Genomic DNA, 72,089 nt, shown 5'->3' on the forward strand with positions numbered 1-72,089 from the left:
CGGTTATTCTGAATGATAATGCCCCAGCTGGACTTTTAAAACCATCTTAAAGTTTAGGTTTATTTATTAGTGTCACAAGTAAGCTTACATTAACACTGCATTTAAGTTACTATGAAAATCCCCTCGTCGTCGCACTCTGGCGTCTGTTGGGTACACTGACGGAGAATTTAGCATGGCCAATACACCTGACCAGCACATGGAAACAGTCCTGATTCCTGTTTCCTGTCCCCAAAGCAAAACTCAGTCCAACGTGTGGCACAATGGATCAAGTGAGTACAGTGAGTTGCAACATGATCTTTCTGCCTTTGGAAGTCAAATCAGAATACAGTCCCGATTTAAAATGGATCAAAGCATCTCCTCTCTGATGACTGAGGCTATTTGGGAAGGCAATGGCTTAGTAGTAATATCGCTAGACTATTAATGCAGAAACTCTGCAAATACTCTGGGGACCTGAGTTCAAAACTGGAGCACCTGGAGGAAACCCACGCAGACACGGGGAGAAAGTGCAGACTCCGCACAGACAGTGACCCAAGCCAGGAATTGAGCCAGGGTCCCTGACGCTGTGAGGCAGCTGTCCTAATGGCATGATTAATTCATGAGGTGGAGATGCCGGCTTTGGACTGGGGTGGGCACGGTAAGAAGTCTCACAACACCAGGTTAAAGTCCACAGGTTTATATGGGATCACGAGTCTGATGAAGGAGCAGTGCTCCTAAAGCTCATGATTCCAAATAAACCTGTTAGACTTTAATCTGGTTTGTGTGATTAATCCAGTCACAGCCTGATCAGAGAACTTTATCCAGTTGTCCAAGTCACTCAAGTCCTTCTTTAAAATAACGGCTAGAATTTTATGCGTTATTTTCAGGGGCGCTGCTGACCTGGAAGAACATGAAATTGTGTGGGAAGACATTGGGCGCACATCCTGACTCCATCACGCACTGGGGCGATACGTTTTTTGGCGGGCACGTGCAAGAGTCGAAAGTGCGTTGCCAACAATTATTCAGCTAGTTAAGGCAACTAAAGGGGTAATCGACTGGAATTTTACATATAAAAACAGAAAATGCTGGAAAAATCCAGAGGATCTGGTAACATATGTGAGAAGAGAAACAGGCCAATTTTTCAAGTTCATATTACTCTTCTTCAGAGCTGAAGACTGGAATTTTACATTGCCTGGCCGATTTGTAGGTCACGCCCGGACAACATGGGTATGCGGCCATCTTGTTGTTTTGCTTTTCTCATCCATGATTGTGATAAAAGGAGGCTGGAGCATTGACTGTGTCAGTTGATAGATCAGGTGATAGTGTGCTCTTGCTTTAGTCTTATCAGACCTTATCTTCTGAAGTATTGGCTTTGTTAGGAAGCCATTGCAGGATTGGTCGAAGATTTTTCTAAATTACACTGAACTCACTTACAGGTTCAGTACGTAAGAACGAAAGAGAGAGGGAGAGCAGAGAGATAGAGATGTTGTTCACCCTTCAAAATGCAGATGGTAGCTTGTGCTCGGATTGAAAAGACAAAGATTGTGAGGGCTTAAATGAAGCTGGAAGATTCACCTAACTTTGGCTTGAGGAAGCATCTCCAGGTAATCTACATTGTAAAAGTAAATTCAGAGATTAGAAGTTATCCAGCTGCAAAAGGAAAAAGGAACTAAAATGCCCTTTGGCTTGGTTCCTAGAGAATTGAGTGTCTACTTAAGGGACAAAGTAAAACAAAACCATAAAGGTTTGGGGCGGCACGGTAGCACAGTGGTTAGCACTGCTGCTTTACAGCTCCAGGGACCTGGGTTCGATTCCCGGCTTGGGTTACTGTCTGTGTGGAGTTTGCACATTCTCCTCGTGTCTGCGTGGGTTTCCTCCGGGTGCTCCGATTTCCTCCCACAGTCCAAAGATGTGCGGGTTAGGTTGATTGGCCATGCTAAAATTGCCCCTTAGTGTCCTGAGATGCGTAGGTTCGAGGGGTTAGTGGGTAAATATGTAGGGATATGGGGGTCGGGCCTGGGTGGGATTGTGGTTGGTGCAGACTCGATGGGCCAAATGGCCTCTTTCTGCACTGTAGGGTTTCTATGATTTCTATGAAAGGGAGATTTTCAATCACTTAAAATGTTAAATGGGGTATCTATGGTGTAGTTTAGAGCTGCCTATTGAAATATGTAAAGTAAAGTTCATTTATTAGTCACAAGTAGGCTTGCATTCACACTGTAATGAAATTACTGTGAAAATCCCCCAGTCACCACACTCCGGCGCCTGTTCGGGTACACTGAGGGTGAATTTAGCATGGCCAATGCACCTAACCAGCACGTCTTTGGACTGTGGGAGGAAACCGGTGCAACTGGAGGGAACCCACGCAGACACGGAGAGAATGTGCAAATTCCACACAGACAGGGGCCCAAGCCGGGAATCGAACCCAGGTCCCTGGTGCTGTGAGGCAGGTGGGATTCTCCAGCCGCGTGCGCCCCAAGACTGGAAATTACCGCCCGAACTCAGCAGGCCTTCAAATGGTCCACCGAATTTTCTGTCACGCCTGTTACGATCCTGTGGTGGGCGAGACAGGAGAATTTCTGCTATGGTTTAGTAAATGTTGTTTTTAGCTTGTGTGTTACAGAAAAAGTCTTAAAAATGTCTTAAAGGGCGGCATGGTAGCACAGTGGTTAGCACTGCTGCTTCACAGCGCCAGGGTCCCGGGTTCGATTCCCGGCTCGGGTCACTGTCTGTGTGGAGTTTGCACATTCTCCTCGTGTCTGCGTGGGTTTCCTCCGGGTGTTCCAGTTTCCTCCCACAGTCCAAAGATGTGCGGGTTAGGTTGATTGGCCAGGTTTAAAAAATTGCCCCTTAGAGTCCTGGGATGCGTAGGTTAGAGGGATTAGCGGGTAAAATATGTGGGGGTAGGGCCTGGGTGGGATTGTGGTCGGTGCAGAGTCGATGGGCCGAATGGCCTCCTTCTGTACTGTAGGGTTTCTATGATTTCTATGAACCAGTCATGTGGTTCATTCAGCCATTCACTAGAAGTTTGAAACCAAAAGGGAAAATGCTGGAAAATCTCAGCAGGTCTGGCAGCATCTGTAAGGAGAGAAAAGAGCTGACATTTCGAGTCCAGATGACCCTTTGTTAAAGGCTTTGTCAAAGGCTCTGACAAAGGGTCATCTGGACTCAAAACGTCGGCTCTTTTCTCTCCTTACAGATGCTGTCAGACCTGCTGAGATTTTCCAGCATTTTCTCTTTTGGTTTCAAATTTCAGCATCCACAGTAATTTGTCTTTATCCACTAGAAGTTTGAATTTGTTTCGAAATGTTATTGGTCTCTAGGAGAAATACATTTATATTCAAGGAAATAACACTTTTATCCTAATTCTACTTTTTCCGTTGATTCTATAAGCCATTGGAGTTATGTTGATGCGGTGATGGAAAATCGCCTTACTTGTTAAAAATTTATTAGTGTCACAAGTAGGCTTACATTAACACTGCAATGAAGTTACTGTGAAAATCCCCTAGTCGCCACACTCCGGCACCTGTTCAGGTACACTGAGGGAGAATTTAGCATGGCCAATGCACCTAACATCTTTCAGACTGTGGGAGGAAATCGAGCACCCGGAGGAAACACACGCAGTCTCGGGGAGAATGTGCAGACTCCACACAAACAGTGACCCAAGCCGGGAATTGAACCCGGGTCCCTGGTGAGGCAGCAGTGCTAACCACTGAGGAAGACCTAGGCCAAAGTCACAAGCTCATGCATCTCTCTTGTTAATTTACACATGCTCCTCTGTCCCCTAGATCTCTTCCTCCTCTGTCCAAGGTCCTTGCCTCTTGTTGGAGTGTTCAGCCACCAATAGCCCTTCAGTATCTGAACATGTCGTTATTCTTCATGTGTGAAGACTGTGATTGCTGTTTGGGTGTCCAACAGTTGGATACAACACACGCTTGAATATCGGCCCATCCATACTTAAGGTCTACAAATGCTCTTCCAGCCTGGTCACCCAAGTAGATGAACGTTCTCTGGCTGTTTTTTTCCCCCTCCTCTGGCATTTAAATTGTAGCACGTGAAATACTGCCACCTAGTTTCAGACCAAAGACCAAACATATGATGACCTTCTGAATTGCAGTGCTTAACACTATGTTGGGCTGCACCTTTGCTCACTAAAATATGGGGAATCTTAGTTTATACGTCTCTCTGAATAACAGTGCAATATTCCTATTCTGAGGTTGCTATGTGCAGTAATAAATTATTTTGCGCCCTGAGTTAAGATGTACTCTGGTTCTGAGAATATTCTAAGCAATAACGCATTCTCTGATTCTGAAGGAACTCTGAATAATGATGGATTAATTCAGCTCCACATTTCCTCTGAGTAACAGTGCATTTTTCTGATGCTGAAATTACGTTGAGTATCAGTGGATCCCTCTGATTCTGAGGTTGCTCCGAAAAACATTGCCCTGCTTTGTTATTGCCTTTGTTAAGGTTAAATGCACAGGCTTTTTACCTTTTAATGCATATTTTATTACTGTTTGGAATGAGGACGGGGTTAATCTTTTGTAAAAAGCTGCTTACCCAAGAACTTGGATAATTGTAACAACGGTACAAGTAAATCGACTGGCCATGATCATAATTACATCATCTGTTGACCTGATATTTATAACTGTTTAGAAAAATGATATAGGAACATCTCATTCAGTAAGCTTCCTGTCATCCCCTTTCCTCTGTGTTTCTCAGCAACACTATTTTACTTGTGACACCCCAACATTAAACCAAATAACTGGGAAAATAAACAGTGGTGTTCATTGTTTGTCTGTTCTGCAGAAAACTAAGTGTCCAGCCAAAGTACTGACCTTAATTCCAATAATGCTTTAACAAATAGGATGTGATTTATATGGCTATAATACCATATTGTATAAGCTAAGGGTGGCATCATGGTATAACAAAGGGACATTGCTTTTGCCCTCAGCTAGGAATGTTATGTGGTGCATGAAGACTAATAAGTTTAAAATATATTTGTTAGTGTCACAAGTAGGCTTACATTACCACTGCAATGAAGTTACTGTGAAAATCCCCTAGTCGCTGCACTCCGACGCCTGTTCGGGTACACTGAGGGAGAATTTAGCATGGCTAATGTACCTAACCAGCATGTTTTTCAAACTGTGGGAAGAAACCGGAGCACCTAGAGGAAACCCACGCAGACACGGGGAGAACGTGCAGACTCTGCACAGACAGTGACCCAAGCCGGGAATCGAGCCCAGAGTCCTTGTGCTGTGAGGCAGCAATGCTAACCACCGTGCCACCGTGCCGCAAGGGTGGAAATTAATGGCAATGATGGAAATATTGTTAAGTTGTTGCCTCCGTATCTGTTCTTGCTCCTGTGCCTGGAGCTACATGAAGTATGGTTATATTTCATGGTATCAATTGTCGAGCTTTTTTTGCTATGCCACAAAACTCACGCTGATGGATAATAATACGTTTCTCTGCACTGGGAACAGTAACATATATAAAGGCTGACAGAATCGGAGCTTTTTGTTCTGGTGTTTGATGTGCCACATTTTTAGTGCCTTCTGGGTTTCCTCGGGTAAACTTGACACCTGAGAAGAGTGTAGTCTGTTGTGTTTTCGAATCAGCATCAGCTGTAATCTTTTTGTCTTGTGTGTTTCTTTTGCTCAGAATCTTCACAAATGACAAAACGACCAAGGGTAACATGGAAAGGAATAAAGTATTGGGAGAGTGTCATGTTTATGCCTTGCTCACATGAGCAAATGTCAAAAAAAATTTAAGATTGATAGGTATCATTTTCACATTGTTTATGTCCCTCTTGTTTTGGATTTCTCCCTTTGGAATATCCATTAGTTGTGATGCTATTTTCAGTCTTCCTGTCACTTGTTTATCATTTAGTTTCTTTTTTTCTTACGTAGTTTTATGCAGAGAGAAGAAACATTCATTCAGTCACTCCAAACTGGATTCAAAACTGACGGTGCATGGAAAATATTGTAACCGACTGTGCCATATAAATCATTGCCTTAATTTTCTAGTATTGAGTAGTGAATAATAATATTGATAAAGAGAGTTTAAAGCAGTTTAGTCATGATTTATGTACATGGACTTTTTTTTAAAAGATCATTAATGATGATCATTGCCTGTCTATAGATCCCACTTTATATATTCAATATAATCTTTCACCCAATTCAAATGAAGTGCATAAGGTGATCATTGGGAATAAACCAGCTTCACTCAAATATCTAGTTTAACACCAGATTAATAGTAATGCAGCAATTGAACAGGTTGGTAGAAAATTATCAGTGCTGACATCTCTGTGCTAGGTCTACGGATGACTGTTCATATTCCAGGTACCAATTGCACAGACATTTGGAGGCAACAATATATGCATATTTTTTATAGATGATCTGTTTCTGATTTGACCATGCAGAAATTGCATTTTCTAAGATATGACTGATACTGTCCTGTACCCATTTGTTAGGAAGAAAAGGTTACAGTGGACAGACTTAATTCAACGATGCCTTCATTCGTTTGGGTAATATCTTACACTCTATTATTCATTTCCTCAACAATGGGAAAGATGAGCTCAAGAACAGCTTCTTTCCTGCTGTCATCAGACTTTTGAATGGACCTACCATGTATTAAGTTGATCTTTCTCTTCATCCTACCTGTAACTGCAACACTATAAGTTCATAAGATATAGGAGCAGAATTAGGCCATTCTGTCCATCGGGTCCGCTCTGCCATTTGACCATGGCTGATATGCTCCTCATCCCCATTTTCCTGCCTTCTCCCCATAACCCTTTAACCCATTACCAAGTAAAAATCTGTCTATAACTCCTCCTTAAATTTACTCACTGTCCCAGCATCCACCGCACTTTGGGGTAATGAATTCCACTATATTCTGCATCCTATCCTTTCCTTCTCCCCTTTGTGCTTTACGAATGGTATGTTTTGTCTGTTTAGTGTGCAGGAAACAATACTTTTCACTGTATCCCAGTACATGTGACAATAATAAATCAAATCAACTTGTCGCAGATGTGCAATATATTTTGCAACGTTATGTCGTCAGTTGTGAGTTAGTGGGTAGCACTCTTGTCTCTGACTCAGAAAGTTGGGTTCCAGTCCCACTCCAGGAAATCAAAACTGAGACTCCATTGCAGTACTGAGGGAATACTGCACTGCCAGTGTGATTTTCTGTTAAGATTTTAAACCGAGGCCCTGCCTGCGCTCATGTAGAAAATCCCATGGCACCATTTTGAAGAAGTGCATGTGTCCTGGCCAATACATATCCTTTAAATGACATTGCGGGAAGAAATGATCTCGTCATGAACTCCTTGCTGTTTGTGTGAGCTTGCTGCGCATAAATTGGCTGTTGTGTTTCCTACATTACAAGAGGTTTTTTTTGACCGTATAGCACTTTGCGACATCCTTTGATCATGAAAGGATCTTTTAAAAAATCAGCAAGTGAAAATCATAGTTAAACATAGAAATACAGAAGCAGGTGTAGGCCATTTGGTCCTTTGAGCCTGCTCCACCATTCATTTTGCTCATAGCTAATCATTGAATTCAATATCCTGATCCTCTCTTCCCCCCATATCCCTTGATCCCTTTAGCCCCAATAGCTATATCCAATTTATAAGAAATCAGACAATGTTTTGGCCTCAACTACTTTCTGTGGTAGTGAGGTCATGTTAGAACAATGATGCATCAGGTGATTTATTGTGGTTTCTCTACTTTCCAAAAAACAATCAAAGCATTAAAAGTTATCATTTTTTTAGAGTAAAGCACACCATCAGTATTATAAATCCAGAATATGGGACTTATATTTGTGCATTTAATATGTGAATCTGATTAACTGCGTACTCGGGATTTCTTCTAATCACAATAAAGTTATGGCCATAAGTGGAAATTGAATTTAAGGCACCACAAAGAGTTTAATATTCTGCCTGCACACGAAAGCAATCATATAGTTCACAGTCGAAAATATTTACATCCATCTAAAAAAGTAAGGTGCAGAGATAAAAAAAGTACAATCTATCCATGAATGCTGGAAATCTGAATTAAGGTAGAGTAATGCTGGAAATTCACAATGAGCTGGTCGGCTTCTGAATGAGACCAACAGATTAATGTTTCAAGATGCGTCCTTCACCAGAACCACTGGATTCCAAAAAAAATCAAAAGAAACTTTTACTGTTTTTTTTCACTTTTACAGAACAAGAAACTTGAGTGAAGTGATTGATGATGCAGCAAACAAGTGGAAAATCGCTTTTAACTTTCCATCTTAAAAATACAAACTGTAACAAAATGGCTATTTACACAGCACCATCGCTATCTTTAAGTGAACAGTTAATGACATAAAGGCAAGGATAAGTAATGGATGTGCCGTTGGAAAGACCTTTACTTAGTGGGTGGTAAGGAGATAAGTGCCTCCTTCCATTGTCTGTGTGGGTGTACGCTCAGCTAATGGACATTAGGCAGAGAATTGGATGCTTGATCAGATGTTGGATTTGACACATGAAAGTGAGGTCACTTCACCTTAGCAACACCAATGAGTTAAATGTAAGCGATGGAAGTAATTATTTTTGAAAATGGTCATTCTCGTTGCTGATACATGTTGCATAAAAATACACGGGTGGCTGATTTTTTAAAATGCTGCATTGTTCGAATAAAAGATGTTACCTTTCAAAGAGTAGAACAGAGATTATTTAATATCTCTTATCCTGTCAATGACATTCTACTATTTCTCTACTTAAATCATCCTATCTTACACTGTGTATGATCACCGAATATGGGTAATATAAAGAAATGGATCCACTATCATCATTTTTCAAACTTTTTTATGAACAACACATACATCTGAAAGGAATATGCCTGTCCTGTTTGGAAGAAATACTCATATTTTATGGAAGGTTATCAGTGTATTTTTTAATTTTAGTCTGTTATCCTTTTTGTTTTCCTTTGTGTTCTTCAGTCCATAACTATTCACTGTAAGGAGAAGCTTGCTCCCATATGGAGCTATTACAAGGGGGCATAACTATAGGGTTCGTGGTGGGAGATACAGGACGGATATCAGAGGTAGGTTCTTTACGCAGAGAGTGGTTGGGGTGTGGAATGGACTGCCTGCAGTGATAGTGGAGTCGGACACTTTAGAAACATTTAAGCGGTTATTGGATAGGCACATGGAGCACACCAGGATGATAGGGAGTGGGATAGGTTGATGTTGGTTTCAGATAAAGCTCGGCACAACATCGTGGGCCGAAGGGCCTGTTCTGTGCTGTACTGTTCTATGTTCTATGTTCTATCTTTGCCCATTTGTACATCAGATATCACCCAGGGCTATTCCGCCTGATAATGAGCAAAATACTGCGTATGCTGGAATCTGAAACAAGAACAGAGAGGGCTGGAAAGACTCAGCAGGTCAGGCAATATCTGTCTGGAGAGAAACAGAGTTGACATTTCGAGTCCATAGACACTTTGTCACAAACAAAAGGAGGGAGAATGTAGAAACCGCAACAGAAAGAATAGCAATTGTACCTGCTTACTGTTTCTCTTGTTTCCCCATGGGGAAATGTCAGGGGAAGACTTTACTCAGCCAGTTCTTACTTGGCTTAGGTGGGAAACAGATTAGCTCCACTTAACTTTTTTCACCATTTCAGGAAATCCCAAAGCATTTTACAACTAATTTTGAATACGGTTGAAGTGTGGTCACTGTTGTTTTTTTCAGTCGTTCATGGGAAATGGGCACTGCTCGCTGGGTCAACATTTATTACCCATTCCTGAAGGCATTTAAAGAGTCAACCACATTGCTGTGGGTCTGAAGTCACATGTCGGCCAGACCAGGTAATGGTGGCAGATTTCCTTCGCTAAAGGACATCAGTGAACCAGATGAGTTCTTATGACAAGTGCCACTGTGCCACCCTTGGGCAGCATGGTGGCACAGTGGTTATCACTGGTGCCTCACAGCTACAGGGACCTGGGTTCGATTCCCGGCTTGGGTCACTGTCTATGCGGAGTTTGCATGTTCTCCCCATGTCTGCGTGGGTTTCTCCGGGTGCGCCGGTTTCCTCCCACAGTCCAAAGATGTGCGGGTTAGGTTGATTGGCCATGCTAAATTGCCCATAGTGTCTTGGGATGTATAGGTTAGAGGGATTAGTGGGATAAATGTGTGAGGTTCTAGGGATAGGGATTGGGATGGGATGGTTGTTGCTGCCTCCTTTTGCACTATAGGGTTTCTATGGGACAAAGACAATCATTTCAAGGACATCCTTACACTTTTAATTCCAGATTTTTATTGAATTCAAATTTCACCATCTGCCATGGTGGGATTCAAAGCTGGATCCCTGGGTTTCTGAATTACTAGTCCAGCAGCAATACCACTATGCCATCGCCTCCCCTAATACATGAAATGAAGTAGCCAGCAAACTCCCATAAACAATAAAGTGACAATGAGCAGGCAATCCGATGTTGATTGAAGGTAAAGATTGGCCAGGATTGAACATTAATGCACTGACCCCCCAGCATTACCATGGTGCCCAGAAGAAGGCTTTATGTAAGAAAGTGACACACAATTATATCAGTCTAAGATCCACTGTACCTTTGTCACCCACTCTCGGGCACCTCTACATCAGAATCCTCTGGTAAATCATAAAGGTAACGGTGATTTAAAAAAGATCCATTGATCCACAATACTGAGGGTATGCAATGAAAAGTTACAACAGCCTACGTTTGTTTTTATATCATCCATACTCTGATTACATTTGGCCTGAGAGACACATATGCAAAGTGTAATTGGGAGTTGGTTAACTCAGTTGGCTGGATGGCTGGCTTGTCATGCAGCGCACGTTCAATTCCCAGACTGGCTGAGGTTATTCATGAAGGCCTCGCCTTTTCAACCTTGCCCATTGCCTGTGGTGTGGTGATCCTCAGGTTAAATCCTCAAAGGGGAGAGCAGCCTATGGTTACCTGGGGAAATGGCGACTTTACTTCCACTCAAAGTGCCTCTCGAGAAGTCCATTGCTTATCATTTAGAACATAGAACAGTACAGCACAGTACAGACCCTTTGGCTCTTGATGTTGTGCTGAGCTTTGTCCGAAACCAAGATCAAGCTATCCCACTCCCTATCATTCTGGTGTGATCCATGTGCCTATCCAATAACCACTTGAAACTTCCTAAAGTGTCTGACTCCACTATCACAGCAGGCAGTCCATTCCACACCCCAACCACTCTCTGAGTAAAAAACCTACCTCAGACATCCCTCCTATATCTCCCGCCATGAACCTTATAGTTATGCCCCCTAGTAACAGCTACATCCACCCGAGGAAATAGTCTCTGAACGTCCACTCTATCTATCCCCCTCATCATCTTATAAACTTCCATTAAGTCGCCTCTCATCCTCCTCCGCTCTAAAGAGAAAAGCCCTAGTTCCCTCAACCTTTCCTCATAAGACCTACCCTCCAAACCAGGCAGCATCCTGGTAAATCTCCTTTGCACTCTTTCCAATGCTTCCACATCCTTCTTATCGTGAGGTGACCAGAACTGCACACAATACTCCAAATGTGGTCTCACCAAGGTCCTGTACAATTGCAGCATAACCCCACGGCTCTTAAGCTCAAACCCCCTGTTAATAAACGCTAACACACTACAGGCCTTCTTCACGGCTCTATCCACTTGAGTGGCAACCTTCAGAGATCTGTGGATATGGACCCCAAGATCTCTCTGTTCCTCCACATTCCTCAGAACCCTGCCATTGACCCTGTAATCCGCATTCAAATTTGTCCTACCAAAATGAATCACCTCGCACTTATCAGGGTTAAACTCCATCTGCCAATTTTCGGCCCAGCTCTGCATCCTATCTATGTCTCTTTGCAGCCTACAACAGCCCTCCACCTCATCCACGACTCCACCAATCTTGGTGTCATCAGCAAATTTACTGACCCACCCTTCAGCCCCCTCCTCCAAGTCATTGATAAAAATCACAAATAGCAGAGGAATTTGTTTAAAAACAAGTGGGTAGGTTTGGCATGGAACTGAATAGAAATTCAGCATGTCCGCTACAACACTAACCAATTTTTACAGATGCACCATAGAAAACATCCTTTCCAAATGTATCACAGCTTGGTATGGCTCCTGCTCTGCCCAAGATCACAAGAAACCACAAAGGTTCGTGAATGCAGCTCTGTCCATCTCGCAAACCAGCCTCCCACCCATTGACTCTGTTTACACTTCCCACTGCCTCGAAAAAGCAGCCAGCATAATTAAGGATCCCGCGTATCCTAGACACACTCTCTTCCACCTTCTTCCATCAGGAAAAAGATACAAAAGGCTGAGAACCCATACCAACTGACTCAAGAACAGCCTCTTCCCTGCTGCCATTAGACTCTTTAATGGACTTACCTTATATTAAGCTGATCTTGCTCTTCATCTTCCCTGTAGCTGAAACCCTCAGGTCAGAATGTTACCATCCACTGTGGAAATCAGAGCTGGCGAGGGACGGAGTATGGAAAGGTCCGTTGACCTCGGCAGGATTTTATGGTTTCAGGGCAAGCAAGGCTCTGCACACTCTCCTTTCCTTCTCCCCTATGTATTTTGTAAACGGTATGCTTTGGGCAGGATTTTATGGCATCGCTCGGGCGAGACCGGAAATTCCCACCCGAGGTCAATGGAGATTTCCATTGTTGGACCCTCGCCCGTGCCGATTCCGTGGTGGGTGAGATGGTGGAGTTCCGGTGTTTGTCTGTATAGCGTGCAAGAAACAATATTTTTCACTGTATCCCAATACATGTGACAATAATAAATCAAATCAAATGGGCGGCACGGTGGCACACTGGTTAGCACTGCTGCCTCACAGCACCAGGGACCCGGGTTCAATTCTGCCCTTGTGGAGTTTGCATGTTCTCCGTCTCTGCATGGGTTTCGTCTGGGTGCTCCGGTTTCCTCCCACAGTCCAAAGATATGCGGGTTAGGTTGATTGGCCAGACTAAATTGACCCTGGTGTCAGAGGATTAGCAGGGTGAATATGAGGGGTTATGGGAATACGGTCTAGGTAGGATTGTGGCGGTGCAGACTCGTTGGGCCGAATGGCCTCCTGCGGCAGTGTAGGGATTCTATGAAATCAGTATCAGGGACATCTATTGCTCTCTGCCTTCGCACTTTCACCGCGGTATTTCGAACTTCAAGGTCCTGTCTCCATAAAATCAACGTCTAAGAAGACATCCTTGCACTCATCGCAATCCAGCTTTAGGGAAAGGCTGGTAAAAAGCAGCGAAACTCGGTTAGTTCAAAACGTAATACAAGCAGAAAATATAGTTAGCAACGAAAGCAAAGGTATCAAGAACAGAGTTTGTAAATTGGGCTTGGTTTGTAGATGTGAGAGGTGGTTAACTGCGACACCTACACGTTTTCAGGGCAAATAGCAATTCAGAATGAGAAATACCCGCCAAGAGAGTGAAACCGCATGAAGAGGTTCCAGGACATGTTTTAATGCAATCAGTTACAGGCGCGCCAGTCTAACCTCACTTGTAATAACATTGTAGGTCCCCTCCTTCCCGCTGCAGTTAAATCTCCAAAGCACTGTCAAGTTTACCCGACTCTCTCTCTCTAACCCTTCTACAAATAACAGAATTGATTTTTTCTCAGGAAAAAAATTGCCTGTTTCACACTTGGGTCTGTTTTCCCAGTGCAATTACATTCTCTCCCAGCTACCCATTAAAAGATCTCAATGAACCGTGCCTGTTCGGGGTGAAATTTGCTGAGACAGTCATTCTCAGTGTTAGAACCGATGCGAAACAAAATTGGCATCTACATGACAAAGGGGCTCAAACCATATTTGAAGTTAGTTTCGCTCGTAGCCATTCGCAGTGTTACCCGATGGAAGTTTTCAAAGGATGGTGTGACCTGAACTTTAATTGAAGCTGTGTTATGAAAGTGAGTTTTATATCAGGACTTCTGTGAAGTGTTGGTGGTGGTTATCTGTCGATCTCACCGTCTTCTGGTGGGACCCACTACCAGTTAGTGTTGCACAAGCCTAATTTGAGGTTTTCATTTGGGGCTCAAATTAATACCACCACAGGGCAAATCTAAAGTGAAAAGTAACCGTGGAGTGTTATTGTAGAGTGGAATGTGTTAAGCGTGGAATATATTAATGTTAGCCTCGGTTTACACTAATGCTCAGAACCGCAAGGTTTAGGCTGGTGCGTGATCAGCCGCTAACTTTTTAACTGTTGAATGTGAAAACATGCCTTGTTCCTATCCAAATCGTCTTCTATTTAGAGGGAGTTTAATACACTTTCCCCATCACACCAGAATGGATTTTGCATTATATAAATCAATCACAAGTTTGTTAGATTAGCAGAGGACAGTCGAATTCTATAGGACAACATTGTAATTTACCATTTTAGTTTTTCAGAATCAATGTTATTTCAACTGTACAGAAAAAAGCACACACCGATCGATTTTCTGATGGTTGTGTTACAGGTGAAATAAAATTAACGTTTCAGTAATTGATCGAATCCCATTAACGTTGAGATCTGGGTTTATGTCTTAAATTAATCGGTATTTATTAATAACATTGCATTTTTTTGCCCGGTAAACTGTCAAAACGCGGTACTTATATCACACTACTGGAACAAATCGTCGTCTTAAAAGGGTGGAAAGGAAATAGTTTTTGCCATTTTACCATCTGCACGAGCAACTTCTCAAACACTGTACGCATGGATTGAGTGGGGCATCAGGAGAGCTGGAAAATTAATCTTAAATGTCAGTTCTGACACTTGTCAATTTGTTCCTTCCTGTCTACTTTTTTTATTGGAAAGGGGAGGCGTATTTTATGATTCTCTCCCCCCCCCCCCCCCTTTATGGAAGATAAGCTATCTGTCTGGTCCCGGGGAGGAGGAGGGAGGGGGGTGGTGGGAGACAGAACAGGCGAGCGAATGGATATCGATTTTCCAATAACTCATCAATGCAAAATAAGTCTAAGGAGGTGATAACAATGGAACGCCGCCCTCGTGGTCTTAGAGTCCGCCTATATAAAAAGGAGCTGAGATCCCGAACAGCTTCAGAAGAGAACTGAACACAGCTGAGCAAACAGCCAGGACAGACACACTCTCTCACACACTCTAGGATTTTCTTTGAACGTCGACAGGACATCCAGACAACAGGAAAAAAAGGCAAGTACTTTATCTCAATGCGCTTTTTCGAATTCCTAGCTGGGGGTCAATGTTGCCCCCCTTTTCCAACTCCCACTGAAACGATGTTGTAACTTTTTCCAAACGCTTTATGAAATGGTCTGGCAGCAAGGAGAAGCGGATAGAAACTTCAATGAGCACAACTTTATGTCTGAATAGTGGGGCACACTGTCTCTGCGGATCTAACTATTCAGTGCTTGTTGCTGTCATTTCAAGAACAGGTAGGTAATACCTACTGACCATTGCTGTCAGGGGAATTGTGTGAGTTTGAAAGCTGAGAAGGAACTCAGTTGGTCACCCCGAGCAAGGAAGAAAACAGCACAGATGCTCTCAGTAACTACGTGACTGCTGAATTAACTAAACTGTTTCAAATTCAGGGGAAAGTTGGCAGAACCTTTTGTTCATTTGCATTGAGAAAAGCTCTGTATTTCATGATGTACACAGGATGCATTGATTCTAACTTGTCTCTGCATAGTTTAGTTTAAGTTTATTTATTAGTGTCACAAGTAGGCTTACACTAGCAACTTCTCAAATACTGCATGCATGGATTGAGTGGGGATCAGGATAACTTGAAAATGTCAGTTCTGACATTTGTTCCTGCAATGAAGTTACTGGTAAAATCCCCTAGTCGCCACACTCCGGTGCCTGTTCAGGTACACTGAGGGAGAATTTAACCTGGCCAATCCACCTAACCAGCACATCTTTCAGACTGTGGGAGGAAATGGGAGCACCCAGAGGAAACGCACGCAGACATGGGGCAAATGTGCAAACTCCACACAGACAGTGACCCAAGCCGGGAATCGAACCCCAGTCCCCAGCGCTGTGAGGCAGCAATGCTAACCACCGTGCTGCCCACCAACACAAGTTTACCCCATTCCTTTTTGAATTGAAAGGACCCTTTTCTACCAAGTATATTGATGTAAATTATTCTGACATAGTACCTTTAACAGTATGAACTAGTCGGGGTATGACTTACTAGCAGTCCATTCTGCAGCATTTTGAGTTTTGAATGTAGTTCTTGCAGAACTTCAGTGGTACAATGGAATCCCAGTTAACATGATTAGATTTCCACATAATTAATTTTCCAATCCTTTTCACGCCTGAACCATGTGAGTGGGAGTGTGACCAACACAGACCTATATATTTAAAGTCCCAATTCATTTAACCCAAGCTCCACTGCATTGTTCTATATTGGCTTGGTTCTGAGTAAGGAATGCGTTCATTAATATATCTTACTTACAGCAGCAATAAGAAATCTGGGTAACTTTTAATAATCACCTGTGGATACTTGGTTCGGTTGACTTGACTGATTCAGTTCAACACTATATAGGTGACCAATAATGACAGAAGTCCAAAGAATCTGTAGAGAATGAACCCGAGTTAACTGACAGCAAAGAAGGGATAAAATCATAAGGAATTAGAAAGTGTTAGTTTATGCAGATCTGCAGAAAATGAGGAAATAATTCAGAGCCTCCACTTTCACCATTAAGGTCTTTAACCTTTTATGTGACAGTCTAGGGTCTATTTAAAATCATTTTTTTTTCAAGCAGGTGCGAATTTTAGTTACAAAATCTCATTTTTCCTTTGGTCTCTTCATATCTGGCAGTTGTATGATGCTTAAGTGCAAATGGAATAGTTTCCTTTTCCTCCCACTTATAATCAGATGGAGGATTTTCAAAGTTTTGAACATAGCTATATGGTTTGCAGTAGTTTTAAATATTCTTAATCACATGTAGAATTTCAATAAGTTTTAATGGTCACTTCATCAGGTTTTTACTTCTCTCTGTCACTCTTGTATTTATCTCTCTCATTTAATTTAGCAATAGTTTTTTTATGTGAGTGCTTGACTTCACTGGCCCGATTCATGATTTCCTGAATTCCTTCACTCGTTTGAAGCATCATTTATGCTCACTTTTCACTGTTCCACTTTAAACTTTCATTCTGTCGTCTATCTCCCTCTCTCTGCTTGTAGTTACTCTTGCCGGGAGATCTGCTGTAATGATGTGTCACCTTTGCCTGTTTTGCACCATCCTCACACATCCAATGTAGCTCGCCTGCAACCTCTCTGTGACATCAATCATCCAGCTAGGTCTACGTTGACCCCTCTGTCTGCTGCCCTCCAATTCTCCCCCCGAAACAGATCGATCTCTGTCACTTTACAGCACTGATTAAACAGCCAAAGCACAGATTTTCTTTTTCTGCATGTCACTTTTTAAGAGTGCTCTTGCAATTTCAAGCCTCTGTTTTTGGCTCATGCTCTGTATATGGAATTTTTATCATAGACCTTAACATCGCTATTTCAGTGGCCTCTATTTTCTTCCACAGATCTTTCTTTATTGTCCAGGTTTCTGAGGCAGACAAGAAAGTGAATAGAATGTAGCATTTTAGCAGTTTCTTTCCGTGTCACAAGCTTGAATGTTCTTGTTGTTAACACATTCTTCACCTTCACAAAATTTACTGCAGGCTGTCTCCATCCTCCTTCTGACTTTGGCAACTCACCTGCCATCTTCTGATACCATTTGTCCTGAATAGACAAACTTATCTCCTTGTTCTCGTGTGACACCATCCATTTAGCACTGCTGCCTCACAGCGCCAGGGACCCTGGTTCGATTCCCGGCTTGGGTCACTGACTGTGTGGAGTTTGCACGTTCTCCCCATGCCTGCATGGGTTTCCTCTGGGTGCTCCGGTTTCCTCCCACAGTCCGAAAGACGTGCTGGTTAGGTGGATTGGCCATGCTAAATTGCCCCTTAGTGTTAGGGGGACAAGCTAGGGCAAATGCATGGGGTTATGGGGATGGTGCCTGGGTGGGATTGCGGTTGGTGCAGATTTGATGGGCCAAAAGGCCTCCTTCTGCAGTGTAGGGATTCTATGATTCTATGATTTCTTATTTCTTCCAATGTATTCCTTCCAATTGCCATTACTTTTGTCCTTTTGGTAATCATACTCAATCTATATTCAAAGCTTCTGAATTTTTCTTGATCTACAATATCGTGTAGGCCTCTTTATGATTCTGCAAGTCACGGCCGTGTTGTCAGCATACCACAAGCTTGTTATGTTCTCGCCTCCAATTCTTATCCCGGGAGGTACATCTGCCACATTCTGATTTTAGATAAGAACATTTTGCACTTTCAGGTAACTGAAACCATGTGAGACTCGGCGAATGTACTTTGCCTCTGGTTATTCTTTTGCAATATTTTTCCTTCAATTTGAATTGGCAGAGTTCTGACAATTTCCAGGTCTGTTCTTGGTTTGATCCCAGCAGACCTGATCAACCGGGGCTTAATTCATATTGAACTTGTTCAGATTTGCTCTCCTCTGGCAACTACCTCTTTCTCCAATACACAGTCCTCACCCCCTACCCACCACTTTGTCTAACTGGCACCAATGTGATGCTTCTCCGCTCATGCTTGAGAACAGGTTTGCACATCTCACCACTCCTGGTCTCGTGTGTTTCCATGCCATCCCAGTAGCTAAGTTCAATGGCATTGTAATCTCAGTTAGTGAAGTCAAATGAGCCCTTTTTTAAAGTGCTGCCTCATAGTGCCAGGGATTAGGGTTCAATTCTGGCCTCAGCTGACAGTCTATGCGAAGTCTGCATGTTCTCCCCGTGTCTGCGTGGGTTTCCTCCAGATGCTCCAATCTCCTCCCACAATCAAAAGATGTGTGGGTTAGGTGGATTGGCCATGCTTCTTAGTGTCAGGGGGATAAGCAGGGTAAATACATGGGGTTATGGGGATAGGGACTGGTTGGGATTGTTGTTGGTGCAGGCTCCTTGGGCTGAATGGCCTCCTTCTGCACTGTAGGGATTCTATGATTGAACTGGACAAATTCTTTTAAGTCTATTGCTCAGTTTAAAACTGCATGCTGAATCTGAATTCCCTGTGTTCCAATCAGTACTCATACTCAAATGTGAGAAACACTTTTGAGGTTGCTCCAGGTTTATTACAACATTAATGATACAAATACGTAAACCAACTTCTAGATAATCTAGCGACATGAAGCTTGTTAATGAACAGTCTTTTTCAGGCTGGTTTACTCAGCATGTTGTTCTGATTTTGGCTTTCCCTTCCCTGTGTGACAGATGGTGGCCATTCAGAAGCCTTGGACAACCCTGATTGCTCTTGCTATCTGCGTGCTGGTGTGCCTCGGGACCTTGGTGGATGCCTATCCCCCCAAACCTGAGAACCCAGGAGAGGATGCGCCCCCAGAGGAACTGGCGAAGTACTACTCTGCTCTCAGGCATTACATCAATCTCATCACACGGCAGAGGTAAGCTGAAGGCACACATCATTGAATATGCAAAATAAGAAACAAGACAGCAACAATTCACACTGCATATTTATAACTCACACCACAGTCAGTTCCTGCTGCAGATCATTAACAGCGCTAAGCAGTCTCCTCATGTGATTGATTTGCTTACGTTACTCCCTTTGTTGTTCAATTAGCATAATATAATTTTTTTTACAAACATAAGTATAACGTTTCCCAATTGCTTACTGGGGATATTCACTCCCCAAAAGCAGCATTGTCAGCATTTTGTTTTGTAAGACGCATTCAACTTTTTGTGGAGGCAGCATCTCCGTATGGTCCTGACCAGACTAATTTGTGAGATTTGAACGCAGCGCTATGCTGTCCCATTCAGGCAAGTCTCAGGTTTACTTCATGATCAACGGAACATTATTTATCAAGTGGCACAGTGGTTAGCACTGCTGCCCCACAATGCCAGGGACCCGGGTTCAATTCCGGTCACGGCTGACTGTCTGTGCGGAATCTGCACTTTCTCCTTGTGTCTGTGTGGGTTTCCTCCAGGTGCTCCTGTTTCCTCCCACATTCCAAAGATGTACAGTTTGGGTGGATTGGCCATGCTGAATTGCTGCTTAGTATCCAAAGATGTGTAGGTTACATGGATTGGCCGTGGTAAATGCATGGAATTGTGGAGGGGGGGGGCGGTTGGCCTGGGTAAGATGCTCTTTTGGAGAGTTGGTGTAGAATTGATGGGCAGAATGGCCTCCTTTTGCACTGTAGAGACTTTATGGGCTTCTGAGTGGGCTTCCTACTTATGACCCCTATCTGTTGATTCCTGTGGGAATGTGTCTTGAGACTGAACGTTGGGCGAGGACAAAATGAAGCTTGGCTGATGAAGCCTCCCTGACTCAAGTAGGCGGCCAACATGTACCATTAGGCTCACACTTGGAATTTAAGCAGTTGGCTGAGGCATTTGCAGTGTCTGTGCCTGTGGAGCATGAGTCACTGAAAAGAGGCCAAAAGAAGTTGAAAGCTTCTGTTTCTCACTGTGCAGGTAGATGTGAGTAAGGTTTGCAAATTGTCTTTGAAGTATAACATTCCATTGGGACCTGCAAAACTGATTTTTCTTATTTGAGAGCCCTTAAATTCAGGACTAGCATTGTTCTAGGAAGTACATGCAGTATTTGATTTGAAAACATTGCAAAGTAATTAATTTAGGGAGCACAGAAGTCATTAAACTGAACTGTTCAGCTGGAAGTACTCAGTCAAATAATTGCTGCGTTTGGATCAAGTCTTCATTCACATTGGGCTATTATCTGCATGCTGTCAAATTATTCCCTTATAATAATTGTATTGATAAGATGATTCAGACACGACTAATAACATTCATGAATAAATCAATGAAAGATTTGCTCAAACTTACAAAAACATCTTTAAGTTTTTCTCATCTGATTGTGGGAACTAATTAATTTCTGATAAAAGTGCAATTTAATTTCTAAAAGCCTGTAATGCTGGCTTTACACAGCAATTAACAATTACATCTATTGGGACTAAATGAAACATTCCTGTCTTATGCTGATAGCTAGTGTAGGTACAGACCACCCTATCAAATTCCTCTTGTGAAGAAGGTAGCCATGATGTGGAGATGCCAGCATTGGACTGGGGTGGGCACAGTAAGAAGGCTCACAACACCAGGTTAAAGTCCAACAGGTTTATTTAGAATCATAAGCTTTTGGAGCTTCACCCGATGAAGGAGCAGCACTCCGAAAGCTCGTGATTCCAAATAAACCCTGTTGGACTTCAACCTGGTGTTGTGAGACTTCTTACTGTACTGTGAATAAGGAAGCCATTTAGTCCATTGAGTCTGCACCAACTCTCTCTGACAGCATACCTTACCCCCGACCCTATCCCCATAACTCCACACACTTACCATAACTAATCCATCTAACCTACACATCTTGGGACATTCAGGGCAATTTAGCATGGCCAATCCACCTGTCCTGCCCAACTTTGGACTGTGGGAGGAAACTGGAGCACCCGGAGGAAACCCACCCAGACACAGGGAGAACATGCAAACTCCACACAGACAGTGACTCGAGTTCCTGGTGCTGTGAGGAAACAGTGCCATCCGCTGTGCCACCGTGCCGTGCATAGAAAAGAAGGACTTCCATTTATATAATGTTTCCCACAACCCCAGGTTGTGCCAAAGCACTTTATATTTGTTGAAGTGCAGTATAATCACTGTTCGTAATGTAGGAAACAAGGCAAACACTCACTGGTCAGCATCACCATTACATTATGAGTAAGTACCTTATTAGCTTGTAAATCAGCATTCAAGAGCACTTGAGTATTTCAAACAGTATTCTAAGCATATTCTGAAGATAATTTATTTCTTTTACTTTTATTTCACTGGACAATATGTGCTATAGTCTACCCTGTTGTGCTGAAAGTGGTTATTGACGTATGAACCCAATGGTGGTAGAGTGTCACAGATAACTCGGGGTCCAATTTGCAGTGGCAATATGTACTTTTCCATGCATGTTGTAATCCGGGGCAACAGATAGTGATGGTAGAGCCCCCAGTTTTCTTTCCATCACATGGCAGACCAGGAGTCTCTCCCACTCTTGCCACCTGCCATTGGTATGTGTTGGAAGGATTCGTAGGTTAATACTCAGCTGTGCACGCACATTATGAACCCACCTTCCTTGGTCATCATGTGTTGGGGTGGGATTCCCAACTGGAGCTTCTGATTCAGAGGCAGCGATGCTACCCACTGCACCACAAGACCTCCCTCAAGATCCCAGTGCGCTCACTCAAAATATGAATCTACTATTTTAGGTATACCCTCATTCCAATTACTTGTTTGTAGCATTTTTAATATTTTGTGCATTATTTCCTTACATTATCTCCAGTTTACTGTTGGAAGAGAACAAAACACTTTTCAGGGTTTTGGACTCTACTTCATCTCATAATACCCAGTTTAGTAGAAGCCCTGTCAAATGTGCATCCAACCATCCAATTTTTAATATAAATTTTTATTCCGTTCTTAAAGTTACAAAGCCAATGCACAGAGTGGATGGGGCAAACCCAAACCCATCTCCTTGTTTGCTCCAAAAACCAATTCAAATTCAAAATGAAGCCAATTCACAGACCCCACAAGAACGGAGATCGTAGAATCCCTGCAGTACAGGAGGAGGCCATTTGGCCCATCGAGTCTGCACCGACAACAATCCCACCCAGGCCCTATCCTTGTAACCCCACATTATTCCCCTGACACTAGGGGGAAATCCCACCCAGACCTGTAACCCCAAGTATTTACCCCACTAATCACCCTAACCTTCAAGTCTGGGACATTATGGGGCAATTTAGCATGGCCAATCCACCTAACCCTTCACATATTTGGAGTGTGGAAGGAAACTGGAGCACACGGAGTAAACCCACGCAGACACAGGGAGAATGTGCAAACTCCACACAGTGACCTGAGGCCGGAATTGAACCTGGGTCCCTGGCGCTGTGAGGCAGCAGTGCCTACATATATATACTACATCTGATCTTGGCTAGAAAGGATGAGAAGCCATCTTAAAAAATTTTTTTTTACTCCATTCTTAAAGTTCTATAGCTGGACTGACATCAGAGTATTTAATGGGATCCCAATATTTATACATTTTCTGTAACATGAAATATATTCAACACATTTAACGGCCCAGGTTTGTTTTCCTTACACTGTTGCATTTGGCAAATGATCCCAGAGTGTCTTTTACTAAGTCTATATTGAATGTATGGAATGAATTCCTCTATTTTGGAAGCACTTAGAAACCATTCTGATGTTTTAAAAAATTGATTACCTTTGTGAACAGAAAGCACAGCGCCCTTTTGGAAACACTTTACTTCTGAAGCAATGGACAGTTGGCCTCCACTGTATGAAGCAACGGGGATGCATAGAAAACTCTGGTCTAATTTTTCAATCATCAGTTTTTCAGTGTAGTGTTGTAATCTCAACCCTTAAATTATCTCTCCCCCATTCCCTCGCTCACTCAGGCTCTCATCGCTTGTCATCCTAATTGCAACAATCAAGCAGCCCTAACTTAATTCCCCAAAATAGCAATGGAAGAGTCTGCTATTAATATTAATCCATTAAAATTTCAACTACTAATTGAGCCAGTTCCTTGTTTTTCTCCCCCATGCGCTTCATAGAGTTCACATTTACTGCCTCAGCACAAACATATATTCTTGGAAGAATATTGCAACGTTGTTAAGTGATTGATTAAAACCCATCGCGCCCTCCCCCACACACCATATGGTAGTGCCTCGTGAAGGTATCTTCAACTGATACTTAGAATCTTGAACTGAACTCAGAGCTAATCAAAATGCACTGAAATTATTAACACAAGGCCAATTGAAATGTTCAAACTTCCCAATCAAAGGTCATTTCATTTTTGTTTTGCCTTAAGTTGTTCTAAGAGGAAGCTGTTACTGCATAGATTGCTGTGAGCATTTTATTTACAAGTAAACTGTGTTCAAATTAAAACTCTAGGTGTCAATATTTGTGAAGTGAACACCTTTACCACTTCTTGTATGCTTGGTGTGTTAACACCAAGAAACACAATTGCAGTGTAAAACTCCTTCTGCTCCGCACTATAATGTGGCTTAATCTGAAGTATAAATTTTTTTAAAGTTTATTCATTAGGCTTACATTAACACTGCAAAGAAGTTACTGTGAAAATCCCCTGGTCACCACACTCCAGCGCCTGTTCAGGTACACTGAGGGAGAATTTAGCATGGCCAGTGCACCTAACCAGCACGTCTTTCAGACTGTGGGAGGAGACCAGAGCACCTGGAGGAAACCCATGCAGACAACATGCAAACTCCTCACAGTGACCCAGGGCTGGAATTGAACCCAGGTCCCTGGCACTGAGGCAGCAGTGCTAACCACTGTGCCACCGTGCTAAATCTAATAACAACACTTGCATTGTGTCAGTTTGATATTTCTCTTCTCTCACACCAGATAGCCATTTCTGGACGGTCACTCTGGCAGTTTAGTGCTGACTCGTCTACAATTATGAATAGCTTTGCTCATTAGAACAACTGTCCCTGTGGACTGGGTTGAGGCTGAAAAAATAATTTCACCTTTTCTTTTATTCATTCCTGAGACATGGGTGTCTTTAGCTGGCCAGTATTTATTACCCATCCCTAGTTGCCCTTGAGAAAGTGGTGATGAACTGCGTTCTTGACACATTACAGTCCACGTGCTGTGGGTTGACCCACAATGCTGTTAGGGGGGGAATTCCAGGATTTTGACCCAGTGACTGCAAAGGAACATCCAAATCAGGATGGTGAGCGGCTTGGAGGAGAACTTGCAGGTCGTGGTGTTCCCATGTATCTGCTGCCCTCGTCCTCTTTTAGATGGAAGTGGTCGTGGGTTTGGAAGGTGTTGTCTAAGGATCTTTGGTGAACTTCTGCATGCATCTTGTAGAGCCAGTTGTGCAGATGACTTGAAAGAGACATTTATCAGTCTAGGCTGAATTCAAACCTGGGATTGAGGTGTAAGCAGTTGTTCAAAACTCTCTCTGCCATGCAATTTACAAAAAAAAAGCCATGAGACATTAATTGTGGGATTAGTGTAGAGGTGGCCTGCACAAAAACACCGGTAACTTCTTGTGTAAATGTAAGGGTGGTGAAATTCACTTAAAGGTTGGAGCTCTTTTTAATGTCATTCCATTCACTTTCTGATTGAAACATGCCATTATTCACATCATCTATCACCACTTTCGCACTAAATTATTCACTTTTGCTACTGGACTCCTTTATTTTCCTGTCAGCCCAATCTGACTCAAGGGTTCACAGTGCTCTGTAAATGGAACATGTGACCAGAAATCTCTTCAGCATGGTAATTATCAGTCACTGCAAAGTGGGACTTATTCATTGCATACATATGTTAATACAAAATGGTTCGACCCTGAGTGTTCACCCTGAAGGAAACTGACTGGAGTGAAACTTGGGGCGGAATTTTATAGCCCGTTGTAATGGGGGCAGGGCCAGCAAACATGGTGAGCTGGTTCAAAAGTCCATTGTCTTCAGCGGAACTGGAAAATCTCACGGGTGGGAAGGTCTGTAAAACATCTACCCTTACTTTGTACTATTTGTCTGACTGCCAGACTGGAGATAAAAATAGTGAGAATCTTAAGCATCATCTTGCTGGAACATGGTGAATTAGATTATACATCTGTTTAGAGAAGAGGATTTAGATTGACTGCCTGTCAGCTGCAGTTTTACGGCATTTGAATTCCAACAGCGTCTCGGCTCCAAGTCTTTGCATATCCTCAGTGAATTTCTCCAGCTCCTGACTATGTCCAGGGTAAACACAGTAAGAAGACTCACAACACCAGGTTAAAGTCCATGCCGGTATGTGCAATCTTCTTGGAGATCCCCTCCACTTGGAGCCGGCAGTTTGCGGTGTCGATGGTAGCCATGATGTGGAGATGTCAGCATCTCCACATTATGTCCAGGGTATCAGATGATGAAACTGCACCTTATAGTACTTCAACTCCCTGGAGGCCAAGTGGGGTTATGCATGTAAAGAGTCCAAACAGCTTCAATTCTACCTTTCTCCTTGACGTAATGGAAAGATTTGGGCAACCTTTTGTAAAACCTACTTTCAATCTACCTGATTCCCCGCTGCCATAATATGACCATTGATGAATCTCCCACTGAATGCAGGCAGGCATTTAAAATGCCAATGTCCTAGCCCAATGATGTCACCAGCATCATATTAATATCTAGCCGGGGGAGACGCACATTATCTTCTGCATGGTCGAATGAGCTGACTTGCCAGAAGGGTCCAATGTAAGTTTGAACAGTCTCTGCCTCTTTGAAATCCTTGTGGGCTAGGCAGATTAGGAGTGCCTCATCCTCCCCACCAATTCCAATTGCCATGGAAACTGTCCTTCCACTGATGCCTTTCCAGCCACACTGCCGCCTGCCAGACCAAGTAGAGAATTTGGCAATGTGTTGGATTGGTCTTCAGAAAGTTATTTTAATGAGGCCTCAGGCCTCTGACCTCTCAGGGCTCGCCAATCACTACTGGGCTCATGAGTCCCCTTCCTGATTCCTCGTCCCCGTATAAAAAAAAAAGCAAGGTCTATGGATCTCTTAGCTACATGAGAAAAGTGGAGGTTGGAGTTAGCACTGGAAGAATTAGGAGAAGAGGAAGATAAAACGATAAATGAGAAAACAAAAACAGAACTTGATTTACCAAAGATATCTGCACAGTATCACTTCGGTTAGCACTGCTGTCTCTCAGCGCCAGGGACCCTGGTTTGATTCCCAGCTTGGATCACTGTCTGTGTGGAGTCTGCACATTCTCCCTGTGTCTGCATGGGTTTCCTCCGGGTGTTCCGGTCTCTCCCACAGTCTGAAAGACGTGCTGGTCAGGTACATTGGCCATGCTAAATTCTCCCTCGATGTGCCTGAACAAGCGCTGGAGTGTGGCGACTAGGGGATTTTCACAGTAACTTTATTGCAGTGTTAATGGAAACCTACTTGTGACACAATAGATAAACTTAAAACCTGAGGAAATTGAAACTATTTTAATTTTTCAGACCATTAAACTTAATAAATTAACAAGCTCCATAAATATCTAGCTCTAAGCACAAAATTCACACTTTTTTATAATTCCATCTGAGTAGAACAAATAATTTTACGTGGTGTTTTGTACCTATCTAACGTACAATGCCTATTCACTTTTTTGTGGAGAATGTGTTGACTCTGTGGACTCTGCCAATGGATCACCTCTACCTTTGGTGTCCTAGGCCGGACTTTTACCGCCTTGCCTGCGCTGGAATCTGGGCAGGCGAGGCTCGCAGAACGGAAATCTCCGTTGGCCTTGGGCAGGATTCTGCAGTCTCGCCTGAGCGAAGTCGTAAAATCCTGCCTCTAGTCTCAACTAAAACGATTCCTGGCAGAGTGCCTCAGAAAATTTTACTGTGTTAAATGCGCTGGGGAAACAATAAGTTATTTGTTGTTCTCCCAACGTACTTTACATGAGAAGATAAGGAGCAGGAGTCAGCCCCTTCAGCCTGCTGGACCACTACATAAGATCATGGCTGATCTGATTATGGCCACACTCCTGCCTTGCCTTATCACACTTGACTCTCTAGATCAATGAATAGGTCTCTTTTAAAGTACAGTACTATTGGTGGGCAGGCAAATTAAGCATCCAACCTGCAGACAGTAAAGCTCCACACTTAACAAACAAGTGAAAGGCCAATAAATGCACTTGGTTTTGGTTGAGACATGAACATTGGTCAGGACATTGGGAGAACTCCCTCCTCTTTGAATAGTGCCACATATCCTTTACCTCCCAGTTGAACAAGCAGTTGGAGCCTTAGGTCAGAATGTTACGGCCATTCTCACACCGGTGGGAATTTTACACCCTGCTGCAGTGAACAAAGATTTGGCTTGGTGCCAAATTCTCCGACTTCGCTGCAGTGAACAGCAGGGAAGATTGCGCCCTTAGTTCAACATTTCAGCAAAAGAAAATCATAGCAAATCTTTAGTATTACACCGAAGTAATAACCTACATTTGGTGCTCCGGGCACAGAATGATTTCTTTCTGACTCAGGTAGGTGATTTACATTTTTATGTATATTATACACATATATTTTTTATGTATTGTGAATAGTGACACCGGTAAGAACTAAATGGCAAATGTGTATTTAACTTACAAGTTTGAGGGTTTGCAGCTATACAGCTGGTGCAAACATTAACTCAAATGCCTTTGTCATTCACCAATCACCATTGAAGTAAATTGTTGCAGATTTTCCTGTATGTTTCTTTAATGAGATGTGGGCATTTCTGACAAGGTCAGCAATTGTTGCCCATCCTTAATTACTTTTCAATTGAGTGGGATATTTCAGAGGACAGTTAAGAGTCAACGACATTGCTTGGGGTCTGGAGTCGCGTGTAGGACAGGTGAGGATGGCAGGTTTCCTTCCCTAAAGGACATTAGTGAGCCAGATGGGTTTTTCTGACAATTGTTTCATGGTCATCTGCAGATTCTTAATTCCAGATTTTTTAAAAATTGAATTCAAATTCCACCATCTGCCATGGCTGGATTCAAACCCAGGTACCCAGAACATTCCTTGAGTTTTTGGATTAATGGTCTAGCGATAATACTACTAGGCCATCACCTCCCCTATTGTTCACACTCACCATAATCATCCACAGTCCCCCTGTATTGCTCCGATCTTCCTCAGCCTCTCAGTATCATTTAATTTATAGATTTCCTCGTGATCTCTTGGTTTCCACGTTAGCATATCAGATTCTATCCATGATCCCCTCAATCCATTTTCTACATCACCGCACAGTTCATTCCAACTCCCCTGATTTTCCTACTCACTAGCAAATCCAATGAGGAATAAAAAGCATGGAATAACAGAAGGTTATTTAACCAACCAAGTCTATTCCTTACATGGACCATGTCCAATGAACTGGGGAATCATCTTTATCCAAACCATTACAACTCCTGAAGAAGCATTTATAAAGTTTATTTTTATATCTCCCAAAGGTAAAGCCTTATCTAGCCTTTTACCATGCAATATTCATTTCTGACTGCTTGCCTGCCAAGATGTTTACAAACTTTCAGGCCGTAGCATACTCCATAAAGAATTTATTCGGATAAAAATCTTTATCGAGAGAGTCAGAACAAGTGGCCCACCAGGAACAATTGAGTCAATTTGCATTGACAGAAAAGCACATGAGGGCGAAAGGAATAGAAGGATAAACTGGAAGAGTAAGATAGGAGGAGGCTTGTCTGGAACGTGAATACATCTGCATAGACAAGTTGGGCTAAATGGTCTGTTTCTGTGCTGTGAATTCAATGTGAAGCATTTAATCATCTGTCTCCACATTTTCTTATCCTTAAACTCATAAGGAAAGTCTCCCTATATAATCTTTTAAATAAGGACATTGTTTGTCCTATTCTCTTGCAAAATGGGTGGCACAGTGGTTAGCACTGCTGCTTCACAGGGCCCGGGTTCGATTCCTGGTCTCGGATGACTGTGTGGAGTCTGTACATTCTCCCTGTGTCTGCGTGGGTTTCCTCCGGGTGCTCCGGTTTCCTTCCACAGTCTAGAGATATGCGGATTAGGTAGATTGGCCATGATAAATTGCCCCTTAGTGTCAGGGGGATTAACAGGGTAAATATGTGGAATTACAGGGATAGGGCCTGTGTGGGGATTGTGGTCGGTACAGGCTCAATGGGTTGAATGGCCTCCTTCTGCACTGTAAGGTTTCTACGATCTATGAAATACTGCACCAGCATTGTTAACAGCTACTTCCAGGGCAGCACGGTGGCACAGTGGTTAGCATTGCTTTCTTACAGCGCCAGGGACCTGAGTTTGATTCCCGACTTGGGTCACTGTCTGTGCGAAGTTTGCACATTCTCGCTTTGTCTGCCTGGGTTTCCTTCGGGTGCTCCGGTTTCCTCCCACAGCCTGAATGACTTGCTGGTTGGGTGCATTGGGCATGCTAAATTCACGCTCAGTGTATCTGAACAGGCGCTGGAGTATGGTAACTAGGGAATTTTCACAGTAACTTCATTGCAGTGTTAATGTAAGCCTACTTGTGATACTAATAAATAAACTTTAAATGTGCCTTAAATTGGCTCCTGTATTGTGGATTCAAAGTTGAATACTTATTTTATCATTCTACTGATGAAACAATTCACTTGCAGGTGACATTTTGAAACTCATTCTTGGAGTTATATCAGTATTCACTCTTTGCTCCTCATTATATATCTTCTGCCATATATTCAGAATTGATATTCCTTCAAAGATGGACAGTTGAAATAAACCAAATGTAATGATACATTTCCCACTCATTACTGTTCAGAGGAATTCAGGACGGTACATGCAAATGACTGGAAATCTGAACTATTTTATTCAAATGGTAATAGTTGGAAAAGTTAGTGGAAGCTATTTTGAAATCATGTTGTTTAATAAACAAAGGGAATTAAAATTTCAGGATTGAACTTGCTTGTTTTTTTTCCCCTCTCCAATAGATATGGAAAGAGAGATAGTCCGGAAGCTTTGTCAGATTCCCTGTTTGATGAGAGCAGTGATCACGTTGGGAGGTCAAGGTAAATATAGTCTAAAGAAATGTTTCTCATGGTTAGAGATCAGTGTCCCACAGGGAAATGACATTTGCGCACAGACACTTTTCAACCTACTCAATAATTACCATAAAACTGCAAAGATGATTCACTATCTTTTGTTTCTAACTTATTCGTAGTTTGGCTTTTGTTTAAATGAGTAATTCTTTCCAATTAAAATAAAATGACAGCATTAGTAAAATAAAACACTGATGTTCTATGTAATCCTTAAAGCAGCAATATCAAATTGAAGAAAAAGCATGCAATGCCTAATGTTTAGAAGATTGTATTTGAGAAACCAGCAGTCAGAAAAGCGCGGTCGGAAAATTCCATCCATGGTCTCCATTGGGGCATTTCACAGAGGCTTCACTAGGTTGATTCCTGGAATGAATTGGTGATTTATGAGGAAAGGTTGAGTAGGTTGGCCTGTAGTCATTGGAGTTTAGGACAATGGGAGGTGATTGTAATAACATATACGATTGAGGGGGCTTGAGAAGATGCTTCCCTTTGTGGGAAATCTAGAACGATGGGGCCACAGTTTCTAAAAGAGGTCTCATTAAGATTGAGCTGAGGAGGCATTTCTTCTCTGAGGGTTGTTAATCTTTGTAACTCCAGAGAAAAGAGGAGACCTGGCTCATTGAACATCTTCAAGGCTGAGTTAGACAGATATTTGATCAACTGGGATTCAAGTGTTATGGGCAGGAAAGTGGAGTAGATATCACAACTATATCAGCCATGATCTTATTTAATGGTGAAAGATGCTCAAAGAATGAAATAGCCTAATCCTACTTCTAGTTCTTACACTCTTAATCCCAATAGAAAGGATCTCAGTGGTTCATTAAATAAACTTTAAAGTTTTCCTGATCTCTGGAGATGAGGGAAATACAGTTGAATTCAAAATGTTATGTGGGAACCAGAATTATATTCAGGTCACAATTTATGCTGAAAGAAGTCAAAACTGCCAATGTGCTCAATTTTGTACAGTTTCCTTTCACTAATAGAAAAGACGGAACCAATACTCGCTCTGCACATTTAAAAAAAAAAATTCTTTCATGGGCATCACTGGCTGGCCAGCATTTATTGCCCATCCCTAGTTGCCCTTTGAGGGCAGTTGAGAGTCAACCACATTGCTGTGGTTCTGGAGTCACATGTAGACCTGACCAGGTAAGGATGGCAGATTTCCTTCCCTAAAGGACATTAATGAACCAGATGGGTTTTTTTCCCCGACAATCGACAATGGTTTCATGGTCATTAGTGGATTCTTAATTCTTGATATTTTTTATTGAATTCAAATTCCACCATCTGCCATGGCAGGATTCGAACCCGGGTCCCCAGAACATCAGTTAAATTTCTGGATTAGTAGTCTAGCGATAATACCACTGGGCCATCACCTTCCCCAATAGAGGAGCATTTCTAAAGTGGCAAAAGCTGGGCAGGACATGATTTGGGTTAGTCTGTCAGTGTTATAATCCAGATAATTGAGCAACATTATACAGTTCAAAGATTGGCTTAAAAGCCAGCCTTAGATCAGGAACTCTTCAAAGTCAGTGAAAACTTTCAAATGTTCTAGAATCTCAAGTTTATTTATTAGTGTCACAAATAGGCTTACATTAACACTGCAATGAAGTATTGTGAAAAATCCCCTAGTCGCCACACTCCGGCACCTATTCAGATACACTGAGGGAGAATTTAGCATGGTCAATGCACCTGACCTGCACATCTTTGGACTGTGGGAGGAAACTGGAGCACCTAGTGAAAACCCACACAGGCTCAGGAGAGAATGCACAGACAGTGATCCAAACCGGGAATCGAACCCAGGTCCCTGGCACCGTGAGGCAGCAGAGCTAACCACTGTGCCACCATGCAACCCATAGAATCCTGGATTCTAAATGGAACAAATCAAATTAAGAAAGCAATATGAAATAGAATAAACTCAATGTTTTGAGTATAATTCATTTCCCACAGACCTGCCTTTCTGAGAATGAATCATGTATAGGAAAGCTGTACATACAGAACATCGCTGCCATTTGTCATCTCTTGTTGTGAGACATTTCTCAATATGAATGACCTGATAACATTAGTTGTATCTGCCATTCGACAGTGTCACACGATCACACACAGACATTGATGCACAGTTATTGTTTTGATGACAGTATGAACATCCCTGTACTGTATTAGGCAACATAAAACATTAAAACATATGTTGCCAACATAGAACATGTGGATCCTACACGGAGTCATTGAAAACACGTTTAGCTACATTTGGACATATTATCATTATCACTGCATGAATACATGAAAACTAAAGCTAAGTTAAAATGACAAATAGTCCTATTCCAAAAATTATACAGATATATTTATGTAGTTCTGAGATTTATATCAACTTGCTACCAAAAGATATAGGAGCAGAATTAGGCCATTCGGCCCATCGAGTCTGCTCCGCCATTCAATCATGGCTGATATGATTCTCATCCCCATTCTCTTTCCTTCTCCCCATAACCCTTGATCCCCTTATTAATCAAGAACCTATCTATCTCTGTCTTAAAGACACTCAATGACCTGGCCTCCACAGCCTTCTGCGACAATGAGTTCCACAGATTCACCACCCTCTGGCTGAAATAATTCCTCCTCATCTCAGTTTTAAAGGAGTGTTCCTTCACTCAAGTTGTGCCCTCGAGTTCTAGTCTCTCCCACTATTGGAAACATCCTCTCTACGTCCCCTCTAAATAGGCCTCTCAATATTCTGTAACTTTCAATTAGATCCCCTTTCATCCTTCTAAACCCCATAGGCCCAGACTCCTCAACCGCTCCTCATATGACAAACCCTTCCTGGGATCATTCTTGTGAACCTCCTCTGGACCCCTACCAAGGCCAGCACATCCTTCCTTGGGTATGGGACCCAAAACTGCTCACAATACTCCAAATGGAGTCTGACCAGAGCTTTATACAGCCTCAGCAGTACGTCCCTGCTCTTGTATTCTAGCCATCTAGAAATGAATGCTAACATTGAATTTGCCATCCTAACTGCCAACTTAACCTGCCTGTTAACCTTGAGAGTCTTGAACCAGGGCTCCCAAGTCCCTTTGTGATTCAGATTTCAGACGTCTTTCCCCATTTAGAAAATAGTCTATGCCTCTTCTTCCTACCAAAGTGCATAACCTCACACTTTCCCACATTGTATTCCATCTGCCACTTCTTTGCCCACTCTCCTAGCCTGTCCAAGTCATTCTCAACACTACCTTTCCCCCTACATACCTTTGTATCATCTGCAAATTTAGCAACCATGCCCTCAGTTCCATCTTTCAGGTCATTAATGTATATAGTGAAAAGTTGTGGTCCCAACATTGACCCCTGTGGAACATCACGAGTCACTGGTTGCCATCCTGAAAAGGATCCCCTTATCGCCACTCTCTGCCTTCTGTCTGTCAGCCAGTCTTCTATCCATGCCAGTACCTTGCCTTTGACACCATTGGCTTTTAGCTAACTTAGCAGCCTCCTGGAAGGCACCTTGTCAAAGGCTTTCTGGAAATCCAAATAATTCACGTCCTAAGTGTAATGTGAATGTATAACTGTCTTTCAACGCTACTGACCTTTATATTCCTTTTTTGCTGATTTATGTGAGCTTTGTGGGGGAAAAATCCCAAAGCAGTGAGTTGGTGTTCACAACGTGTGATTTAGTAACAGGATTAATATGATGATACTATCATTTTCGCTGATATAGTCCCTTTAACTTAACAATACATCCCAAGGCTCTTTAAAAGCTTTACCAACAGAATTTCGCACTGAGCCACACATGGAGATATTGAGCCAAATAACCAAATCTTGGACGGTGGCACAGTGGTTAGCACTGCTGTCTCACAGTGCAAGGGACCTGGGCTCGATTACCGGCTTGGGTCACTGTCTGTGCGGAGTATGCATCATGTCCCCATGTCACGTGGGTTTCCTCCAGGTGCTCCTGGTTTCTTCCCACAGTCCAAAAGACGTGCTGGTTAGGTGCACTGACCATGCTAAATTCTCCCTCAGTGTACAGATGCTGAAGTGTGGTGACCAGGGGATTTTCATAGTCACTTCATTGCAGTGTTAATGTAAATTTACTTGTGACACGAATAAAAATAAACTTTAAAAAACAATGAGGTAGGTTTTAAGGAGGATCTTAAAAGACAGAAGAGAGGTAAAGAGCTGGAAAATCGAAGACATTTCAGGGCTTAAGGTATTGGTCGCTGAAGACACAGCCGCTAGTGGTGATGCAATTAAAATCAGGAATGTTTAAGAGGCCACAATTGATGGACTACCGAGATCTCGGGAACATAAGGCTGAGAAAGGAAGATCATCGATTAGGGAGGGATTTTTAGAGCATAGAGGGATTTGATAACAATTTGAGAAGAACAGAATATAAATTCAGTAGCTCAGCTTTATATTCTTAGAATCCCTGCAGTGCAGAAGGAGGCCATTCGGCCCATCGAGTTTGCGCCAACGAAATATCTTGCCCAGGCCCTATCCCTGTAATCCCACATATTTACCCTGCTAATCTACACATTTTGGGACACTAGGGGGCAATTTAGCATGGCTAATCTGCGCATCTTTGGATTGTGGGAGGAGACCGGAGCACCCGGAGGAAAACCAAGCAGATTGCAGGAGACAACGGTAATTTTAACAGCTGGGCCTCACTTAACGTTGCTAGTATACTTCCCACCCATTCTGGGCAGGAAGAGGGAGCAGAGTGGCCTCTGGTCGGAGAAGATTGTGCGCTTTGGGTCCCCTGGTATCATAGAATCCCTACAGTGCAGAAGGAGGCCATAGGGCCCTTCGAGTCTGCACTGACCAGAATCCCACCTCTCCCCATAACCCTATGCATTTACCCTAGCTAGTCTCCCTGAAACTAAGGGGCAATTTATCATAACCAAACCACCTAACCCGCACATCTTTGGACTGTGGGAGGAAACTGGAGCACCCGGAGGAAATCCACGCAGACACAGGGAGAACGTGCAAACTCCACAGTCACCCAAGCCGTATCTTCTAGATCAGTGACAGGGAAATGGATTTGGACGTTTCAGGATGGGGAAGGACACGGGGAGCAGTCTATGGAAAAGGCTGTTGAGACTTTTCTTGTGGGCCCGCAGGAGCACTTACTCTAATGGGTCCAAGAGGAACATAATATCTTGACATACCTGGAAAGCTTCACAACCTTCACACCAGGTGCTGAGCTGTTTCAGCCTGTGAAGACTTAGAGCCTACCATCAGGGTCTGAATGACTTAACAGGAGCCAGATTGGTAAAAATGCACAAGGCTTTTGTCTGCATCCCAAGGGTAAATATCAGAAAAAGCAGGAAAGAGTTGAATTTGAAGGGGCAACATGGTGGCACAGTGGTTAGCACTGCTGCCTCACAGCGCCAGGGACCCGGGTTCAATTCTGCCCTTGGGTCACTGTCTGTGTGGAGTTTGCGCATTCTCCCCATGTCTGCGTGGGTTTCCTCAGTGCTCCGGTTTCCTCCCACAGTTGAAAGATGCGCGGGTTAGGTTGATTGGCCATGCTAAGTTAACCCTAGTGTCAGGGGGATTAGCAGGGTAAATATGTGGGGTTACAGGAATGGGGCCTGGGTGGGATTGTGGTCGGTGCAGACTCAATGGGCTGAATGGCCTCCTTCTGCGCTGTAGGGATTCTATGGAAAAGAAGTCACAATCATTTTTAACTGTCCTCCAATTCAGGGTCTGCTGAGCGATTAAGGTTAAAATCTTCTTTTGTACAATAATAGAACTCGACCTTCTGGAAAACAGGGTGCCAACAAAATTGTCAAATTGATTTTTAATAAGACTAACTTTTCAAAAATATATTTGTGACAAAATTAGGGAGGAGCTATTGCAAAATCTGAAAAGATTTCCATTTCTGGAAATAGAAAAATGCACATTATTATTTTTCACAAGGCAGTGTGCACATTGCTTTCTTTTTTCAGTTCAATAAAGCTCAAAATAGCCAGACAAACCAAAAGTAGAAAAGTGTCGACGTAAATAGATCCTTTTTTTGAGTAGTGACATTAAAAGCTGCATTATTATCTTGCATCATGATTTATTCACTGGCCTGAATATGCAAGACCTCTTGATCATTGCCGTACCATGTTGTTGTTTACCTGTTTGTATTACTTGACCATTTGGAGTTTCTGATCCGTCTGGGTCAACAGAATTTAATGCCCCCACTCTGCTGAGTTTGGACGAGGGTGGTGGGCCTTACGATTGAGCAGGAAGGGTATGAGGTGGGGATCCCAGCGCCCTTCTGCCTCCCTCTGCTTAAGTCTGGGGCAGGGAGGCTTGTGGGCAGCCTTCTCATCCGGAGACTGATGGAGGCCCTTTGGTGGCCACTTAAGGGTCTCAGACCCACTGCTGCTTGTATTCCAACAGTGGTGGGAGGAGTTGTCATTCAGGAGACCACCCAGTTGGTTTGCCAGTGGCCTACCTGGTGTGTGAGGGGGAGGGGGGGGGTTGGGAAGGTGGGGGAGTGGGAGGGGGGGGTTGGGAAGGTGGGGGAGTGGGAGGGGGGGGGTTGGGAAGGTGGGGGAGGGGGGGGTCGGGAAGGTGGGGGAGGGGGGGGTCGGGAAGGTGGGGGGGGGGGAGGGGGGTGTGGGGAACCATTAATTGTTCATGGGTATACTGTGTCTGACTGTGGAATCCAGCATTGAGAAGATGGGAGTTTCCCACAGGAAATCACTCCTTGGCTCTTGCATCCAATCCAATCCTCATCAATGACCCCCCTGCCCTGTGGCCTCCATCACATCCGCACATGTCCCTAACTGGCTATCCTCAATGGTCGGCCCCACTGTAGTACTGGCAATGGCTACCGTTCCTGTTGGCCCTGCCACTACTGGAGAGCTGCCAGCCTCTGATTGACCAACAATGCCTGGGATGGGAGTGAATTTCCACCCTTGGAGTGGGGAGGTTTGTGGGGTGGAAGGGGGCTTTGTCATCAGACAAGAGGCCAATGTTGCCCAGGTAAGTGCCTATTTGCAATTAAATAGTGGTTGGGCCTCCAGAGAAAAGTGGCTTGGTGCTCCCACCCACTCCTCCAACCAGTGGACGAGGCCTCCATCACCCACACTAAATCTTAGCTGCTGTTTCTAAATTCACACTCAGATCAATTTAAGTTTCAAATGACGACAGTGCCCATTACTGATTATAACAGCTTCAGGACATTTACACAGAACGGGACGATCACAGTCTGTGATCTGAAAAACAAAACCGCTAATTCAGTCAAAATCCAATTAGAATTCACCCAGCTGAATGCATCTGTACTTATTTAACAATTTCTTTGACACAATCACATCTTTGAAGACCTTGGCTGAACTGAAACAAACTTGAATCTAATTCTATATAAAGTTTATGTGTACGATTTTATATCAAGCTACTTATTTTGTTGCAAAATTAGCACAGTTGGTAAATTTTGCCAGTTCTGTAACATTGCTTTCAAACACTTTCTCAGATCTTTAATATTCAGAATTGCAGAATTCAGTCTCTATTCTCATTTATGATTTCCTCTTTTTATTCTTTCCTCGTTCATCGAATCATCAAATCCCTACAGTGCAGAAGGGGGCCATTGGACCCATCGGGTCTGCACCAACCACAATCCCACCCAGGCCCTCTCCCCATAACCCCATGCATTTACCCTATCTAGTCCCCCTGACACTAAGGGGCAATTTAGCCAATCCACCTAACCCACACATCTTTGGAGTGTGGGAGGAAACCGGAGCACCCGGAAGAAACCCACGTAGACATGGAGAGAACGTGCAAACTCCGCACAGATACTGACCCGAGGCCGGAATTGAACCTGGGTCCCTGGCGCTGTGAGGCAGCAGCGCTAACCGCTGTGCCACCGTGCTGTCACAAGTTCATTTTTTTTTTCCACTTAATTTTTAAAATCCCTTGATGTCCTAGGGGATTTTCACAGTAACTTCATTGCATTGTTAATGTAAGCATACTTGTGACACTAATAAATAAACTAAAACAAAACTTTTGATAGGAGAACAGAACTTTGAAATAATGGGTACTGCTGTATTTTATCAAAATGATTGGAGTAGCTTAAAGTCAACTTCCAGGAGAAGAAAATTGTATTTTGTTTTATTGAGAGTCCCAAGCGAAGGAGTATGCTGTGGGTAAAATGAATTGGAGAAATGACAAATAAATCAAAAGAATAGTAGTTGGTGATATAATGAGTTCCGTGATGTCCAGGGGATGAATGAACACCAGTTGGAAGAGTACTGATTTAAACACATGGAAAATGATAAAGAACAGGAAAGTGGAATGCAAGGTGGAATATTTGAAGCTTAATTTAGTCTTTAATATTTACCTCATAGCTGAAATGTGTCATCATTGAAATATTTTAAATTGACATCCATTTAGGGGTAGGCGATGGTTGAGTGGTATTATCGCTAGACTATTATTCCAGAAATTTAGCTAATGTTCTGGGGACCCAGGTTCGAATCCCGCCACGCCAGATGGTAGTGTTTAAATTCAATAAAAAATATCAAGAATTAAGAGTCTACTAATGATCATGAAACCAAAGTCGATTGTCGGAAAAACCCATCTGGTTCACTAATGCCCTTTAGGGAAGGAAATCTGCCGTCCTTACCTGGTCTGGCCTAATTGTGACTCCAGAGCCACAGCAATGTGGTTGACTCTCAACTGCCCTCCAAGGGCAATTAGGGATGGGCAATAAATGCTGGCCAGTCAGCGACACCCATGTCCCATGAATGAATAATAAAAACAATTTGAACACTTGTGCCTGAAGCCTCCAACCTTGGCACGGTGGGAAGGGTGGCACAGTGGTTAGCACTGCTGCTTCACAGCACCAGAGACCCAGGTTCAATTCCCAGCTTGGGTCACTGTCTGCATGGAGTCTTCACGTTCTCCTCGTGTCTGCGTGGGTTTCCTCTGGGTGCTCCGGTTTCCTCCCACAGACCAAAAGACGTGCTGGTTAGGTGCATTGGCCATGCTAAATTCTCCCTCGGTGTACCCAAACAGGCACCAGGGTGTGGCCACGAGGGGATTTTCACAGTAACTTCATTGCAATGTTAATGTCAGCCTACTTGTGACACTAATACATAAACTTTAAACCTTGTCCAATGCCGCTGCAGTGAATGGAGTTTTGGCCGAGTGTCAAAATCTCCATTCCCGCTGGTAGCGGGGGATGGGACGAATAAGATCGGACAATCCCGCCCAAGACATTTGAGACAGGAACTGAGGGCTTTTGAATTTCGATGTTACTGATTTGTAAACTCAAGGGAAATGATTATTTAACTGTGAAAACACATACCTATGCTAATAACATTTTATGGTATCTGTTTTCCAGACAATTTTATTATAATTGATTTCATTTCTGTAATTTCTTTTTTCGGGGATAAAATATTTATCAACAATGAACGATTTATTACATACACTAAAAAGATAATCCTGTAAAGTCTGGAAAATCATACACTGCATGTATGTAACAAAGCAGTTGGTTTGTTTCTTTGTCAGGTATTTAAATGGATATTGATTGGGGGTGGCACAGTGGTTAGCACCGCTGCCTCACAGCGCCGGGGACCCAGGTTCAATTCCTGGTTTGGGTCACTGTCTGTCTCCATGTTCCCCCTGGGTTTCCTCCAGGTGCTCCGGTTTCCTCCCACAGATGGAAAGACGTGCTGGTTAGGTGCATTGGCCATGCTAAATTCTCCCTCAGTGTACCTGAACAGGCACCAGAGAGTGGCAACTAGGGGATTTTTACAGTAACTTCATTGCAGTGTTAATGTAAGCCTACTTGTGACACTTGTAAACGTTAAGTTAATGTACAGTGAAACCTAATGCTTGTATTTGACTGATTTTTAATTTTATTGCTTTCCACAGGTACGATGATTCCTTGATGTGGTGATTCCCTCCTCTTTGTACCTTGTCTACCTTTTGTGTCTTTGCGTTTTAATTATGGTGCAGATGGACCAGACCTCAAGAATTATGTGAAGACGACACCAAACCAAAAGGATCACTGCATGCAAACCTTTTTCATGCATTGAGAAACCATTGAAGCTTTTTTGTGGCAGGCAATTGTACATAATTTATTGTTAAATATAATATATGGCAATCAAAATCAAAATGTGGGGTCTCTCTGAGAAAAAGAATCTTCTGTTTGTATTGTAAAAATGTTTACGTGCAATTAAAGTTTAATGGATGAATCAAATTTGCAAAAGGATGTCTGTGTTTCTGTGGAGTTACATTTTTACTTCCTCAGCCTTCTTAGCACACTGACCACTCCATATAGAAAGATTGTGCATTTGTGTAGCTCCCTTCATGATCTCAGGACTTCGTACTGTGCTCCATGGTGGCACAGTGGTTAGATTTAGCACTGCTGTCTCACATCGCCAGGGACCTGGATTCGAATCCTGGCTTGGGTCCGCACTGTCTGTGCAGAGTCTACATGTTCTCCCTGTGCTTGCGCAGGTTTCCTCCAGATGCTGCGGTTTCCTCCCACAGTCCGAAAGACCATGCTTAATTCTCCCTCCGTATACCCGAACAGGCGCCGGAGTGTGATGAGGGGATTTTCATAGTAACTTCATTGTAGTGTTAGTGTGAGCCAACTTGTGACACGAATAGATAGACAAAACAGCCAATGAAATACTTTTCAGAAGGTTGTCACTATTGTAATGGAGGAAATATCATAGCCAATTTTTACACAGCAAGATCCCACATGAAGCAATGAGAATTACCAGATTATCTATTTCAGCGATGCAGGTTGAGGAATAATATTGTTTAGGCCACACTTGGAGAACTCCTTTGCTCCTCCTCAATAATGTCATCTGTTCTGAAAAGGTGAAAATGTATGTAGGGTCTTAGTTTAACATAGAATCTCTACAGTACAGATGGAGGCCATCCAGCCCATCAAGTCTGTACCGACCACAAACCCACCCAGGTCCTATCCCAAAATCCCTATTTACCCTTGCTAGCCTTCCTGACACTAACGGGCAATTTAGCATAGCCAATCCACCTAACCTGCACATCTTTGGAGTGTGGGGGGAAAACGGAGCACCCAGAGGAGATCCATGCAGACACGGGGGGAAATGTGCAAACTCCACTCAGACAGTCACCCAAGGCCAGAACTGATCTAATCAAAAAGATAGTGCTTTCAACAATGCAGCACTCTCCCAGTACTGCGTTGGAGAGTCAACCTAGATTTTGTTCTCGGATCACTAAAGTGGGCCTTCAGCCGATAAACCTTTGACTCAGAAGTGATAATGTTGCCAAGGCTGACAACGCAACATTGCATTTTCTCACACATGGTGGATTTGGGTACAAACCATGATCAACTATTCGCGTGGCACTTGTTCAATATCAATGTTCAAAATATTTATCAAAACGTAGTTTAACAAATGCAGGAAATCTTGGAGTCTTATAGCACAAGAGGAGATCATTCAGCCCATCATGTGTCTGTGCTTGCTCTTTAACAGAGCTCTCAAATATTTATCAAAATCTTAATATTATATGTTTAAAGAACATTGTTAAAAATTCCAAACCGGGTTAACTTCTAATATATTTCAACATATGCTCTAACAGAAGGAGGCAGTCAGCTGGATTTTACACAATACATGCTGATGTTATCCAGGGAATGGAGGTGCTATCTTGAATTCATTACGTTCAGTAGGAAATTTTTTCAGGTTGCTTGAAATGATAGGGCCAACACCACACAAACTTTGTCGCAACTGTGCATTCATTAATCCTTTCAGGCACCTTATGCTGCAGTGAAAATATTTTGAACTACTCACAAGGCAAAAAATAATTAGCCTTTCATCATTGAAATTTGATGCTTAAATCAACTTAAAGTCTGTCAATAAGATATTGAACCACCCACAATAGAGATATAAAAAGCCCTTCTCTAACCTCAGCCTAATTAAATGACTTGTATAATTTGCAAGTAGTCTAAATGTGTGTTTTGAGGTCTGGAGAATTATTTGACTTTAATTAAAATCCTGATTATCAGTATTTCCTTATAATTAGCACTGTATGAGGCATTCAGAAACTGTTTTAAAGCTAGATGCCCCTCATTACACTTTTAAAGATTAGCTTTACTCTGGGTGGTTCACTTCAAATTAGATTTTAAACCAAATCGGTAGAAATGACAAAGGAAGTGCAACATGAGACAGAATGTTGGACCCAACAGATTTGCGTGTATGTGGATCCTCCAAATGGGCATTAATTCCAATCACATCTACTCACCCTGTTCCTCAATCCCATTACTCTTTGGATGGGATTTTCCTGCCCCTCCCCGTACTTTTTCCAGCAGCGTCAGCGGCTCACCATTGGCCGCTGCCATGAGTTTCTGGTCCTGTAACATCTATAGCATTTTGCATGGGCTCGCCCATCCTGCCACTGGGAAACCCACCATGGGGGAGGGTGGGGGGGCACCTTCGGTGGGACTAGACGATCCCGCTAGCGGGAAGGGCTGGAAAATCTCACCTGGAATCTCCCTTTAGGGAATGTTTGAATTATTGAAGCAGCATTTGAAAGTTTAAAGTAGGCTAAAGGGCGACACGATGGCACAGTGGTTAGCACTGCTGCTTCACAGCGCCGGGGACCCAGGTTCGATTCCTGGCTTGGGTCACTGTTTGTGCTGAGTCTGCACATTCTTCCTGTGTCTGCGTGGGTTTCCTCCAGGTGCTCCGGTTTCTACCCACAGTTCAAAAGACATGCTGGTTAGGTGCATTGGCCACGCTAAATTCTCCCTCAGTGTACCCAAACAGGCGCTGGAGTGTGGTGACTAAGGGTTTTTCACAGTAACTTCATTGCAGTATTAATGTAAGCCTACTTGTGACTAATAAATAAACTTTACTTTAACTTTAATACATTTTGAAGTCGGCTACAGGAAAGGCTAGTTAGTCTATAATGTCCCAAAGCATAGCATAGAACAGTATCATGTATAACATGTGATCAATGTTATGATTGGATACAAATCCTGTACACCTCAGTTGACCCTCTATTTCTGTAAGCTGACATCACATTCCCACATAAAATACAAAGCAGGCAGAAATCTTCACCCGATATTGTAATGGAAAAAATGGATAATTTATAATAATGGAAAAGATCCAGTAAGGAATGGAGGTGGGTATAGGAAAACCATGGCTGGTATTCTACGACCTCGCTCAGGCAAGGCTCGTAAAATCCCGCCTGAGGCCAATGGAGAATTCCATTCTGCGCGCCTTGCCCGCCCCGATTCCGGTAAAATTCCGGCCCATGAGTAGATCTCCTGTCGAGTTGTTTATGGGATCTTAGGGCATGGGACTAAGCAACAGAACTGCAAATAGGGAACAGGTTATTGGGCTGGGAGATGTCAAAGAGTTTATGATTGAATTTGACATAAGACACAATTTTAACACGAGTAATTTATAACCTGGGCATAAAAGCATCAGAAACACAACATTAAGTGCCCAGTTGTTGCCAGTTTCATTTCTGCTGGGTGGCTTGGGTTAAAATTCCGCGTACAGAGGCCAAATACACTGGGATCACAGCATGCAGCTATATTCGGGTTGAGTACAGCAGAAGTGTTGAGTTAGTCAGCACCTGGCAATACAAGAACACGAAGTAATTATAAAACAGGGAAAACCCTAAGGATTAAAGTAGAATTACTTTTAAATGGCTCCATGTATTATGAGAATCTGATTGAGTGATGATATCAGATGATGAGCAAGGATTTTTGTTGAGGTTGGAAGTTCAATGTAATATTACGAACATAAAAGAACTGATTTTAATCAGCAGTTACCAACAAGGAGCAGTGTTCATAGGGAGCACTGATTAAGAGTCCTTGATTTTCCATCCAATCACTTGAATCAGTTGAAAATCATAGACTATAATCCTGCAATTGCACTATCGGCCACTCCGAATACCAAATTGGAAAACCAGTCTTAAGAACCATAATGATCTCGGAAGTTGATTACAGTCTCCCCAACTTCTTTTCCATGCCTTTACCTAGTTCGATGTTCATTTGAAAAATATTTCTGTTCTAATTTAAAATGAATTTCTTAGGATGTGAGTATTCCTGTCTTTGTTGCTTGTTATGAACCTGTAGGTTGCTGGTCTAGTGCCATATCCAATCCCAGTCATCACATTCTCTCATGAAAACGACATACTTGTACTAATTGTGTGTCAATTGCCTTATCAAGTTTAAGGATAGACAGATGAAGGGCATTGATTGATTCAGTGCCTTGAGCACATTTAAAGAAAGACTGCTGAGAAATGAGGAGATATATACAAGTAATAGAACATAGAACAGTACAGCACAGAACAGAACAGGCCCTTCGGCCCACGATGTTGTGCCGAGCTTTATCTGAAACCAAGATCAAGCTATCCCACTCCCTATCATCCTGGTGTGCTTCATGTGCCTATCCAATAACCGCTTAAATGTTCCTAAAGTGTCTGACTCCACTATCACTGCAGGCAGTCCATTCCACACCCCAACCACTCTCTGCGTAAAGAACCTACCTCTGATATCCTTCCTATATCTCCCACCACGAACCCTATAGTTATGCCCCCTTGTAATAGCTCCATCCACCTGAGGAAATAGTCTTTGAACGTTCACTCTATCTATCCCCTTCATCATTTTATAAACCTCTATAAAGTCTCCCCTCAGCCTCCTCCGCTCCAGAGAGAACAGCCCTAGCTCCCTCAACCTTTCCTCATAAGCCCTACCCTCCAAACCAGGCAGCATCCTGGTAAATCTCCTCTGCACTCTTTCCAGCGCTTCCACATTCTTCTCATAGTGAGGTGACCAGAACTGCACACAATATTCCAAATGTGGTCTCACCAAAGTCCTGTACAGTTGCAGCATAACCCCAAGTAATGCTGCACTCTAAATAAATGAAAGGTACAAAAAGATCTGGCTTTTTACTTCATTCTGGCCTTGAAAAGATTTAACAACTTGCTCTTTCAGGGAGTAATATTGATCTCTTAACTGATCTGTGACTAATTTCTAATGTTTGTTTATATCTTGATTTTCCTTTTTTCTTAATTCATTCATGGGACATGGGTGTCACTGGCTGGCCAGCATTTATTGCCCATCCCTAGTTGCCTGAGGACAGTTGAGAGTCAACCACATTGCTCTGGCTCTGAAGTCACATGTAGGCCAGACCAGGTAAGGATAGCAGGTTTCCTTCCCTAAAGGATATTAGTGAATCAGATGGCTTTTTCCAACAATCATTTCATGGTCATCAGTAGATTCTTAATTCCAGATATTTTTTATTGAATTCAAATTCCACCATCTGCTATGGCAGGATTCGAACCTGGGACCCCAGAACATGAGCTGAATTTCTGGATTAATAGTCTAGCAATAATACCATTAGGCCATCGCCTTCCTTGCTGTGTCTTTCCCATCAATATCCCACTGTAAATCATGGCACGCACATAGACTTGTGAGGCAGACTTTGGTGTCCCTTCTGTTATCTCAATTTCATTGCTGACCCCAATTGAGAATGTTGCAAGTCTTTGCTTCCCTGTGTGTAAATGCCAGCTGAAAGACATAGTTGGCATTCTGCTTCATTTCCTTCCTTGTGCTGATGGGCACCATTCCTTCCTCTCAGCCTCGAAACACTCACCTCTTGCTCCCATTTAAGACCTAATCCATCACCAATCTTAAGGACCTTTCTGCTGCATGAAGTGATCCCACTATTGCAACACCCAAGTTCTTCAGGTTGGCTGGCGTGAGTTCTAGGGAGGAGATCTCGTTTTACATAAATTGGAATCTGTGAGGCCCAAGATGTAGTTTAACAAATGCAGAGAATCTTGGAATCCTACAGCACAAGAGGAGATCATTCAGCCCATCATGTGTCTGTACTAGCTCTTTGAAAAAACTATCAAATTAGTGCCACACCCTCAGTCTTTCTCCATAATTCTTCAATTCTTTTCCTGTTCCCTTTCTGGATTTATCGTCCCTGTTCCCTTTCTGGTTCACATTCCAATTCCCTTTTGAAAGTTACTACTGAACCTGTTTGTAAAAATCTTTCAGACAGTGCATTTCAGATCATTAACATCTTGCTGAGTAAACTAGCCTGTGGAAACCATTTCTATTACACTAATAAAGTCCCTTGTAATTTTAAATGCTTTTATTAAACCTCTCCTTAAGCTTCTCTGATTTATAGAATTCTTATAGTGCAGAAGGAGTCCATTTTGGCCCGTTAAGTCTGCACTGATTCTCCAAAAGAATATCTCACCCAGGCCTTCCCTCCTATCCCCACATATTTACCATGTTTAATCCACTTAAACTACCCATCTTTGGACACTAAGGGGAAATTTACCACAGCTAATCCACCGAACCTGCACATCTTTGGACTGTGGGAGGAAACCGGAGCACCCAGAGGAAATCCAAAGGGACAACATGCAAACTCCACACAAGCAGTCCCCCAAGGCCAGAATCGAACCCAGGGACCTGGTGCTGTGAGGCAGCAGTGCTTGTCACTGTGCCACCCTAAGGAGAACAATTCTCGTTTCTCCCTCATCCTTGGAATAAAATGTCCTCTCCAAAGCCTTCACATCTTTTCTAAAATGTGTTGTCTAGAATTGAGCTCAGCAATCAAGCAATTATACCCAGGACCAGGACAGGATTTTCCAGCCACGCTCGTCCCAAGGCTGGAAAATCCCACATGAGGTCAATGGACCTTTGCATGGTTCGTGTCCCGCCCGCTACGATTCCCATGGCTGGCGGGACAGGAAAATTCCACTCCTGACCTTGGGTATTTTCTCTACCATTACTATATTAACCAGTCATTCGATCTTGTTCACTGAATCAGGTTACTTGTAGCAAGGTCGTGAAGTTTTAAAATTTAATTTACTCAGTACCTTTGTCAAACTGTTGCAATAATGTATTCTTATTGTTGACTGAGTGATAATCTTGTTAAAAGGCACTGAAAAGGTAGTTGAAAACAACTCAATGGAGGGCTTGATGTCAGAAAATGTCAAGTATTATTTTCGCCATGGGAATATCACACACCAGTAATGCAATAATGCACTTTAACTTAATCTTTATCATCATGGTGTGCATCTCCAAATAAATGAAAAATGGCTTTGCAAACTCATTATAATGAGAGTAATCTCCCTTTAGGGAATGTAGGCTTTTTTTTATAGCCTCGCAGTAAATTTGAAAGTTACAGTTCTTAATTAAAATCCTCGTGGTCGATACCTGGGGATCAATTAATTTTATGGCACTGTCTTACTTCTCAAACTGATTTTTGATTATTTAGCATTGACAGTCAAAGAGATCTTTCTTCACATTTCAAACTTAAAGGATTAAAGGATTTATAAAATAATATAAACTCAATTTTTCATTATAACTTCGTTCTTGCTCTGGCTAAACTTTGCCCCATGAAATTTGCTCTATTTTCCCCAAAGGTCCTGACTCATGTGGAACTGGAGCTTTATGAGTGCATGACAACACCTTGCCCACTTGATCTGTGTTCATGTACAAGCTCAGACAGCGAGCAACGTAAAGTTCTTTGATCGTGGGAAGCATTGTAATTGGGCGGGATTTTATGGCCTTGCTGGTCCCAAAACTGTAAAATCCCGTCTGAGGTCAATGGACCTTTCCATTGTCCGTCCTTCACCCGCTCTGATTCCCGTGGCGGGCGGGACGATAAAATTCCAGCCGTTGTGTCCAATCTCGCCTCCATCAATATTTTATGTTTATAACGTTTATTTATTAATCACAAGTGGGTTTACATTAACACTGTAATGAAGTTACTGTGAAAATCCTTTAGTCGCCACACTCCGGCACCTGTTCGGGTCCACTGAGGGAGAATTTAACATGGCCAATGCACCTAACCAGCACATCTTTGGAGTGTGGGAGGAAACCAGATCACCCGGAGGAAACTCACACAGGGAGAACATGCAGACTCCGTACAGACAGTGACCCAAACCAGGAATTGAACCCAGGTCTCTGGCCCTGTGAGGCAGTAGTGTTAACCACTGTGTCACCGTGCCACCTAACAGGAGTCATGCTATCAGTGTGAAAATAACCTTTCAGCCCAAGATGCAGAGACAAATTGCAGCTGTTGCTTTGACTATGACCAATAAACTCCAGTGATGTGGGCACAAAATCCAGAGTGTTGTACCGTCGGTGGTGCCGTCTTTCCGATGAGATATTAGACTGAGACCCTGTCTGCTTGCTTCGGTATACGTTAAAGATCCCACAGCACCATTTCAAAGAAGTGTAGTGGAGTTGGCTGATTAGCTCAGTTGGTTAGAGTGTGGGGCTAATAACACCAAGGTCGTGTGTTCGATTCCCATACTGGCCAGTTGCAACCACCTGTGCTTATACAATCCTGGCTCCTGTTATGCTCAGTACCAATCCTTTTGAATGCCACCGGCAGCGCGACCCTGGCAGTGGCGAGAGCTCAGACACAGAGGGAGCTCCTGAAGGAGAGGCTAAGTGATTGGGCAAGGATCTGGCAGATGGAGTATAACGTTGGTAAGTGTGTGAGGTTATCCGCTTTGGAAGGAATAATAGTAAAATGGACTATTATTTAAACGGTGAAAAATTACAACATGCTACTGTGCAGAGGGACCTGAGGGTCCTTGTGCATGAATCACACAAACTCAGTTTGCAGGTGATCAAGAAGGCAAATGGAATGTTGGCCTTTATCGCGAGAGGGTTGGAGTATAAAAGCAGGGAGGTCATGCTGCAACTCTACAGAGTACTGGTGAGGCCACACCTGGAGTACTGTGTACAATTTTGGTCCCCTTATTTAAGAAAGGATATATTTGGAGGGGGTACAGAGAAGGTTCACCAGGTTGATTCCAGAGATGAGGGGGTTAGCTTATGAGGAGAGGTTGGGTAGACTGGGCCTGTACTCATTGGAGTTTAGAAGGTTGGGGGGAGATCTTATAGAGACATATAAGATAATGAAGGGGCTAGACAGGGTAGAAGCAGCGAGGTTATTTCCACTTACAATGGAACAAGAACTAGGGGGCATAGCCTCAAAATACGGGGGAGTCGATTTAGAACAGAGTTGAGGAGGAACTTCTTCTCCAAGAGGGTAGTGAATCTTTGGAATTCTCTGCCCAATGAAGCAGTAGAGGCTACCTCATTAAATGTGTTTAAGTCACAGATAGATAGATTTTTAACCATTAAGGGAATTAAGGGTGATGGAGAGCGGGCGGGTAAGTGGAACTGAACCCACTATCAGATCAGCCATGATCTTATTGAATGGCGGAGCAGGCTTGAGGGGCTAGATGGCCGACTCCTGCTCCTATTTCTTATGTTCTTATGTTCTTAAAAGCCAATCGGTCCTCTGTCACCTGTAAACATGAGCAAAGCCCATCTGCTCGAGCTCAGGAAGTTCATGGGAGACCCGTGCAAAGAATTCCGCGTGGTTTTGACCCCTTCGTGAATCTTCTTGTGGATGAATCTGTCCAGATGTCAATCAGGGGCCAGAAAAACAACATTGGCATGATGGTTATTATCATGCTGGAAGCTTTAGAAAGGGTCTAGTGAAGACAACTTTAGTCCTGAAATCATGGCAAGAACATTGCAAAGTCCACACATAACATCATTTTGAAGCCTAGAGTTTTGTCCGTCGTTTTTCCGGTAAAAGGTGACCAATATTTATCGCTCAACCAATACCACTAAAACAGATTATCTGTTGCCGCGCTGCTGTTTGTGGGATCTTGCTTTGCGCTAATTGACCGTCGCGTCACCGATATTAAAGCAGTGATTCATTCTGGATTTTACGGCATCGCTCGAGCGAGAACGGAAATTCCCGCCCAAGGTCAACAGACATTTCCGCTGTCCATCCCTCGCCCGCTCTGATTCCGTGGCAGGCGGGGCGGTGGAATTCCGGCGTATATTTCAAAAGTACTTCTGTGGCTGCGAAGGGCTTTGGGATACCCAGTCGTTGAGAAGGATGTCGTATAAACATAAATCTCTTTATCTCCCGCCCGCCCAGTCAGGTTCTCATTGTTGAAGACCCGAGCACATTGTTATTGTGGCGCCACCTGCTGGAGCTTCCGAAACTGTGCACAGCAGCAGCAAGAACGCCAGCTCCTGAAACAGGAACTGTGCTGGGTACATGCTGCCTTCAGAACAAGCAAGTTAACCCAAAAGGAACAAAACAGGATGAATGCACCGGTTCGCAACGATCGATATTATCAACTTTCAAAATAATTCCAGTTTAAGAGCAGGAGATTAAAACCGTGCTGCTGTCAGCATTTTCTGTTTTTTAAATGGCAACATGCAAAGCAGTAATTTTTGGCAGTCGAAACGGTGTTGGAAATATGTCTGTTGTCAGTTTTCCATCTGAATGATCTTTACTGAGGAGCTGATGTGAGAATTGTGCCTTTGAAAATATGTTTATTTGAGAAAAAAAGTAACATTTTCCAGGCCAAGATCTGCGCACTGTTACTGCAGTGTTGTCTGATGGTATTCCAAGGAATAAGCAGAGTCATTTATTGCCTTCATGAAGCAGTAACTATTGTCTGTGTCTAAGAGTCTGGGAGGTTCGCTAGATTATACTGTAGTTACTCAGCGCAAGGACAAGAGCGGCAGAGAAAAGAAACTTCACCAAAATACAGTATATGTTGAAATCATTTCTGAGGCTTTGTGATGAGGATGTTTTGTGCACTTTTTGCTTCAGGTGGTGCTTATGAAGTGCTTTGGAGCTGAAATCAGTCAGGACTGAGCACGGTTCTAAGTCATTGAAAGTCAATAGAAGGAAGGACCTACTTCAGACATCACCACATCAATGACAACTTAGAAAAGCACTACAAACCCACTGGGCTTTGTGTTCGTGCTTTCTTTTGCCTAAACCAATGGTATAGCTAATGGTTACATGCCACAGTTCCAGTAATTGGAGTGGAGGCGACAATGGCCTTGTGGTATTGTCACTAGCCAAGTAATCCAGAGACCCAAGGTAATACTCAGCTTCAAATCCCACCACAGCAGATGGTAAAATTTAAATACAATAAAATTCTGGAATTAAATGTCTAATGATGACCATGAAACCATTGTTGTAAAGGAAAGAACAACCATCTGCTTCATTAATGTCTTTAGGGAAGGAAATCTGCCATCCTTACCTGGTCTGGCCTACACATGACTCCAGACTCACAGCAATGTGGTTGATTCTTAACTGCCCCCTCCAGGGCGCTGAGGGATGGGAAAAAAATGCTGCCCCGGCTGGTGACGCCAATGTCACATAAAAAAATAAAATAAAGATGTTACTTCACCATGTTAACTTCATATTAGAAAAATACAAGTGTACAAACTGTCTCCTTGGCAGATAGCCAGTACAAACATCAAAGTGCCTCATTTTGCCTTTTGTTTTTTATTAATAATTTTGATTAGAAATAAAAGACAGAATTTTTAAATGAAAGTGGGTTTAGAAGTGGATGGGCCTGCAATTGCCCACGATTGGCCTCTGTGTCGGCATATTCTCACCTCTGGGATATTTGTAAACATACTGGATTGGGATGATGCGCAGGGAGAGGGTGAGGCTACGTGCCCATATGTGCCAGGCAGTCATTTAGGCCCCTTTTAATGTGCCAATTAAGTTCACAGTTCACAGTCGGACCTCCCGGTTAAGGCCAAATCCAAGCTGATGAGACTGGGGAAGCCTGGTATGCTTTAATCTCCACCCCAGTGGTCACAATTGAGATGAGCCCACGTAGAGCCACAGACCATATAAGATTATGAAGGGAATAGATAAGATAGCAGCAGGGAAGTTGTTTCCACTGGCGGGTGAAACTAGAACGAGTCGAGGTTCTTATTAGCCTCAAAATAAGGGGGAGCAGATTTAGGACTGAGTTGAGGAGGAACTTCTTCACACAAAGGGTTGTGAATCTGTGGAATTCCCTGCCCAGTGAAGCAGTTAAGGCTACCTCACTGAATGTTTTTAAGGCAAGGATCGATAAGTTTTTGAACAGTAAAGGAATTAAGGGTTATGGTGAGCAGGCGGGTAAGTGGAGCTGAGTCCACAAAAAGATCAGCCATGATCCTATTGAATGGTGGAGCAGGCTTGAGGGGCCAGATGGCCTACTCCTGCTCCTAGTTCTTATGTACCCAACATCAGGGTCCCAATCCCAGAACTAAAAATTAGCCCTATGTCCCTAGTTGCTGCTGTGGATGTATTTACTGATATCAGTAATCTGCAGAACGCCCAAACCCTGATGATATGGCAACTTCTGTCATAGATTGATGTTACTTTTTTCCTAAATGGCCATATCTATTTCTCTTGCCTCTAGGTACAGCTTTTTGCCTCCATCGCAGAGGTTCTTATTACCTTTGTGCGCAGCTTAATCATAACTCAGACATAATTCACCAAAGATCCTTAGACAGCACCTTCCAAACCCACAGCCACTTCCATCTAGAAGGACAAGGGCAGCAGAGACATGGGAACACCACCACCTGCAATTCCCCTCCAAGCCACTCACCATCCTGACCTGGAAATATATCACCGTTCCTTCACAGTCGCTGGGTCAAAATCCTGGAATTCCCTCCCTAACGGCATCGTGGGTCAACCCACAGAACATGGACTGCAGCGATTCAAGGAAGCAGCTCACCACCACCTTCTCAAGGGCAACTAGGGATGGGCAATAAATGCTGGCCAGCCAGCGACGCCCATGTCTCACGAATGAGTAAAAAAAACGGATAAATTTCAAATCAAAGTGTTGCGTACGTATTAAGGTTCAAATTTTATTGCAAAAGTTTTAACATTCACTCATCATCTGAAACCTTTGCCGTGGGCTTGCAGTCTTGTGTCTTTTTTAATTCATGCTTGGGATGTGGGTATTGCTGGCAAAGTCAGAATGTTACCCATTTCTCGTAGGTTGCCTTTTTGAAATACTGCAGCCCACAGAATTGTGTTGGTTAGAAAGATCCAGGAACTGACCCAGCAACAACAAAGGAGTGGCAACAAATGTGCAAGTCAGGATGCTGTGAGACTTGGGAGTGATTCCACCCTCGGTTGTGGGGTTGGAGGTTGCTGCTAAAGAAAGATTGTACTTGTTAGACTACCAATGTTTTTCATTATTAGTCACTAGTTCTCAGGAATCTTGGTGGATTATACATTTGGTGGATATCCCTGGCAATATATGTTATTTTCTTCAATTTGGCAAACCTGGTCTGTAACATCAAAAATATTTGGAGTTAGACACTTTTCTATTCATCCTGTATTCCACTTGGTGGTGCCCTGGACCTAAGTGTAAGGTACAGTGCTGGCAAACAAAAGGATCATCTCAGAGTTCTTTGACAACTGTCTATGTGCGTAGGATCTATGAACCCCATCATGCAATGCTCTGTAAGGAACTGTGCCTAGCCATGACATCTACAAGATACCAAACCCACACACACCTCTCATAAAATATGTTTTTACATTTAAGAAGTGCACTTCACTGGATTCGGGAAGATTGCAGACTATCAGAGTTTCACATCATCTGGATCCTTTGATTAGACTACCCCTTGCAGTTAGATCTCTCCTGATTACGATTCTCAAATCACTTGTAGCTGATGTGAGTCATGATTTATAAATCCAAACACATATCTATTACATGTTGAACATTTTGCAATTATTGAATAGACTCAGTGGATAAAATGTACCAAGTTTGCAATTACGATTAATTTGAAGATGTGTGATCAGACTTTTGTACTTATTTTTCCTGTTGCCATTTCTTACAGTTCTCAATGTCTCTTCATGAACAGAAAATTGGAAATGATTAAAATGTACTTTGCACAACTTGCATGCAAACAGCCTGGTTTAAATTGGTGAGGTGATGTGTGGCCTATTGCCAATAATTTCTCCCTTAGCAGCTGTACGTACTGAACACAATGGGTTTGAAGCTTATTTTTAAAAAATTTTTACTCTATCTTTAAAATTCCAAAGCCAATGCTCAGAGAGGACCGAGAAAAACCCAAATCCATTCCTTGCTTGCTCCAAAATCCAAATTCAAAATCCAATTGAATCTGGTTGCCACACTACCAGAGGGATGTGGATGCTTTGGAGAGGGTACAGAAGAGGTTTATCAGGATATTGCCTGATCTGGGGGGTATTAGCTATGAGGAGAGGTTGGATAAACTCGGTTTGTTCTCACTAGAATGAGGGAGGTTGAAGGGTGACCTGATAAGAGGTTTACAAGATTATGAGTGGCATGGACAGAGTGGATAGTCAGATGCTCTTTCCTAGGGTAGAAAAGTCAAGTACTAGGGGAGATAGGTTTAAGGTGCGTGGGGAAAAATTTAGAGGAGATGAGTGAGGCAAGTTTTTTACACAGAGGGTGGTGAATGTCTGGAACGCGCTGCCCGGGGAGGTGGTGGGAGCGGGTATGATAGCAGCATTTAAGGGGCAACTAGACAAATCCATGAATAGGATGGGAATGGAAGGATACGGACCCCGTAAGTGCATACAATTTTAGCTTAGGCAGGCATCATGATTGGTGCAGGCTTGGAGAGTCGAAGGGCCTGTTCCTGTGCTGTACTTTTCTTTGTTCTTTGAATCCAATTCATGCTCCCCAAAAGAGAGACAAACAAGATCCAAGCTGACAAGATGAGGCTTTGCACCCCATCTTGGGCTTGATCTGACGCTTGATCTTAGCCTCAGGGCCAAGATCACTGACATGAAATCTGTTGGGGTGAACTTGCCTCACTAACAACCAAAGGATATTAGCCTCTCACCTGCTTGCTACCGGGCATGACTCTGTAGGACAAACCATTATTATTTAGCACTTATCAGGGCTAAATTGGCATTCAATCAGAGATGTAACAAGGATGGTAAATTCGGGGGTTGGTGAGGTGAGCCCCTTTGAGGCTGAGGTTGTAGCCTTTTTGGAGGATCATGCTTTGCTCTGTATCTGACTCTGCTTTGATTGATCCAATAATGCTTTATGCTAAGATTCGATAACAATAAGTGAAAAGAGTTCCATTGTCCCGGCATTTTACATTGCGACAAGCACAATAATGTTGATTAAATCTATTGTAAATTAAAATTAGATCAATTCAGTTTCAAAATGCATTGAATAGCTTGTGTTAGATTCTATCTATGGATTTCTAAAAAAATAATTTGAGTGCATTTAACTGCTGCACTTGTAGATGGTGCTGCGATGGGGCTTTCCGAAAACGAGCATTGTATTGAAGTGAGAACTCCTGCCTTGGTGCTTCTGGGCATTGAGTGATTTGGGAGTCAAATGTGAACCATTTGTGCCAGCACCAAACTCTTGGGGAAAGTGAGTTTATCTATTTTGGACGGAATTCTCCAGCCATGCTGGTCTAAAAGCCGGAAATTCCCACCCGACCGTCAGTGGGGTTTCACATTCTCCACAACCCGCCCGCTAAAATTCCAGTCGTAGGCGGGATGGGAGAATTCCAGCCTTTATCTCTGCATTTTATTGTTTTATAGGTTACTTTTCCTGTACTCTGTCTTTCTCCCCCAGAATCTGTCTTCCCACTCTCTTGCTGTCACCTTGCTCTTCGCTTTGAGCCGTCTTGTTTAGACTTACCTCAGTACATTTTGTTCCGACAACTCCTGGACACCAAATAAAGTTGAAAGTTTATTTATTAGGGTCACAAGTAGGTTTACATTAACACTGCAATGAAGTTACTGTGAAAATCCTCCAGTCGCCACACCCCGGCACCTGTTCGGGTACGGTGAGGGAGAATTTAACCTGGCCAATGCACCTAACCAGCACGTCTTTCGGATTGTGGGAGGAAACCGGAGCACCCGAAGGAAACATGGGGAGAATGTGCAGACTCCACACAGACAGTGACCCAAACTGGAATTGAACCCAGGTCCTTGGCATTGTGAGGCAGCAATGCTAACCATTGTGCCACTCTATAGCATGCATAGTTCTGTTTACTGACGGATTCTCGATCTGCTCTTTGCCTTATCTCTAGCATCCCCTTTATGGGTCATTTATTGTCCAAATAGCATTTTCAAATCTTTGCCGTTTTGCACACTACTTATTGCCGCTGGTGGTGCTTCGTACCCATGCTTCATCTCACCTCCTTCTTCCCTCCACGTTGTATTATGTCAATGATGTTTAGCTGATGCACAGTCTATTCTGAAGTGATTTTGTTACTGCCATATATGCACTCAATTGCAAGAGAGAGACAGGCAGAAAATTCAAATGTGGCAGGTTGGGAAAGGGAGAATGGAGGAAAAGAGAGATGTTAGGGAGTCAGAGAGAGTTTTAGCAAATGAAGAATCAGCAGTTGGGGAGGCAGGGGTGAAGATGGGGAAAAATAGTGATGCGGGGAAAGTAAGAGATTGGAAATCTAGAATGACACATTGGGGGACAGAGAGTGAGAATGCTAAAGAGAGAGAGAGATTACAACAGGAGCAAGACTTGGGTGGGAGAGAGATATACAGAAGCAAATATAGTGAGCAGAGAATGATTGAGGGCATAGATGAGATTTGAGGGTCTTAGTGGGATTTAGGAGAGGAGCAAAGATTACGTGGACAGAAAAACAGTGTTGCCCACAGAGTGCCCACAGTCAGTTGTGTGAAGTATGCACCTATCGACTCCTGGTGCCTAAAGAATCAGAAGGTAGGCTCAGTAACCTGAACACAGGGAGCTCTTCGTAGGTGTGCACTGTTCCACAATCAGATCTAAGATTGCACAACTGGGTCCCACACTTGGAGGAGTTAGTGCCCCACAGGTCACCTGACCCAAACTCACCCCAAACCCCAACATGCATTATATAGATATATCACATCCAGGTGAAATATATAAGGTTCAAAGGGGAATTGAAAAAACAAATAAGAGAATTGGAGAGAGGCAGAGGGCATGGCCGAGGCTTTAAGTGAATACATTTGCATCTGCTTTTACCAAAGAAGAAGATAGTGCCCAAGTCATGATAAAAGAGGAGGTAATGAGGCGGCATGGTGGCACAGTGGTTAACATTGCTGCCTCACAGTGCCAGGGACCCAGGTTCAATTCCAGCCTCGGATCACTGTCTGAATTTACACTTTCTCCCTGTGTCTGCGTGGGTTCCCTCCGGATGTTCCGGTTTCCTCCCACAGTCCAAAGATGGGCGGGTTAGGTTGCCTGGCCATGCTAAATTGCTCCTAGTGTCAGGGGGATTAGCAGGGTAAATCTGCAGGGTTACGGAATAGAGCCTGGGTGGGATTGTGGTCGGTACAGTCTCGATGGGCCAAATGGTCTCCTTCTGCACTGTAGGGATTCTATGAATACAGGCACTTAAAGGGTTTAAAATTGAGGAGGAGGAGGAATTGGATATGCTGTGTACTTAAAGTTGACCAGACCCGAGGACAGGATGAGATGCATCGAAAGGAAAGCGAGAGTGGAAATTATGGAGGCATTGGAAATAACTTTTCACTTTTCCCTTAGACACAGGCAGTGTCAGAACACGGGAGAAATAAAACATTACGCTCTTGTTCAAAAAAGAACTGCTCATCCTGATATAAATTAATGTCCCAGATCATGGTGTACATCGCACAATTTTGAAACTTTCAGATGACACAAAACTTGGAAAAATTGTGAAATGTGAAGACAACAGTGCAGAACTTCAAAAGCAGCTAGACAGGGTAGTGGAAAAGGTGGATAAGTGGCAGAAAAAATTCAATGTAGAGAAATGTGAAATAATGATAACTGTACAGTTCCCTCAAGTGGGTGCAGGAATAGAGGGACCTGGATGTGTTGGTGCACAAGTCATTGAAGGTGACAGGACAGGTTGGCATATTGGTGAATAAAGTATCTTCAGGGTAGATGGGGGTGGGGGCAAAATTGGTGGAAGGATCAAGGGGAAAAAGAGGTTTGAGGTAATTGGCAAAAGAAGCAATGGTGACGTAGAAAAAAGTTTTTCATGCAGCGAGTGGTTGGTGGAATGCACTTGCCTGCGAGTCTTTCAGGAAGGAATTTGATCCACTGTATGAACAGGAAGAATGTGCAGTGCTCTGGGAAGAGGGCAGGGGAGTGGCACAAAGTGAATCGCTCCTTTGGAGAACAAGCACAGACAGAATGGGCTGAACGGCCTCCTCCTGAGCCCTAACATCCTGTGAAAATAACAAATGTGTTGAAGAAAGTAGACGTGCTGTGACATTATTTTTAAATGGACATTACGGTGACATTTTCACTGCTTCACCCACTTAGCATGATGATTTAACAGCTGAGATCAAAACCATTGCACTTCAATGTATCAGTTCTCGAAACAGAAAATGTTCCCACACTTCCCTATTCTCAGCACTTGCTCCATTAAGTCTATTAAAAATCTGATACAAATTTCACTTGACAAAAAAAAACCTCTTTCAGCAACTCTGCAGCATGTACAAAGTGAGAGGATTATGGCATTTTCAGCTTTACAATTAATTCTGTGTTTGCCAAGGAACATAGTATGCTGATACTGTGCCTTTAAGGAATGTATTTATATCAGGGGCGATTCTCCCCCCAAAAAGTATCGAATTCACATAAAAACTGAAGTAAATCCCATTGGTTTTTCAAAATGAATCTCCCACCCGCTGCGCACTGCACAGAGCCCGAGCATGAATCAGGCTGAAAATCCAGGGGTGGGGCCTATTCCCACTGGAGAGGCCGGCAGCATAGTGCTGAGCGGGTCACTGCACATGCACCGATCTGTCAGCGCTGAGATTGGCGCATGCACGGTCACCCCGCACTGCTGGCGTCCTGATTGCTGACCAGCTCGATTGCTGGCCTGCCTTGCGACCCCCGCAATGTTGCTCCTCTGACACCCCCACGCCCCAATCGCTGGCCCACTGACGTGTCCGGGCCAGCCTCGCCCTCGCCCCAATGCCGGCCCGCCTTGATCTTCCTTTCCCACGGCAGTCCCAATCTCCCCTCTCCACACCCGGCAGCCCTGACCCTACATCCCCCCCCACAGCAGCCCTGACCTCCCCAGCTGGCCGACCCCCTCTCCCCCACCCTGGTGGCCAGCCCCGATTGCTGGCCTTCCTCCCCTATCACCCAGCAAGACTGCAGAATGGCAGCAGCTCCCCCACGCCCACAGATGCGCCCCACCCGCTATTAGGCCCCACCCAGTGGGTAGTGCCAAGATGCTCCCTGGCCATTGCCACTCTGTTCCAAGGGCAGCGCCAGGGGCCAAGCTGGCACTGCCAAGCTGGCAATGCCCAGGGGGGAATCCCCCCTTACCACTGACTTCCTGAGGAGCTTTGGTGGCCTCTCTTTGCTCCAGTGGGATTGGGCCACCAGCTCCTCGCCAGTAGGGAGCGACTGTAAACCCCACTGGAGTGAAACACTCCTGGGGGAGGGGGGGGGGGGGCGCAGGGGGGGGGGGGGATTGGGGGGGATTCTAGCGGGCCCGGAGACTTCAGTCCCGGGCCCGCTAATGAAATGGTAATTATATTTAAATCAGTATTAACATAATTTATACAGCTTCATGCCGATTTCTAGCACTGAGCTGACGGCGCTGGAAATCTGACACGTGGAGGCCGTAGCGCCCAATGGGAAGCCTGGTAAATAGCCTCCACTTAGGTCTCCCGGGCTGGGAGAATTGCTCCCATCATGTTTCTTGTAAGGGGTATGTTTAAAATTCAGCACTGTATTACATGGTGCCGATTTGTCTGGACACCAGGCAGCTCACGTGTTGAGAATGCAGGCTAATGATTGATGTTGCTAGGGATGTTTGTTTTAATCTGAGTTAATGTATTTTTATTGATTTGGGTTTCCCCCTGGGGTTTCAGAGTAGGATTTTGATTAGGTTGTTTGACAGAGACAGTCGTGTGTTTAAGGGGAGGAGCTAAGCTTTCAGGGAAAAACAGGTAGTTATTGCTGGATTCTGAAAGAAGCAAGAGGTCTGTCTCTTGCTCTCTTTCTTTTGCTTTCTCACTCTCTCTCTCCAGAGGCTGCTGTTTGGGACCTGCTAGGAGAAATAGGTCTCTCTCTCTCTCTCTAGAGGTGTTCTGGTGGCTTGGGGACTGGCAGTCCAAGCCCAAGAACATAAGCCTGTCTGTTGCTAACTGATTTTGAAGGGGGGTTTAATTCTATAAGTGGAATATTGCTTGAATTGGAACTGATAGAGATAGGTTAGCAGGTAGGAATGGCATCTTGTCATGTTTAAGGGTGGCACGGTGGCACAATGGTTAGCACTGCTGCCTCACAGCGGGAGGGACCCGGGTTCAATTCCAGCCACGTGTAACTGTCTGTGTGGAGTTTGCGTGTTCTCCCCATATCTGCATGGGTTTCCTCCGTATGCTCCGGTTCTCTCCCACGCTCCAAAGGTGTGCAGGTTAGGAGGATTGGCCATGCTAAATTTCCCCTTCGTGTCAGGGGGACTAGGAGGGTGAATATGCAGAGTTACGGTGACAGGGCCTGGATGGGAATGTGGTCAGTGCAGACTTGATGGGCTGAATGGCCTCCTTCTGCACTATAGGGATTCTATTCTATTCTATATCTTAAATATTTCAATTGGTAAAAATTAAGCTAATTTGTTTGTTATAGTTAAACTGTATTGTTAAATAAAGCTTGTTTTGATCAGATGTTCCTAGTGTGTCAATTGCAGCATGGTGGCACAGTGATTAGCATTGTTGCCTCACAGCGCCAGGGACCCGGGTTCGATTCCCAGCTTGGGCCACTGTCTGTGTGGAGTTTGCACGTTCTCCCCGTGTCTGCGTGAGTTTCCTCCGGGTGCTCCTGTTTCCTCTCACAGTCCAAAAGACGTGCAGGTTAGGTGCATTGGCCATGCTAAATTCTCCCTCAATGTACCCAAACAGGCACCAGAGTGTGGCGAGTAGGGAATTTTCACAGTAACTTCATTGCAGTGTTAATGCAAATCTGCCTGTGACACAAATAAATAAACTTTAACTTTAAACAATAGAATCACACCTGGAGTGAAACATCTTATCCTCACACTAATACCAAAATACAAACTCTGTTGGGGTCTAGTATGGCTTCAGAACAATAGGCAGGACAAATGAAGGAAGAAGAAAGCTGTATCGATGTGGGAAGGGAAACCAAAAATGGAAGTATTGACCCGCCTGTTGATAAAAACATCCAATGCTGTTGTCAGAAACTAAAATTCTTGAGATCAAGATTTTACTCAATGTAATTACACTAGTGAGCATTTGCCAGATTGTTCCTACAGGCTAAACTTTACAAAATAAACAATAAATTCTGAAGTTTTATGATATGTTTATGTTTTTTAGCTTGCCTATAAATCAGATTTAGTCAGCCAACACAACAACTTGTATTTATACTGTACTTTCCAAGCCACAGAAGGGTCCCAACAAGGTAGTTAACGGGAATGTTATAAAATTAGATTTGAAACAACCTACAGAGGAGAAATAAGAGCCCCATGAGGCAGTTAATCAGGAGTGTTATAAAGTAAAACTTGCAACAAGAGACAGAGGAGCGGCTCGGTAGCACAGTGCTTAGCACTGCTGCTTCACAGCTCCAGGGACCTGGGTTCGATTCCCGGCTTGGGTCACTGTCTGTGTGGAGTTTGCACATTCTCCTTGTGTCTGCGTGGGTTTCCTCCGGGTGCTCTGGTTTCCTCCCACAGTCCAAAGATGTGTGGGTTAGGTTGATTGGCCATGCTAAAATTGCCTTTAGTGTCCTCAGATGCGTAGGTTAGAGGGATTAGTGGGTAAATATGTAGGGATATGGGCCTGGGTGAGATTGTGGTCGGTGCAGACTTGATGGGCTGAATGGCCTCTTTCTGTACTGTCGGGATTCTATGAAATGAGGAATGACTGAATGCTTGGCTGAAAATGTAGGTTTTAAGGACATCTTAATGGAATAAAGAGGTGACGAGCTTTAGGGAGGGAATTCTAGAACTTGTCTTAGCAATTGAAAATATGGCCACCAGTGGCGATGCAATTAAAAATAGGGATGCCCGAGTGGCCAGAATTAACGGATATTTTGGAGGGTTGTCAGTCTAGGGGAGGTTACAGAGTTCGAGAGGGGCAAGGCCATGGGAAGTTTTGAGTACAAGATTAAGATGTTGCTTAACCGGATGCCAGTCTGGGTCAGAGACATTAGGGGTGATGTGTGAATGGGACTTGGTGTGCATTTGATAGCAGTGGACTTTTAGATGACCTCAGGTTACAGAGGATAGAATGTAAGAGACCAGCCAGGAGTGTGCTGGGACAGTCAAGGTAAGAAAGACATGGGGTGAAGGTTTCAGTAGCAGGGCTTGGAGTGGAGAGATGTTATGGAAGATAGTACATGCCACCACTGTTTCATCGTGGCTGGTTCATTTAAATTCCAAACAAATGTAAATTTACAGCAAATCTGAATATTATATTACAGTTACTATGGAAAAAGGACGTTATTTAATTTTGGAAGGTATTGTTCTCATTAATAAACATCATCTGGCAGCAAGCCTCAGACGTACCATCAATATTTTAGCAATGTAACAATGAAAATAACTAGATTTTGGGAGCAAAATCTCTTTTCTGTGCTATTGTTGGACTGAAAATAATTTTGCAGTGCTGTTTATAGCAACAGTCCTTGTTATTAAATTTATTATGTAAGTGATGAGATATCTAAATGATGAATTGAATCTTTCTCATGTGTGGCTGACATATCTCAGTTGCAAGCTTTTACAGTTAGCTAATGGGAATAGATTAAATCCTAACCATACATTTACAGTGAAACCTTAGAACCACAGAATCCCAACAGTGCAGAAGGAGGCCATTCAGCTGGGCGGCACGGTAGCACAGTGGTTAGCACTGCTGCTTCACAGCTCCAGGGACCTGGGTTCGATTCCCGGCTTGGGTCACTGTCTGTGTGGAGTTTGCACATTCTCCTCGGGTCTGCGTGGGTTTCCTCCGGGTGCTCTGGTTTCCTCCCACAGTCCAAAGATGTGCGGGTTAGGTTGATTGGCCATGCTAAAAAAATTGCCCTTAGTGTCCTGAGATGCATAGGTTAGAGGGATTAGTGGGTCAATGTGTGGGGATATGGGGGTAGGGCCTGGGTGGGATTGTGGTTGGTGCAGACTCGATGGGCCGAATGGTCTCTTTCTGTACTGTGGGGTTTCTATGATCGAGTCGGCACCGACCACAATCCCACCCAGGCCCTATTCCTGTAACCCCACATATTTACCATTAATCCCTTGATACTAAGGAGCAATTTAGCACGGCCAATCAACCTAACCTGCACATCTTTCGACTGTGGGAGGAAATCGGGGCACCCGGAGGAAACCCATGCAGACACGGGGAGAACGTGCAAATTCCATACAGACAGTGACCCGAGGCCGGAATTGAACCCGGGTCCCTGGCTCTGTGAGGCAACAGTGCTAACCACTGTGCCACCATGCCGCCCAAGTGCAGTTAACTAAGTGTGTTAGTTAATGCCACAATTTTATATATTGATCATTTACTTGCTGTTTTCTCTCATGCTATCTCTTTCCTCTCAAATTTTCAAACTCTCTCTTTGCCTCGAACAATCTAGATTTTTAAAATCTCCGTCTCTTTTGCTTTCTATTTGTCTTCCATTCCATATGTCTCCCTCTTTCTACATGCCCATCACACACTGTCATTGACACCTCTGAAGAGCTGCAAACCTCAGGTGTCTTTCCTGGTCCAAATCCCAAAATATGTTGAACAAATTGCATCCCCTTTGAGCCAGGTAAGTGGGAGGTGTAGACATGAGTCCCAGAAATTGATCTCAGGCACTGATGCAGAATGGTGATATCAGACCAGTTGCACCTTATAGACAGCATCTTAATATTGAATTCCATTGCCATCACTATCACGCACTTCATAGAATAATAGCTGATGCAATATCGCTTATTTGCATTGCAATGCTCAATTGTCCGCTGTTTCATTGTGTGTCTGTTGACTGTCCACTGAGCATGATTAATCAAGTTTGGGTGCGGTTGCTTAGGAAAATAAGCTAAACTGATGCAAGCTGCTATAAGCCTGAGAGAGCAGACATCTGATAACATTGAATAGAAGTTCTGTTATATACACACAGGTAAGCACATTCTCTCCATGGGTTTCCTCCGGGTGCTCCAGTTTCCTCTCACAGTCCAAAGATGTGCGGGTTAGGTGAATTGGCCATGCTAAATTGCCACTTAGTGTCAGGGGGACTAGCTAAGGTAAATGCATGGGATTATGGGGATAGGATCTGAGTGGGATTGTGGTCAGTGCAGACTCAATGGGCCAAATGCCTCCTGCGCTGTAGGATTCCATGATTGTATGATTCTTCAGAGGCTGCCTCAAGATGGGGTTTTCCCTCCAACACGGGCAGTGCCTGCCTCTGCTAGTGGGGCTACCATTCTCCCAAGACTCTCTGCACATCTCTGAGGCATCCACTGTCTGAAACAAATTTCTACATCCTGAACTCTGACCCTGAGGGTGTAGCACACCTTCTTGGGTCTTGTGGCTTGATAGAGCGGATGTGAGGAAGATGTTTCCATTAGTAGGAGAGATTAGGATCCGAGGGCAAAACCTCAGAGTTAAGGGAAGACCCTTTAGAACTGAGATGAGGAGGAATTTCATCAGCCAGAGTGTGGTGAATCTATGGAATTCATTGCCACAAAAGGCTGTGGAGGCCAGTTCATTGAGTGTATTTAAGAAAGAGGTAGGTTCTTGATTGGTAAGGCAGATCCAAGGTTAAGGGGAAAAGGCAGGAGAATGGGGTTGAGAAATATACATCAGCCATGATCGAATGGTGGAGCAGACTCAATGGGCCAAATGGCCTAATTCTGCTCCTATATCTTATGGTCTTGACTTATGGCCCTCAAACACACTTTTGTCGGCTTCCAAAGGGAGAATCAAAAGATTCTACTCTATTTTAAAAGATTAAACGGGTTAACTGGCAAGATGGAGGCCGAGGGGAGACCTGATAGCGGTCTACAAAATTATGAGAGGCATAGACAGGGTGGAGAGTCAGAGGCTTCTTCCCAGGGTGGAAGTGTCAAATGCAAGGGAGCACAGGTTCAAGGTGAGAGGGGGAAAGTTTAAGGGAGATGTGCGGGGGACGTTTTTCACATAGAGAGAGGTGGGTGCCTGGAACGCGCTGCCAGAGGAGGTGGTGGAAGCAGGCACATTAGCAACATTTAAGAGGCATCTGGATGGGTGCATGAATAGAGGGATACGGACCAAGTAAGGACAGCAGGTTTTTCTTGTAGTTTAGTTAGGGCATCATGATCGGCACGGGCTTGGAGGGCCAAAGGGCCTGTTCCTTTTCTTTGTTCTGTGTAATTGGTTTGAATCTTCTGCCCTAAGACCATGAACATGAGTCAGGATTGTTTCCAGATCTGTGTCTTGTTCTGCCTGACAGGGCTCCTGCCTGGGCCAATTACGAGTCTAATTCTGGGTCCATCATCCAATTAAGCATGGCAGTTGGATCCTGGAAGCTGCATGTCAAATCAGTGGGCCTGCAGTCTTGGGAGAATGGCGGCCCCACTAGCAGAGGCAGGCATTGCCCCATTGGAGGGAAACCCCATCTTGAGGAACCCTCTGAAGAATCATAGAATCCCACAGTGCAGAAGGAGGCATTCGGCCCATCGAGTCTACACCGACCACAATCCCACCAGGTCCTATTCCGTAACACCATACATTTACCCTGCGAACCCCCCCTGACATCGGGGCAATCTAGCGTGGCGAATCCACCTAACCCGCACATCTTTGGAGTATGGGAAGAAACTGGAGCACCCGGCGGAAACCCACGCAGACACAGGAAGAATGTGCAAACTCCACACAGACAGAGACCCAAGCCGGGAATCGAACCCGGGTCCCTGGCGCTGTGAGGCAGCATTGCAAACTACTGTGCCACCATGCTGCCCCAAATTTGCAATTTAATCCCATTAAATGTGCTGCAGCTTTGAGGCCACCCCTGAGGAGGGGAACTCTTTCCACTGCATGGCCGATGACTGCTGTTGTAGTCCAATGAAGATGTTTGGTGCATTAGGCCTGAAGGGCTTTCAAGGCCAGCCATTGGCAAGTTGTCTCCAGGCACCTGCTGAGTCTGGCTTTCAGTGGGAGGTCTGTCTGCCTCAGCGTGGCCCCAATCTGTTCACAAATGGGCACTTATTATATAGCTTTGCTGTGTGTGCTGCTGCCGGGTGGGGAGCCTTCGCAGGTGATCAACTGTTTCCAAGAAGATTTCCCATAAAACCATAAGATGGGAAATAGGCCATTCAGCCCATTGAGTCTGCTCCGCCATTTAACGAGATCATCACTGATCTGAAATGGTAATCCTCAACTCCACTTTCCCGCCTTATCCCCATAACCCTTGATTCCATTACTGATTAAAATTGTGTCTGTCTCAGCCTTGATCCCAGCCTCTGCAGCCCTCTGCGGTAAACAATTCCACAGGTTCACTGCCCACTGAGAGAGAAGAAATTCCTCCTCATCTCTGTCTTAAATGGACGACCCCTTACTCTGAGATTATGCCTTCTGGTCCTAGACTCTCCCACAAGGGGAAAGAACTTCTCAGCATCAACCCAGTCAAACCTCCTGAGAATCCTGTATGTCTTAATGAGGTTGCGTCTCATACTTCTAAACTCCAGTGAGTACAGGCCCAACCTCTCCTCATAAGAAAATCAGTAAGAAGTCTCACAATACCAGGTTAAAGTCCAACAGGTTTATTTGGAGTCATGAGCTTTCAGAGTGCTGCTTCTTTATCAGGTGACTCACCTGAGGAAGGAGCAGCGCTCCGAAAACTCGTAATTCCATATAAACCTGTAGGACTTTAACCTGGTGTTGTGAGACTTAGAAATCATAGAAACCCTACAGTACAGAAAGAGGCCATTCGGCCCATCGAGTCTGCACCGACCACAATCCCACCCAGGTCCTACCCCCATAACCCTACATATTTTACCCGCTAATCCTCGCATCCCAGGACACTAAGGGACAATTTTTAGCATGGCCAATCAACTTAACCCGCACATCTTTGGACTGTGGGAGGAAACCGGAGCACCCGGAGGAAACCCACGCAGACACGAGGAGAATGTGCAAACTCCACACAGACAGTGACCCAAGCCGGGAATCGAACCCAGGTCCCTGGAGCTGTGAAGCAGCAGTGCTAACCACTGTGCTACCGTGCCGCCCCACACTTCTTACTGTGTCCACCCCAGTCCAATGCTGGCATCTCCACATCATAAGGAAATCCTTCCATACCTAGAATTAACCCAGTGAACCTTCGCTGGACAGCCTCCAATGCCAGTATATCATTCCTTAGATAAGGAAACCAGGACTGTTCACCTTATTCCAGGTGTGGCAGGAGCACAACTTGCAGGAAATTCCTCACCCGTCCTGCCTCCAAGCCTGCCCCACCTGCCCAGAAGGATTCCACCCATCTTGTACAGCGGTAGTGCAAGTTATTGCATTTTAAAATCTGGCATCTCTAAAGAAAGTAGAAAGCTTTGGAATACATCTGTAGTCATAGGTATAGAATTGTACAGATCTTCCCTGTCACCCGCTAAAGTGAATCTCATTCTGCAGCACATAACTGTACTTGCTTGTACTGGCCAGGGTGTGTCATCGTAATTCCAAATGGTAAAGTTAACAAATTAATCAACATCCCAAGCGATTGAAGTTCAGTCAGTTTGGATTCCGCTAAAGCCTTCATCTGTTACTGACTACACAAAGTAATATGGTTTTGTGTAAATTGGAAATAGTTTTCATGCAAAATAGGAAGTAAAATATGGTTCAAACTTGGGTAGCAGGGCAGTTGCCAGGATAGATAATCAAAACCTGTCAAGGAAGAAACATTTTTAAAAAAATACATCTTTCTTAAATGACAATTTATCATTCTCACTACGGGTTCAAACCATTGGGACAAATGGTAATATAAACTTCCTGTTCCATGACCGATGATGGCTTATTTGTTCCTATAATTGAGTTAGACGAATTCCACTCTGACCTTGGATGATTTACAGTGTTGCACTTTGTTGGCCAGTGAAAGCTTGATTAAGACATTTGGATAAAGGGAAAACTTGCTTCGTAAGACGCTTCCTCAATATTAATGCAGCTGCAATCTATCAAATTATAGAGCACACAGTGCATGTGCCAGTATTAAATTGTGCATCGGAAATGACTCATTAACTGATTAAACATCCCTTTCCAAGGAAATCCTCCCATATTTATGGAAATGCAAAGTGTATTTTGGTTCCTAAACTTGAACAATAATGGCTGTATGTAGAAATGGTTGAATATCCTGCAAGCTTTTGAGGCAATCCTGATGGATGTAGCATGAGGTGACAGCCATTGCTCAGTGGTAGCAGTTCTTGACTCTGGGTCAGTATGTTGTGGGTTCAAGATTTACTCCAGTGTCTTGAGCACGAAATCTAAGGTGGGATGGTGCATACCACATCCATAACTGCTGTCCTATCGAGGCTTTGACTCAAAGGTTCCAACTTTTACATTGAGCTGGTTGGAAATATTGCCGTTGAAGATCTCTTGTGTTAATTGGTATTATTCAAATTTCTTATTTTGTTAGTAATTTCTGTCAGTTATTGGAAAATGCGTTTCAATTAAGGAAAATAAGTCACCGAGCAGTTCACTTTCCTTCTACCTGGTAGTTCCAAACTTGCCTCAGTGGAAGGTCTGGTGGTAGAGTGGATAGGAATGGTTTAGAAGGATATGAGCCAAATGCAGGCAAATGGGACTAGTTCAGTTTAGGAATCCTGGTCGGCATGCACGCGTTGGGCCCAGTTCCCCAGTCTCTCCTCAGAAGACAATCCCGCCATCCCAACTGTGCCTCAGCCCTACCAATTGCTAAATTTCTCATCCATGCACTGGCTTACATCCTGAAATGCCTATTCCAATGTTTTTCTGTCCAGTTTCCCATCTTTCAACTCATCCAAATCCCATGTGTGATTTCAAGAAGGAATTAGATATAGCTCTTGGGGTTAAAGGGATCAAGGGATGGTGAGGGGGGAGGGAGAAATCAGGATATTGATTTTGATGATCAGCCATGATCAAAATGAATGGTGGAGCAGGCTCGAAGGACCAAGTGGCCTCCTAAGAACATAAGAACATAAGAAATAGGAGCAGGAGTAGGCCATCTAGCCCCTCGAGCCTGCCCCGCCATTCAATAAGATCATGGCTGATCTGATAGTGGTTTAGTTCCACTTACCCGCCTGCTCCCCATAACCCTTAATTCGCTTATTGATCAGAAATCTATCTACCTGTGACTCAAACATATTTAACGAGGTAGCCTCCACTGCTTCAATGGGCAGAGAATTCCAGAGATTCACTACCCTCTGAGAGAAGAAGTTCCTAAACTGACTCCCCCTTATTTTGAGGCTGTGTCCTCTAGTTCTTGTTTCCTTTCTAAGTGGAAAGAATCTCTCTGCCTCTACCCTGTCTAGCCCCTTCATTATCTTATATGTCTCTATAAGATCTCCGCTCAGCCTTCTAAACTCCAACAAGTACAGGCCCAATCTACTCAATCTCTCCTCATAAGCTAACCCCCTCATCTCCGGTATCAACCTGGAGAACCTTCTCTGTACTCCCTCCAAGGCCAATACATCCTTCCGCAAATAAGGAGACCAAAATTGCACACAGTACTCCAGTTGCAGCCTCCCACTTCTACTTTCTATGTTTCTATATCCTATCTACAACAATTCCCATTCACCCATCACTCTAGCCCTGCAACACCTCCAGTTTAACATTCATATTCTTGATTGAAAATCATCATGGATGTGTTCCTCCTCTAGTCCTTCAAACTTGCCCCAATTCTCTGTTCTTCAAAATCCGTGTGCCCTCCTCTAATTGAACCATCAGTGGCAAGCAGCCATTCATATCTCACCATCTTGAATTCCTTTCAGTAACCTGCCACTTCTCTCTCTTTCTTAAAAAAAACTATCACTTTGACAGAATTGTTACCTTTGAGTCCAGATGATCCTTTGTCAAAGCTTTGACAAACGGTCTTCTGGACTCGAAATGACAGCTCTTTTCTCTCCTTACAGATGCTGCCAGACCTGCTGAGATTTTCCAGCATTTTCTCTTTTGATTTCAGATTCCAGCGTCCGCAGTAATTTGTTTTTATTATTGTTTCAACACCCTCTTCCGTTCCGAGTTCAATTTTTGTATCGAAGGCAGATTTTTGAATCAGTATGGCTCTGTTGTCGATATTGTTATCACTACTGTTGTTGATGTTGTTATTACTACAAGCTTTCTTCAGAACAAAATACACGCTACATGCAAAATTTCTCAGCCTGTTGCTCGGCATCCTTATTTCACTTCAGCACAATATACCAGCTGGAGACAGTTACTATGTAGATTGAGGACTTTTTGGTGATAACTAGAATCATAGAGATATACAGCATGGAAACAGGCCCTTCGGCCCAACTCATCCATGCCGACCAAGTGCCATTGTTATTCTATATTTTGAATTAACAATAAACGTCTGCTTTCCTAAGTGTCGGGAAACCCAATAGCTACATCCAGGTGAGGGCCGTGGATCCAGGAGGCGATTGCCTCGACAACAGCATAGTGATCTGGACACCTCTTACAATTGGGCACTCCTCTCCTGCCTCGGTCTTTCCCCTCCCTTCCCCTGAGGTTTGTGACCTCCTCCTTCCAAGCCTCTGATCTTCACCCAAGCCTTTGACCTCTCCCATTTCCCACCCCCATGGCCCACAGCCTCCAATCTCTTTTCCAGGCCTTGGCATCCCATCCTCCCTCAACTGAAGCCTCTGACCTCACTTCACCCATGGGATCCTGGGAATGATAGCTCCCCTGGGGATCACCTAACCCTACCCATTCAATCAGGGTTTCTGTTTTGAATCCTGTTACCTCTTAGTCCAAATCTATTCCCTCCTCTCCCCCACCTCTTCCACCAATGGACTTTGCCTTCATCCCACCTCTTCACCTTGGGACTGATCCTTTTCCTCCTATCCCTACACCCCCACCACCTGCCAAGATCACAGCTGCCCTATGGCCTGTCTGACTGCCAAACCTGTCAATCAGGCCGGTTTCTGGGAGGGAACTAATCAAGGACATCATGCACATGTTGTGAACTTTAAACTCCACAACCTATGGGGGCCTGCTGACTTCTGGGCTCCCCGTGCCTTATCAATACCCCTGTTTCCATTAGGTCAGGTAAGTTAAAATCTATATCATAGAATAGTACAGCACAGAAGGAGGTCACTTGGCCTGTTGAGTCTGCACCAACAAGTTAGAAGAGAAATCTAGTTAGTCCCACTCTTTTCCATCCACCACCTAACCCCCATATCCCGACAAATGTTTTCTCTATCAAGTATTTATCCGCTGCTCCTTTGAAAGCTATTGTCAATCTGTTTCCGCCACCCTGTTCATTTCAAAGATAGCAGATGACACTAAACTCAGAAGTGTGGTGAACAATGAGGCAGATAGTAACAGACTTCAAGAGGACATTGACAGCCTGGTGAAATGGGCAGACATATGGTAGATGAGGTTCAATGTGGAGAAGTGTGAAGCGATTTACTTTTGAAGGAGTAACAAGGAGAAGAAATATACACTAAACGTGGGTGAACATTCATAACTCTTTAAAAGTGAGAGGGCAAGTGAGAAGGTTGTTTTTTTTAAAGGCATACGGGATTCTTAGCTTTAGAAACAGAGGCAGGGAGTTGAAAAACAATGAAGTTGTATTAAACCTTTTAGAAAAGCACTGATCAGGCCCCAGCTGGAGTGCGATGGTC

At 43.7% G+C, this 72,089-nt stretch overlaps 1 protein-coding gene and 1 non-coding gene across 2 annotated transcripts; both read left to right on the forward strand.

Annotated features, from left to right (window-relative positions):
* Positions 1-15,024: 15,024 nt before the first annotated feature.
* Positions 15,025-40,739, forward strand: LOC144500656 (peptide YY-like). The gene is made up of 4 exons (XM_078223945.1): positions 15,025-15,134; positions 19,235-19,422; positions 30,458-30,535; positions 40,415-40,739. Exons 2-4 carry the CDS (start codon positions 19,235-19,237, stop codon positions 40,437-40,439), a joined length of 291 nt encoding a protein of 96 aa, XP_078080071.1. The 5' UTR covers positions 15,025-15,134; the 3' UTR covers positions 40,440-40,739.
* An 8,018-nt stretch (positions 40,740-48,757) lies between these two features.
* trnai-aau (transfer RNA isoleucine (anticodon AAU)) lies at positions 48,758-48,831 on the forward strand. Its single transcript has one exon. It is a non-coding gene; the product is annotated as a tRNA-Ile (tRNA).
* The last annotated feature ends 23,258 nt before the right edge of the window (positions 48,832-72,089 follow it).

This window comes from Mustelus asterias, chromosome 11 (genome assembly GCF_964213995.1).
Source record: "Mustelus asterias chromosome 11, sMusAst1.hap1.1, whole genome shotgun sequence".
Classification (NCBI taxonomy): domain Eukaryota; kingdom Metazoa; phylum Chordata; class Chondrichthyes; order Carcharhiniformes; family Triakidae; genus Mustelus; species Mustelus asterias.

Bases quoted from the DNA above. Each gene is read 5' to 3' on its own strand.
- LOC144500656 (XM_078223945.1), top strand. From the start codon at position 19,235: ATGGTGGCCATTCAGAAGCCTTGGACAACCCTGATTGCTCTTGCTATC. The intron at 19,423-30,457 runs GTAAGCTGAAGG...CCTCTCCAATAG, and splicing joins AATCTCATCACACGGCAGAG to ATATGGAAAGAGAGATAGTC. The intron at 30,536-40,414 runs GTAAATATAGTC...TGCTTTCCACAG, and splicing joins GATCACGTTGGGAGGTCAAG to GTACGATGATTCCTTGATGT.